Genomic DNA, 72,089 nt, shown 5'->3' with positions numbered 1-72,089 from the left:
ATTGATTTGGCTCCAGGCACCCAACCTATATCTATCCCACCGTATTGTATGGCTCCGAAAGAATTGAAGGAGTTGAAGGAGCAACTTGAGGAGTTGTTAGCAAAGGGGTTTGTGAGACCTAGTGTATCACCATGGGGTACACCAGTGTTATTTGTGAAGAAGAAGGATAGGACTATGCGGATGTGCATTGATTACCTCCAGTTGAACAAGGTTACCATCAAGAACAAGTACCTGTTACCGTGTATCGATGATTTGTTTGACCAGCTGCAGGGTGCTAGGGTGTTTTCTAAGATCGACTTGAGATCAGGGTACCACCAGTTGAAGATTCGGGAATCGGATGTTCCGAAGATTGCCTTCCGTACCAGATATAGTCATTATGAGTTTCTAGTGATGTCCTTCGGTTTGACTAATGCCCCAACGACGTTTATGAATTTGATGAACCGGGTGTTCGGGCCTTATATTGATTCCTTTGTTATTATCTTCATTGATGACATTTTGATTTACTCACGTAGCCTGTACTTCAGACATTGTGAGAACATGAGCTATATGCTAAGTTTTCCAAATGTGAGTTTTGGCTAGTCTGTGGCATTCTTGAGGCATGTTGTATCAGGAGAGGGTATTAAAGTGGATCCCAAGAAGATTGAGGCAATTCAGAGTTGGTCTCGTCCCCACTTCGGTGACTGAGATCAGGAGTTTCTTGGGGTTAGTAGGCTATTATCGTTGGTTTGTGGAGGGCTTTTCATCCATTGCAGCACCTTTGACTAGATTGGCCTAGAAGGGTGCTCCGTTCCGTTGGTCCGAGGATTGTGAGGTGAGCTTCCAGAAGCTCAAGACAGCTTTGACTACAACACCGGTTCTAGTGTTACCTTCCGGCTCGGGGATGTATACAGTATATTGCGACGCTTCACGCATTGTCTTGGGTTGTGTATTGATGCAGGTGAGGCAAGTTATTGCATATGCTTCGCGTCAGCTGAAGATTCATGAGAAGAATTATCCTGTGCACGATTTGGAGTTAGTCGCGATTGTTCATGCTCTTAAGATATAGAGGCATTATCTGTATGGGGTGTCATGTGAGGTTTATACTGATCATCGCAGCTTACAACATTTATTCAAGCAAAGGGATCTCAATTTGAGGCAGCGTAGATGGCTCGAGTTACTGAAGGATTATGACATCACCATTATTTATCATCCGGGCAAGGAAAATATGGTCGCGGATGCCTTAAGCAGGAAGGCAGAGAGTATGGGTAGCTTGGAATTTATTTCAGCGGAGGAGAGGCCACTAGCTTTGGACATTCAGTCCTTGGCTAACAGACTTGTGAGGTTGTATATTTCAGAGCCCAACTGAGTTCTTGCATGTGTTGTTGCTCAGTTTTCATTATTGGCGTAGATCGAGGCCCGACAGTTTGATGATCCGCACTTTGAAGTTCTTAGAAAGATGGTACTACAAGGTGGTGCTAGAGAAGTTTCTATTGGCGAGGATGGTGTTCTGCTACTCCAAGGTAGTCTATGTGTTCCTAATGTTGATGGCTTGAGGGAGAAAATTCTGGAGGAGGCACGCAGTTCTCAGTATTCTATTCACCCAGGTGCTACGAAGATGTATCGTGACCTGAGACAACATTATTGGTGACGGCGGATGAAGAAAGATATAGTAGAGTATGTAGTTAGATGTCTAAATTGTCAGCAGGTCAAGTATGAGCACCAAAGGCCAGGTGGCCTACTTCAGCAAATGACTATACCTGAGTGGAAATATGAGCGCATCATTATGGACTTCGTAGTTGGATTGTCGCAGACCTTGCGGAAGTTTGATGCAGTTTGGGTCATTGTCGACATATTGACCACGTCGGCACACTTCATTTCGGTTGTGACTACATATACTTCGGGGAAATTAGCCCATATTTATATTAGGGAGGTAGTTCGGTTGCACGGTGTGCCTATTTCCATCATATCAGATAGAGGCCCTCAGTTCACTTCATATTTATGGAGAGCCGTATAAAGTGAGTTGGGGACCCGTATAGAACTCAGCACAACGTTTCATGCATAGACCGACGGGCAGTCAGAGCGAACATTTCAGATATTTGAGGACATGCTGAGAGCATGTGTGATTGACTTTGAGGGACAGTGGGATTAGTTCTTGCCATTTGCTGAGTTTGCTTACAATAACAGTTATCAGTCCAGCATCGAGATGGTCCCATTTGAGGCTTTATATGGTCGGCGATGTCGTTCTCCCATTGGGTGGTTTGAGCCTGACGAGGCTAGGTTATATGGTACTGATCTGGTAAAGGATGCCTTGGAAAAGGTAAAGTTGATTCAGGAGTGACTTCGCACACCACAGTCCAGGAAGAAGAGTTACGCAAATCCGAAGGCGCGTGATGTATCATTTATGGTAGGTGAGAAGGTTCTCTTGAAAGTCTCGCCGATAAAGGGTATTATGAGATTAGGAAAGAAGGGAAAGTTGAGCCCAAGATTTATAGGCCCATTTGAGGTGTTGAGGCGAGTTGGGGAGGTTGCTTATGAGCTTGCTTTACCTCCCAGCATATCATGGGTTCATCCAATAGTTCTCGTGTCTATGCTCCGGAGGTATCATGCCGACCTGTCACATGTGTTAGAATTCAACACTATTCAGCTTGATGAGAGCTTGGGTTATGAGGAGAAGCCAGTTGCCATTGTTGCTAGACATGACCGCCAGTTGAGATCCAAGAGGATTTCCACGGTGAAGGTTCAGTGGAGGGGCCAACCAGTCGAGGAGGGGACCTGGGAGTCCGAGGAGGACATGCGGAGCAGATATCCACACTTATTTAGCACATCAGGTATGAATCTAAACCCGTTCGAGGACGAACATTCATTTAAGAGGTGGAGAATGTAACGACCCGACCGATTGTTTTGCTTTCTAGAACCCTGTTTACCTAAATATGACTTCCCGTACTTGCTTTTATTGATTTATGACTCGCGGGGATGGTTGGTTCGGGATTTGGAAGAGTTTGGGTGAAAATCGGAACACTTAGTTCCTTAAGGTTGGCTCAAAAGGCCAAGTTTGACTTTCGTAAATATTTTTAGTAAACGACCTCAGAATCGGGATTTGACGGTTCAAATAGGTTCGTATGAGATACACGTGGTTTGACTGTTGAGGCGAGTTAGGGTGTTTGCTCAGCTGACCCGGTTGCACGTGTCCTCACAATTTGTGAGAGAATAGAGATACAACGGCTTAGATTCCAAAATCAACAAATTCTGCACGAGAGGAATGAAATGAGTGGAAATTTCCTAATAGTTCTTTAACCGCTTGAAGATAAGTACAAACGTCTCCGTACCGATCCGCAAGACTCTACTTGACTCGTTCGTGACTCGTAGAACCTATGAACCTAGATCTCTAATACCAACTTGTCACGACCCAAAATTCCACCACAAGCGTCGTGATGGCACTTAGTCTCTAAGACTAAGTAAGTCGATTATAATTACAATTCAAGGCATTTCTTTTAAATATATAGTTTAATACAACCTCCCAAGACTTGTAATACTGAGTCACGAACTCTAACTGAATACATGAAATTACCTCGAGGATCGAATATACAGTACTGTTCGAATAAGAAATTACAGTACAATAATATGAAAAGACTCCAAGGGACTGCGATGACCAAGCAGTCCTACCTTGAATCCTTGCGATTATACTCTAATCTCTGTACGAATTCGATATCTTCAATACTTGGCTCTGCACTAAAATGTGCAGAAGTGTAGTATCAGTACACCACGATCGGTACCCATTAAGTATCAAGACTAACCTCGGTGGAGTAGTGACGAGGTACAGTTAAGACACTCACTAGTCAAATAACTTGTGCAATATAGCATACAAAATTAATAGAAAATAAATAGTAGTGATAGCAACACCAATCAACTAGTGATCTAAAAAGCAAGGCAACATGAACACGATAAATATTGCTCAAACAAATAATAAACACAGGTACAACCAATTAATCAAGTCCTTCAAAATATACATCTTTTATCTATAAGTTATTTAATAAAAGTCTCTAGAATACAATCCTTTTCAATAAATATATTTCGAATATACTTCCTCCAAATAAATATCTTTCCATTATAATTATTTTAAATAAATATCTTTCGAATATAATTCTTTCAAATAAATATCTTTCAAATATAATTCTTTCAAGTAAATATCTTTCAAGTATACTTCTTTCAAGTAAATATCTTTCTAATATAATTCTTTCAAATAAATATCTTTCTAATATAATACTTTTAAATAAAAGTCACCATGTGATACCTCATTTAACTTTCGTGGTGTGAGAAATATATTCAACATATCATATAAAATGGCACGGCAATACCTTCGTGCACTTGTCTCATTCTTACCCAATATATATATGTAGATCAAATCAATAGGCACGGCAACACCCTCCGTGCATTTATATCTTTCTCACATTGCATACATATAACAGTACCAACTAGGTGGGAGAAATGCCAATAACAACAAAAGAAATAAAGTGAAGGCACACAGGAAGCAACAACGACTACAAGTCACATAGAAAACATAGGTGCACAATAACATCTCAAGATAAAGGTATGAATGTATACACAACGAAAAGATATCACAATATAATGTATGTCTCTTGTCCTCGCCTGCACGGAAACACCCTTCGTGCCATGAACCTATGAAAATATAATTCAAATGGCACGACATCACCCTTCGTGCTATACACTCTTCCTTACCAAGCACATGTATATCATTAACAAGCAAGGTAGGAAATATAAGTAACATCAAGGAGAGTGTTTAAATGACAAAATACTATGCCCAATGACCACAACCAATTCCAAAGATATAGCAAAATCAATACATTTCTCAACAAATAGCCCAAGACTCCTCAGAACGTATATAAAACCTCGAAACAACAATAGAGATGGAAAAGTAACTCAACATAGGATAACGCCTTCTTTAATCCAAAATTTTGATAAATATATTAACGCCTCTTTTTAAACTTATTTAATAATTATTTGCATAAAATAATTTCCATAATGAATTTAATTCCAAGAAAATTATCAAATCAACAACACACGGAATTCACATAAAAATACAAGTGACAATAACACCAAATTATCATATAAAATACAAATTCGACAAACAAGGAATGGGGCATGACAATTCAAGGATTTACTAAGTTCCAACAATTTTTTAATTTAATAAATAAAGGTGTATACAAATTTTAACCAATAATATTTGCACATATAAACCAAGTATGTACTCCTCACCTCGCGTACACGGTTTTCACATTACACAAATGGCACATACAACTCAATGCCTAAGGGGTAATTCCCCCACTCAAGGTTAGGCAAGATACTAACCTTTTTGAAGTATTGGCGATATTCCAAAATAGTCGTCTTGGTTGAATTAATCCTCCGGACAACTCAAATATATTCAGATTAATTGTATAACTTCATTAAAATTCATCGTAACCGATTCCGAATAATATAACGTCTATATAAAATTTTATTATAAAAAGTTAACCGAAGTCAACGCGGGACCGCCTCTCGTAACTCGGCATAATTTTCATGTCGCTTATGCGAAGCCATGCCAAGCTGCCTCATTCTGCTTCTGTGTTGCAGTGGTCATTTATGCGATCATGCAGGTGCGTAAAATGCACCGCACGTGCGACCTATTTCCAATACCCCTTCCAGTCGCTTCTGCGATGAAATCCTCGCTTATGCGATGAACCGGTTGCTTCCCAGAAACAACAACAAATTCCAGCAGCTATCTCATCCAAAAATCAACTCCGTTAACCTTCCGAAATCCACCCGAGGCACTCGCGACTTTAATCAAATATACCAACATGTCCCAAAATACAATACGAACTTAGTCGAGGCTTTAAACCACGTCAAACATTGCCAAAATTATGAATCACGTATCGAATCGAATTATGAGTTTTCAAATGTTCCAACTTCTATATTATGCGCCGAAACGTATCAAATCATTCTGGAATGACTTCAAATTTTTTACACAAGTCATAAATGACTTAATGGAACTGTTCCAATTTTCGGAATCAAAATCCAATCTCGTTATCAAAAATTCAACCTTCGATCGAACTTTCCAAAAAACTTTTATTTTCCAACTTTTGCCAAAATGCGTTGAATTGTCCTACGGACTTCCAAATCCAAATTTGGACATACGCATAAGTCCAAAATCACCATAAAAAACTATTGACATCATCAAAATTCCATTACAGGATCGTTTGCTCAAAAGTCAACTCTCTGGTCAACTCTTTCCATTTAAGCTTCAAAAATGAGATTTTCTCTTTCAATTTAATTCTGAACCTTCCAAAAACCAACCTCGACCGCACACTCGAGTCATAATACATATTACGAAGTTGCTCGGGACCTTAAGTCATTGAAAGAGGCGTTAATTTTTAAAACGACAAGTCGGGTCGTTACATTCTCCACCTCTTAAACATACGTTCGTCCTCGAACGTGCCAAGAATCTTTCTGAGGACATTAAATTACTGAGTGTATTCTTACACACATACTCGTGGGTGATTCAACGTCCTGCAATTTAATATGGGTCCGACAACACCATCTCAGTTGAGATTATTTCTTTTATCTATACTTATAAGATTTAAAGCCAATTCCTTACTCTCCAATCAATTTCAAATGCCTGATTTTTCATATTAACACACTATGTTAGTCTCACCCGGCTGTAACAATTTCGTGCCCACACACACATTATACGTATGCCCATAACCACATCTCTAATCATAATAGCTGTTCATAATGAATTCCAGTATCATCAATTAACCTCATATTAACCAAAACCTCATTTTGATTGATCTCAAATTTTGCACACAAGTCATAAATGACATAATAGAGTTGTAAAAAATTTCAGAACTGGATTCCGATTTCAATTTTAAAAAGTCAACTCCCCAGTCAAACTTCCAAGCTTAAATTTTTATTTTAGCCATTTCAAGCCTAATTTAACTACGAGCTTCCAAATAGATTTTCGGACACGCTCCTAAGTACAAAATTACCATACGGAGCTATTGGAATCATCAAAACTCTATTCCGGGTCGTTTACACATAAGTCGACATTCGATCACTATTTTAACTTAAGCTTTAAACCTTAGAACTAAGTATTCTAATTCGTTCCAAAACCTCACCGGACCTAAATCAATCACCCCGGTGAGTCACATAACAACTGCAAAGCATAAATTGAACAGTAAATGGGGGAACGGGGTTGTAATACTCAAAAAATAACTGGTCGGGTCGTTACATTCTCCCCCTCTTAAACAAGCGTTCATCTTCGAACGGGTTTAGAATATTGCAGTTCAATTAATATAAATATTGATGTCATAATTGCATATATATATATATATATATATATATATATATATATACCTGGAGTCTCAAATAGGTGTGGATATTTTCTCCGCATTTCCCGCTCAATCTCCCAAGTAGCCTCTCCGACTGGCTGGCCTCTCCACTGTACCTTCACTGACGCTATGTTCTTTGACCTTAGCTTTCGAACATGTCGGTCTAAAATGGCCACCAACTCCACATCATACGTCAAATTACCGCCCAACTGCACGGTACTGAAATCCAAAATATGAGTTGGATCCCCGACTTACTTTCGGAGCATGGATACATGGAACACTGAATGAACACCTGATAGACTAGGTGGCAAAGCAAGTTCATAAGCCACTTCTCCAATCTTCTTAAATATCTCAAAAGGCCCAATATATCGGGGGCTCAACTTGCCTTTCTTCCTAAACCTCAACACACCCTTCATGGGTGAAATCTTGAGCAGAACCTTCTCCCCAACCATGTAAGCAATATCACGGACCTTCCTGTCGGCATAACTCTTCTGTCTAGACTGCGCCGTGCAAAGCTGCTCCTGAATCAATTTAACCTTCTCCAAAGCATCCTGAACCAAGTTAGTACCCAATAGCCTAGCCACACCCGGCTCAAACCAACCCACTGGAGACCGGCACCGTCTCCCATACAAAGCCTCATACAGAGCCATCTAAATACTCGACTGGTAGCTGTTATTGTAAGCAAACTCCATGAGTGGCAGAAACTGATCCCAAGAACCCCCAAAATCAATGACACAAGCGCGCAATATATCCTCCAATATCTGAATAGTGCGCTCGGAATGTCCGTCCATCTGAGGGTGAAATGTTGTACTCAAATGAACCTGTGTGCCTAATTCTCGCTGCACTACTCTCCAAAACTGTGATGTAAACTACGTGCCCCAATCTAAAATGATGGACACTGGCACACCCTGTAGGCGAACAATCTCGTGGATATAAATCTCAGCCAACCGCTTTGAATAATAATTAGTACCAACTAGAATAAAATGCGTGGATTTGATCAACCAATCTACAATCACCCAAATAACATCAAACTTCCTCAAGGTCTGTGGGAGCCCAACTACGAAATCCACGGTTATACGCTCTCATTTCCACTCCGGAATTTCAAGTCTCTGAAGCAATCCTCCCGGCCTCTAATGCTCGTACTTTACATGTTGACAATTTATACACCGAGCTACAAACCCAAATATATCTTTCTTCATTCGCCTCCACCAATAGTGCTGCCTCAAATCCTGATTCATATTCGCGACACCTGGATGAATGGAGTACCGCGAACTGTGAGCTTCCTGGAGTATCAACTCATGCAAACCATCTTTATTAGGCACATATAGCCTGCCCTGCATCCGTAATACACCATCATCCCTAATAGTGACTTCCTTAGCATCACCGTGCTGAACCGTGTCCTTAAGGACAAGCAGATGTGGGTCATCATACTGCCGTTCTCTGATACGATCATAAAGAGAAGACTGAGAAATCATGCAAGAAAGAACTCGACTCGGAAATATCCAGTCTGACAAACTGGTTGGCCAAGGACTGAACATCCAAGGCTAAAGGCCTCTCTACTACCAGTAAGTATGCTAAGCTGCCCAAACTCTCCGCCTTACGACTCAAGGCATCAACCACCACATTGGACTTTCCGGGATGATAGAGAATGGTGATGTCATAATCCTTAAGCAACTCCAACCACCTCCGTTGTCGCAAATTAAGATCCTTCTGTTTAAACAGATGTTGTAGACTCCGGTGATCGGTATAAACCTCACAATGTACACCATACAAATAATGTCGCCAAATCTTCAAAGCACGAACAATAGCTGCTAACTAAATGTCGTGGGCTGGATAATTCTTCTCATGTACCTTTAACTGTCTGGACGCATAGGAAATCACCCTACCGTCTTGCATCAGCACTGCGCCGAGACCAATACGCGACGCGTCACAATAAACAGTATAAGACCCTAAGCCTGTAGTCAAAGCCGTCTTGAGCTTCTAAAAGCTCTCTTCACACTTATCCGACCACATAAACGGAGCACCTTTCTGGGTCTATTTAGTCATAGGCGCCGTTATAGACGAGAAACCCTCCATGAAGCGACGATAATAACCGGCCAAGCCGAGAAAACTCCGAATCTCAATAGCTGAAGATGGCCTGGGCCAACTCTGAACTGCCTCTATCTTCTTCAGATCCACCTTAATTCCTTCACTGGACACTATGTGTCCCAAGAATGCCACAGAACTAAGCCAGAACTCACACTTGGAGAATTTGGCATAAAGTTTCTCCTCTCCCAGCCTCTGTAATACAATACCCAAGTGTTGTGCATGCTCCTCCTGGCTACGTGAGTACACCAGGATATCATCAATAAATACCACGACAAATGAGTCAAGATACAGCTTAAATATGCTATTCATTAAGTGCATAAATGCTACTAGGGCATTGGTTAGCCTAAATGACATCACAAGAAATTCATAGTGACCATAACGAGTCCTGAATGTCGTTTTTAGAATATCCGAATCTCGAAGTTTCAACTTGTGATACTCCGATCTTAAATCAATATTGGAGAATGCCCTCGTTCCCTGAAGTTGGTCAAATAAATCATGAATACGCGGCAAAGGATATTTGTTCTTGATTGTAACTTTGTTCAGTTGTCTGTAATCAATGCACATCTACATAGTATAGTCCTAAATGTCATCTTTATAATATCTGAATCTCGAATTTTCAACTGGTGATACCCCGATCTCAAATCAATTTTGGAGAATACCCTCGCTCCCTGAAGTTGGTCAAATAAATCATCAATACGCGACAAAGGATATTTGTTCTTGATTGTAACTTTGTTCAGTTGTCTGTAATCAATGCACATCCGCATAGTACCATTTTCTTTTTCACAAACAAAATCGGTGCACCCCAAGGCGACACACTAGGCCTAATAAACCCTTTATCAATGAGTTCCTGAAGTTGCTCTTTCAATTCTTTCAATTCAGTTGGTGCCATACGATACAGAGGAATAGAAATGGGCTGAGCGCAAGGCACCAAGTCAATACCGAAATCAATATCCCTGTCGGGTGGCATACCCGGTAGGTCTGCAGGAAATACAGCCGGAAAGCCTCGCACGACCGGTACTGAATCAATAGTAGGAGTATCTGCCTCAACATCTCTCACAAAGGCCAAATATGACAAATACCCCTTCCCAACCATACGTTGGGCCTTCAAATAGGAAATTACCCTCCTGGGAACATAATCTAGCGAACCTCTCCATTTGACTTTCGGCAACCTTGGCATTGCTAATGTCACAGTTTTTGCGTGAAAGTCCAGAATAACATAACATAGAGACAACAAATCCATACCCAGAATTACATTGAAATCACACCATACTGAGCAATAAAAGATCAACTCTAGTCTCCAGCCCTCTAATAGTTACCACACACGACCGATACACACGGTCTATAGTAATAGTATCGGCCACCGACGTAGATTCACGAACAGGTGAAACTAAGGACTCATGGGACATATCAAGATAATGAGAAAAATAAGATGATACATTCAAATAAGTGGAACCATGGTCAAATAATATAGAAGCCTCCATGTGGCACACTAAAACAGTACCTGTGATCACTGTATCTGAAGCAATCGGGCCTGACCGCCACCTGATCGGCCTCCCCCTCTTGGGCGACCCCTAGCTGACTTACCCCTACTCCGATCTGTTTGGGCGGGTGGTGACGTAACTGGTGCTGAAGTTGTAGTCTGATTCCTCTACTACACCGCACCTCCCAGGCGATGAGGACACTGCCTCCACATATTCCCAAACTCCCCGCACTCAAAGTAACTCCCCGATACTGGTGGTAGTAAGGACTGAATCGGGCCCCGAGAACCTTAATAACCACTAGAAACACCCGGTGCAAATGAACCCTTAATTGAAGGAGCACGAGACGAAATCTAGGTTGGAAGGGCATTGAGAGATGACTGCCCCTGATGAGAACTGTACGAACCATGGCTGGATGATGCACCACAATGAACTGGATGACTCGTCTGAGAGTGCCTGTAAGGACGACCCTTACCGCGATAAAACTGACACCCTTGAAGGAACACCGCTGAAATCACCTGGTCCACAAGGCCTCTTGGCCTCTCGCTCACCACGTTCCTGATTACAGACTACTTCTATCTGCCAAGCAATGTCAACCACCTCGTCAAAAATAGCATCAGATACGCTCTCCCTACTCATAAGTAACCGCAACTGATATGCGAGGCCATCAATGAACCTCATAATCCTCTCCCTATCAGTGGGAACCAACCAAATTGCGTGACAAGCCAACTAAGAAAAACCTCATCTCGTACTGGGTCACTAACATGCCATCATGCCGAAGCTGCTCAAACTGTCTACGCAGCTCCTCCTTGCGAGACTGCGGCACGAACTTCTCCAAAAAGAGAACAGAGAACTTGTGCCATGTAAGTGGTATTGCACCGACCAGCCTACTCCTCTCATAAGCCTTCCACCATCTGAAGGCAGCCCCAGAAAACTGAAAAGTAGTGAACGAGACCCTACTGGTCTCCAGAATACCCGTTGTTCGAAGCATCCGCTGGCACGTATCCAGAAAACCCTGAGCATCCTCTATCTCAGCACCGCTAAATGATAGAGGTCGAAGCCTCCCAAATCTATCGAGTATCCTCTGCTCATCATTTGCCATAGCGGGGACTATCGGGGCCTGAGCAGCTACAACTGGCAGTGCTGGTAGTGCCCCTAGTATCTGAAGTCCCTGCACTACCTGATCTGGATTACGGGAAACAGGGGCATGAGTACCTCCCCCGGCTTGAGAAGTGGCAGGTGCGACCTGAGCCGAAACCACCTGAGCAAGGCCAATGCAAACTGTCAATATCTGGCCCAAAACCTCCTAAAAGCCTAGAATCACAATGGGCACAACTAGTGCTTGAGCTGGTCCTGTCGGCTCAGCTATATTTGGAATCTGCTCTTAAGCTGGAGCAATTGGTGGTGCTACAGGCGTTGCTCCAACTACTCTACGAGCTACACCTCGACCTCTACCACAACCCCGACCTCTACCACGGCCCCGGCCTCTCGCGGCCCTAACTGGTGGCACTGGTGGCTGACCATTCGATCCGGTAGTACGTGTCCTCACCATCTGTGAGAGAATAAAATAGCAAAAATTTAGTTTTCGGAATCAACTAATTCGTACGATAGAATGCAATAAAGTGAATTTTTTCTAAGGGTTCGACAACCTCTCGAAGATAAGTACAGACGTCTCCATACCGATCCGCAAGACTCTACTAAACCTGCTCATGACTCGTGAGACCTATGTAACCTAGTCTCTGATACCAACTTGTCACGATCCGAAATCTCACCCATCGTGATGGCGCCTATCTCAATACTAGGCAAGCTGACAATATCAATAACCCATAATTTCTTTTAAATACGGAAAACATAATCATTAAGTTTAAGAGAAAATCCCACAAATACTGGATATAAATATACTCCCAAAATCCGGTGTCACTGAGTACATGGGCATCTATACATTACCAGTCTGGAAAGCACAGTCTATAATAGTCTGAGACCAAATACAGTAAACAAGGAGAAAGGGAAGGAGAGACAAGATCTGCGAAATACGACAACTACCTCTGAATCTCGAAAAATCAACTGTGCGAAAGAATAAACACCCACTATGTCTGGGATCACCTGGATCTGCACACGAAGTGCAGGGTGTAGTATGAATACAACCAACTCAGTAAGTAACAATAATAAATAAAGAACTGAAAGTAGTGACGAGCTTCACAGCTAAGTCCAAATACAATAATTTCCAACATGAAATGGTAGGCATGCATTCAAGTTCAACATTTTAAAACTCCACAGTAATTTCATATCAATTTTGACTGAAACAAAAATAATGTCTTTCAAAATTTTCCAAAACAATGATATATGACGGCTGCAATGTAGCAGTAATGGAATCAATGCATCCTCTCAGAGTAACAGTCACTCAACAGTCACTCATTCACTCATTTATTTCAATCACTCAGCACTCGGCACTCGCATTGAGTAGGTACCTGCACTCACTGGGGGTGTGTACAGACTCCGGAGGGGCTTCTTCAGCCCAAGCGCTATAACAAGCCAATTGTGGCATAAATTAATGAAACATATTACGGCGTGCAGCTCGATCCCATAAATATCCTCATAATTAGGCCCTTGGCCTCACTCAATCATCAACCTCTCCAGTCTCTCATGCTCTCAGAAATCACGATGAGCAGCCTAACAACAATGATATGATGCATCAATAATGAATAAGAGAGATTGAGATGTAAGATGCGAGTAAAAATTATGACTGAGTCTGAAACAATAATTTAGCAGATAATTCAATATGTACACGACCTGTGTGGGTCCCTACAATGTCAACACAAGGTTTAAACATGATTTATAGTTCGATTTCTCTAAAACGTAGAAAATGTACGGATATCAACAGATTATTCAGCTACATGGTTCCATGGAATTGGCCAAGTTGCAATTCCTACGATGCACGGCCACATGCCCGACACCTAATATGTGCATCACCTCAAAACCAATCACATAGTACTTAATCCGGGGTTTCATACCCCGAGGACAAAATTTAGAACTGTTACTTTCCTCAAACCGTGTAATTCTTTATTCTGCAATGCCTTTGCCTCGCGAATCGGCCTCCAAATGCCTCGAATCTAGCCACCAATAATCCGATTCAGTCAATAAATAGTATAGAAATTAATTCCATATGAAAATATAATTTTTCCATCAAAATCCAAAATTTCACCCAAAAATCGCTCGCGGGGCCCACATCTCGGAACCTGACAAAAGATACAAAATCCGAAATCTCATTCGACCACGAGTCCAACCATATAAATTTTACCAAATTCCGACATCAGTTCGACCCTCAAATCTTCAAATGAAACCAAGAGAATTTTCTAAATTTTCCAACTTAATTCACCGATTAAATGTTAAAAACAACCACGGATTCGGGTAATTTGACCAATATTAAGTTAAGAATACTTACCCCATTATTTTCCTTGAAAATCTCACAAAACTCGCCTCTTACCGAGCTCCAATCCGTCAAAAATGAAAAATAGGACGAAGTCCCATTTTCAGAACTTAAACATTCTATCGAGGCATTCCTTCTTCGCGAACGCGATAGGTCCCTCACGTTCGCGAAACACAAAATTGTGTTCTCCAACATTGCCCTTTGCGAACGTGAGTCACATCTTGCGAACGTGATGCTTTACCGGGCGAACCTTCGCGAACACGAAGGCAAAAATCCTCACCAGCTATTTTCCCTTTCGCGAACGCGATGAACAACCTCGCCTGACTCCAACTCCTCTTCGCGAACGCGATGCCCAGTCGCGAACGCGTAGCCTCACCTCCAGTTCCTCTTCGTGAACGCGAAACCCCACTTGTGAACGCAAAAATCAAATCTTGCTTGCCTCAAGTTCCCCTTCGCGAATGCGAGAACCCACTCGCAAACTCAAAGAAGGAAACTAGACACATGTATCAGAAAATTCTAGCAACTGTTTAAGTCCAAAATTCGATACGTTAACCATCCGAAACTCACCCGAGTCCCCCGAGATCTCAACCAAATACACAAAAAAATCCTAAAATATTATACGAACTTAGTCAAAATCTCAAATCATATCAAACAACGCTAAAATCACGAATCATACCCCAATTCAAGCCTAATGAAACTAAGAACTGTCAACTTCTACATTCGATTTCGAAACCTATCAATTCAATTTCGATTGACCTCAAATTTTGCACACAAGTCATAAATGACATAACGGAGCTGTAAAAATTTTCAGAGCTGGATTCTGACTTCGATATCAAAAAGTCAACTTCCCGGTCAAACTTCCAAACTTAAATTTCTATTTTAGCCATTTCAAGCCTAATTTAACTATGAACTTTCAAATAATTTTTCATACACGCTCCCAAATCCAAAATCACCATACGGAGCTATTGGAATCATCAAAACTCTATCCCGGGGTCCTTTACACATAAGTCAATATTCAGTCACTATTTTAACTTAAGCTTTAAAACTTGGAACTAAGTATTCCAATTCATTCCAAAACCTCACCGGACCCCAACCAATCACCCAGGTGAATCACATAACAACTGTAAAGCATAAATTGAGCAATAAATTAGGGAATGAGATTGTAATACTCAAAGCGACCGGCCGAGTCGTTACACGTATTTTTCCTCATGTGATATGGTAATGAAATTTCTTATCTGTCGTTAAAGTTTTTTTAGAAAAATCGCAGATTTAAGACTTACTCATATTTTTGGTGATTTTCAGAAAAGGATTTGAGTTTTACTATTATACTTGAAATGAAAATATTTATTTTTTGGAATTGTATACGAGTTGAGCATCATATTATTGAGTTATTACTTGTGCTGATTTAAATTGTATTGTTATGTGATGTTATTGGTTATTGGAGTGGACTCTGACCTTGGTATAAGCTCGTCACTACTTTCAACCTAAGGTTAGATGTGTTACTTATTGAGTACATGTAGTCGGTTGTACTCATACTACACTTCTACACCTTGCATGCAGATTTATGATGATGATGTTTTTGCGTACGGTGGGAGCTGGATCTGAAGATGTACCTGCGGTCCAATCACAACCGCCTCTTGTTCTAGGCAGCTCTAGAATTTTTAAATATGTTCATGTATATTTCAGACAGATGACGTATTTTTATTTCACACCAATTTTTGTCAATTCTAATCTTAGACGCTCATGATTTGTACTACCAGTCCTTGGGGAGTGTATTAGAGTGAGTTAAAAATTAATTAAATCAGATTATTGTTATTTGGCTTACCTAGCGGGTGAGGTTAGGTGCCATAACGACTAGTTAGATTTTCGGTCGTGACAAGTTGGTATCAGAGCTCTAGGTTCATAGGTTCTACAAGGCATGAACAAGTGTCTAGTAGAGTCTTGCGGATCAGTATGATGACATCCATACTTATCTTCGAGATACCATAGGGCATTTAGGATAAACCTCCCATCTCTCTTTCTTTATCGTGCGACATTGATTCAGCTTAAAGCATATCTCTTTGAATTCATTCCACTCACTTGTATGTATATGTGAATGCTCCGTTTCAGCTGTGCATCGACGACTTGTGATTCTATGAACGAGATTTGATATGTGTATTTAGTGTTTTGGTGATGGGCCAGCCTAGAGGACTTGATGCCAGGTTTAGACCGCAGCTTAGGCTCGGTAGCTTCAGTTGTGTGAACTTATACATTTGGACTCATATGTCCGGTAGTGTCCCTATGAGTAAGATTTTTGGCTCCATGAGCGGTTGATGGCTATATGATAAGTATGATGTGACTGGGGGATGTTTAAGATGGTTTGAATGTGATGAGAAGTGTTTCCTTGAAATGTAAAAAGGGTCATTGTGTGCTTGATTTTCATTTTGATGTGACGTACGGTCTTGAGTTGTGAGTGTGTTGAAGGATCGGTCATGCGATTTAATTGTGGAGCGAAGTAGATTTTCATGTTGTGTTGATGAATTCAAACTCAGAAAGATTAAGTGATTACATAGTAATTGTGGTTGCGAAAGGGTATAACAATATGCCAATTTGAGGCTAAACAGGTGAGTTATCTCTTGCGGAGCAATCTACATAGGTGTGTTCCTTATAATGTTGAGTGGAGAGTTTCTTTTCTACAAGCGGGGTGTATGTGTTGAGATTTGAATTTGAATCTAGTTGATAAAGTTGACTTGACTGTCTAGAGAATGGATGCGAGCTTAGCGGATGATTGAGGTATTTTATGGTTAGTGTTGCATGAGCTTGAGAAGAATCTTCGTTGAACTGACTTCGGTATTATGGAAGTAATAGAGTATATGTATTATGAGTTATCGAGTGTATTGTTCTATGTCTTTGAGCCAAGTAGGGGAGCCTACTATTGACAATTCAATTTCACGCTTATTTGTTAAATTTTAGTTTTGGTATGAGACATACTTGCAGATCAGTTATAACTGCAGAGGTTGTGATTGGGGATGACTCGAGCAAGGAAATTCCTGAATACGGGTTACATTACACTTTATGAGAATATGAAAATCATAGAATGATTAAGTTGTCATTTGAAGGATGTAGTGTGCACAGAGTATGAATTTGATTTGTGGTGTTAAAGCACGGTTACATTTTTGAGTGTTGTTGTGCTAATGGGGCACGTGTCTTTTGGCCCGTTTGGGCGGTACAATTTAGATTTGGGCAGAGTGGATGACTCTCTAGAGGGTTCTAATGGATTCAAAATGTATATGTGGCAATTGAAAATTTTTCGAATTCGTATATCGCTAGAATTGGTTATTTACATTGGATGGTGTCGGGACTTGCGATAATTCTGTATGACTATGGATTCCCCATTTCGGTATAAGAAAGGAAAGAAGAACAATTTTAAATTACATAAGGTGTTTTCATAGTGACTGTTACGATTATGGTATTTATGATGTGGTGAGACTTTACAGATGTTTTGTTGGCAATATTCTTGGGTTTGGTGACCTGCATGGCTTAGTCGAGTTAGAGGGATTCAGTTCTGATAGCTTGGTTATGTGCAAATGGATTTCAAAGTATTCTTGGTGATTTCTACCATGGTTTGAACCAGATATTTTCTACTGGTGTGGGAAACGTGTTATGTATGGTGATTTCCTCTTGGAAGGAAGCAAGAGGAAGGTTTCTAACTGACCGGGTATGTAATTTACTGGTTACCCAGAGTTGATAATGAGATTCTTGTGCTTGTCACATGATGACATGATAGATGTTGTGTGTTGTGCGGGATTAAGATTTACATGTACAAGGTGGCAGTTCAGTCTTGAAGGGAAGGTCACGAATTCCAGACAGAATGGTCAGTTTCAGATATTTAGATGAATGTTATGACTGCTCGGTAATCCCTGAGAAGGGTGCATATTTCCGAAGGCGCATTGTGTTTTGACTTACGAATGTTTATATGTATTGCGGTACTCACCTGATTGATAGACTATTGAGATTCCAATTATTGCTATGCGGCACAGAAGAATTATGGATGTATTCCTCGTGGGATGATCGTGCGTTAAATATGTGTTAGTCATTCGAGTGCTGGAGTTAGGACTAGTTACAGTGATTCATGTGTTCTATGAATTTGGAGACCGGGAGTTCTCAGAAGTATATTGTTTCAGGGCTGCAGCCTGTTTGAGGCAAGTATTTTATTTAAACTAGGTGGAGGCACTAGTTGCGTTAATTATTTGTGATAGCTACGCGCTACGAGTGCGTAGAGATGTGAGGTTTGAGCCCATGTGCGAGCGTCGGGGCAAGTATTCATACTTAGAAAAATGCTTAGGCTATGATATGCCTAGAGTTGACTGTTAAGCTTAAATTTATAACGTTCTCGTATTTGTACCTTTGTTGAGAACTATATGAGACATACTTGAGGTTACAAAAAAGGCTAATTCCCTGAATAAACTTCGTAGTTACCAATTCTGTGATAACTTGCCGATTTGAGTTGTGATAGCACACTTTGTACATGCCTACACTTTAGCATGTCTTTTATACTAGTCCATGAACATGAAAATCTTATCTCACTCATCATATACTTGTTTAAAACTTTAAATACTCCCATATAATATGTTGGACTAGAGGCCTAGGACTATACCGGACGGATTACGTTATTGGCACGTGGGATGCCCGTGCAGATCCATATATTGATATTATTGGAACCTGAGTTGTCCGTGCGGTTTCTATTGTTAGCACGTGAGTTATTTGTGCAGCGTGTGGAATTTACGTTTCCTTGATCGTTTATCTGATTAATTGTTTCCTTCCTCTACATGCTATGATATTACCTGATCAGGGCAATTTGTGAAAATTGTGCACATGCACACACAAATGTTCTTCTCACGAAATTTGATGAGTTGGTTTTAAATAATGTTATGTGCCGGAATAGCTAGAATAGTTGTATTTGGTGATATAAGGTCATTGGACCTAGAATGGTTACTAAAAGGATTTAATTATGGTATATTTGGGAGAATAATATCGAAAGTCGGCTTAGAAAGTGATTATAATTCTGGTTGGGGCGAGAAAGCTCCATGACTAGTTGTTCTGATGAGTGGTTATGAGTTTTTTAGTGTTTCTTTTATTGTCGGCAGTGTACAGAGGTTTTTAACGAGATTTTATTTGATATGAGGTTTATCACCGGTATCGAGTTCATCTTTAAGCAACTATGGTGATTAGAAATTATTGCTACGAGTATACGAGTTGTGTGGTATATCATATGATTACATCTTGAGTTATAGTTATGGCTTGATATAATTTGTTCAGACTTATACAATGTGTAGATGTGAGATTCAGGTCTTGAAAAAAAAAATTGAATGTTGGAAATTGAATTCCAAGGTTTATGGGCTAAGGTTAAATTAATGATCTTCATTTATGTTGTGTGGTCAGACCTATATGGAATAAGATGACGTGGGATCACCCCCGGGTATGTGCGCGGTAAGGTGGAAAAGTGATTTGAAGGTTTAGGAACAACTCTTGGCACGTTCGAGGACGAAAGTATGTTTAAGTGAGGGAGAATGTAACGACCTGACTTGTCATTTTGAGAATTAGCGTCCAGTTCGGTGGCTTAAGGTATCGAGCAGCTTCGTAATGTGTATTATGACTTGTGTGAATTGTCGGCTTTGATTTTCGGATGATTCGGGATTAAATTGAAAGAACAATCCTTGTTTAGAACCTTAAAGGCAAAAGGTTGGCATGAGTTTGACTTTTGTGCAAACGACTTTGGAATAGAGTTTTGATGGTTCCAATAGCTCCGTATGGTAATTTCGGACTTAGAAGTGTGTCTGGATACTTATTTCGAAGTGCGTAGTTGAATTTGGCTTGAAATGGCAAAAGTAAGAAATTGAAGGTTTGAAAGTTTGACCGGGATTTAACTTTATTGATATCGGGGTCGGAATCCGATTTCGGAATTTGGAACAACTTCGTTATGTTATTTATGACTTGTATGCAAAATTTAAACTCATTTCGGATTGATTTGGCACGTTTCGGCATAAGATATAGAATTTGGAAATTTAGAAAATTTATAAGTTCGAATTGAGTTGCGATTCGTCGTTTCGATGTTGTTATATATGATTTGAGGCCTCGAGAAGGTCCGTAAAATGTTTTGAGACTTGTTGGTATGTTCGGACGGGGTCCCGAGGGGCTCAGGTGAGTTTTGGGTGGTTTAAGACCCCTTTTAGGCCATTTTTAGTTGCTGGTTTTTGGCTACAGGGGTGTACATTACGATAGCGTGGATTTGGTCGCGATAGCGAAGAGAAAAATAGGAAAAATTGGTCTGTCCATCGCGACCACGGAAGGCTTTTAGCGATCTCGTAGAAGGAAAATTCTGCTGCATATGGTTGACTTTAGAAGCTTAAATCTCGTAATCTATAAGGAATTTAGAGATGATCCGAAAAAATAAAAGTTGTAGCCCTTGATGTCTAGTTTTCAGAAAGGTAAACTATTTGTCATTCGGAATTTTGTACAAAACGTTATGACCATTATACTAGAGGCTGTCAAGGAAGAGTTGGACAAGGTTGTTGGAAATTTGTTAATCGCGATCGTGGAGGAATGGCCGCGATCGCGTAGAGTAAAAGTGTGCTGGAAAATTTTGTGCTACACGATCGCAGAGCATTTTCCGCGATCGCATAGGGAAAATGACTGGGTAGCAGAACTTAAGTTCTGAAAATGAGACTATTTTTGACAATTTGGAGCTCGGGTAGAGGCGATTTTCGGGAGATTTTCAAGAAAAATATCGGGGTAAGAGTTCTTAACTCAAATTTTGTCAAATTACCCGAATTTATTATTATTTTTAGCATTTAATTGGTGTTTTAAGTTGGAAAAATTGTGAAAACCCTTAAGGTTAAATTGAGGATTTGAGGGTCGAGTTGATGCCGGAATTTGGAAAATTTGGTATGGCCATTCGTAGTTGAATGGACGTTCATATTTTATAACTTTTGTCGGGTTCCGAGACGTGGGCCCCACTGTCAATTTTTGGGTGGATTTTCGGATTTAATGGGAAAATTTAGTATTTTTTATATGGAATTGATTCCTATAATTTGTGTTGATTGTATCGAATTAATTGTAACTAGATTCGAGGTGTTCAGAGATCGATTCGCGAGGCAATGGCATATTGGAATAGAGAATTACACGGTTTGAGATAAGTAACATTTCTAAACTTGGAGCTAAGTTTATAAACCCTGAAAATACGTGTTATATGATTTTTTGGAGGGTGACAGGCGTACACCGTAGAAACTTTGACGTAATTGATTCCGTGAAATTGTGTAGTCAAATAATCTTGGCATTTTCCATGTACTTTCATGTGTTACAAATCGAGTTGAGAATCATGTTAAAGATCATGCTGAGGCTATATGCTGGTATTATTGAGACCCACATATGTCATGTTGCTATCGAATTATTTGTTTAAATTATAATTTCGAACTCAGTCATATACATTCATTGCATATCATATCTTAGTCTATGTTGTTATTTATTGATGTACCATATCATCATTTTGGGCTAGTTTCATGACATTGTGAGCCCGGGAGACTAGAGAAATTGATGACTGAGTGAGGCCGAGGGAATGATTGTGAGGATAATTATGGGATCGGGTTGCACGCTGCAGTAGGTCATATTGGCTTTATATACTTTATTATTATAAGGATCGGGCTGCACGCCGCAACAAGCCTTATGGGCTTTACTGTTCTGGGATTAGGCTGCACGACGCAACATGCCTAAATGGCTTATTATAGCGCTTGGGCTGAAGGAGCCCCTCCAGAGTTTGCACCCCCTACAGTGAGCGCATATGACATTATATTTGGGATGGATTTCCTAGGGCATGGAGTTTCCTTATTTATTTATGTTTGGGATGGACTTCCAGGGCATGGAGTTGCCTTATTTATTTTCTTATATTTGGGATGGAGTTCCCTGAGCTGGATTGACCCTGTACACTACTGGGTGACTGAATGTCAGTTATTATGTATATATATATTTGGGATGACTCTTTCCTGTGCTGGATTGGCCTTATATAGTACTGAGTGACTGTGTGCAAGTTGTCATTTATATTTGGGTTGAATCTGCCTTGTACAGTGCCGAGTGACTGAGTGTGCTGAATATTGAGCGCGATGAGTGGAAATGCGAGACAATGAGATTGAGTAATCTGAGAGTGTGAGTACATGAGTTCATCACTGTACTACATTGCATTAGACATGCATAATTGATATGTACGCATGGAGAAGTATTTTTCCTCATGCCATCTGATAATGAAATTTCTTATCTGTCGTTAAAGTTTTTTGAGAAAAATCATAGATTTAAGACTTACTCATATTTTTGGTGATTTTCGGCAAAGGATTTGAGTTTTACTGTTATACTTGAAAAGAAAATATTTATTTTCCAGAATTGTATACGAGCTGAGCATCCTATTATTGAGTTATTACTTGCGCTTCTTTAAATTGTATTGTTATGGGATGTTATTGGTTATTGGAGTGGACTCTGACCTTGGTACAAGCTTGTCACTACTTTCAACCTAAGGTTAGGTTTGTTACTTATTGAGTACATAGTGTCGGTTGTACTCATACTATACTTATGCACCTTGCGTGCAAATTTCTGATGCTGATGTTGCTGCGTACGACAGGAGCTGGATCTGAAGATGTACCTGTAATCCAGTCACAACCGCCTCTTGTTCTAGGTAGCTTTAGAATTTTTAAATTTTTTCTGTATATTTCAGACAGATGACGTATTTTTATTTCACACCAGTTTTTGTCAATTCTAATATTAGAAACTCATAATTTGTACTACCAGTCCTTGGGGAGTGTATTAGAGTTAGTTAAATATTAATTGAATTAGATTGTTGTTATTTGGCTTACCTAGCGGGTGAGGTTAGGTGCCATCACGGCTAGTTGAATTTTAGATCGTGACAGTACAATGCCAATAACATATCTATATTCGGTATTAACTGTCTGTTGACTAATCTCCACTCTGATATTCTTGTCACGTATTTGCCCGAGAAACATCCACTTGCAAACTCTAAAATTTTACGCAATATAAAATTATTGCTAGAGAGTGGAGCTATTAGGGATCTTCTTTTCTGGCCAACCCCTCCTCCCCTCCCCCTACTCTCTCTCTCTCTGTTTTCAGAACTTTGACTTTTTTTGCCGACGAGTCTAATAATAAATGTGATTTTTAAAATGTCTTGGATAGTGTATTACACGGATGGATTGGGTAATGTGTTTAGGTGACCTACATTATTAGAGGTTTGAAGTGTCTAACAATAAGCTCAATTAAGATGTCTACTTGATCGGTATGGACAACTTAAAAATGGTCATTTATGTATTTCGCCTTCTAACTATAACGATTTTATCAAACATGAAAATAAAAGCTGTTCAGTATTTTTGTCGCGAATGGAACTCCTTTTTAGCCAAATAAAAGAAGTTCTAGCTGAAAATAATGGAGTCCTCCCCCCCCCACCCCCTCTCCTTTAGATACACTAATTATTTTTTCAACTATACATTTCTTCTTTTTTATGCGAAATTCAATTAGCAAAAAATGCCAAATTCATTAAAAAAATATTTTGGCTAGAACTCACTGTTATTAGAGATTATCGCATAAATATACAGCCTCACACTACATTACACTTATATGCCATGTTTTTTAGTTTATGCCCGCATAGCTGATTAAGTATCCCAACAATATTTATACACTCGGTGTACAATATTCTTCTTTAAAGCGTTTGAGTTATAGGCTAAATTAGGTAAGAAAAAAAGAATATAGGGTTAAATTGGTTGTGGAAGCACCCGACGTGTATCTCCCAGTAATTATTTTTATTTTATATGAACTATAAAATTTAACCAAAATATAATTTTATTTCCTCTTTAAATACAAATTGACTATTTATTTTAAGTGTGTATCAACCAAATCTGTATTTAAAAAAAGGAAAAGAAAGAGATCCATTATTTTTAGTCAAGTAAAAAAAAAATCATCAAAAATAATGGAGCTCCAACTGTTTATTTAATCAGTTTCAACTTGTCCAAACATGCGAACTAAGGGTGTTCAAACCGAACCGGAAAACCGCACTAGACCGAAAATCAAACCAAACCGATTAAAAAACCCAACTAGGTTTGGTTTGACTTGATTTGGTATTGAGTAAAAAAAACCTAACCAAACCGATATATAAATATTTAATTTTATTTAAAAAATGTAGAAATATGTGGAATCCTATCATGTATTAACCTTGAAAGCGTATATTAACGAAAAATTATTGTTAGACTAAGAAAATAACTATCACATGTTACTAAAATAAATCTCCCATTAGAATATTTTAATAGATCATATGTTTGTCATTTTTTTCAATATTTACTAAACATATATTCACTTGTCAAAACTATATCTATAACTTTAACAGAGTAAGATTGAAATAATATTCATGTAACAAAAAAACCCGAAAACCCGAAAAATCCGACAAAACCGAACCAATCAAACCGATATAGTTGGTTTGGTTTGGTTTTGATAAAAACCGAACCAACCCGGTCCATATACACCCCTAATGCGGAGGTTAATGCCTGATTAAATAGTCTACAAAAAGAAAGACCCTTTTTTAAGAAAAAAGAAAAAGAAAGACCTAAAAGAAAAAAGATTTAAATTTAACGGTACTCTCCCTCTATTTTTTGTTGGGAAGCCATGCCACAACAATTCATTCTTAAAAGATTAATCGGTACTCTATAAAGGGACGTCTATTTCCCTCACGGAACTCTTCGATCCGTTCATTCTTTTATTTTTTACTTCACTACACTTTCTCCTATACTCTGTAAAGCTAATATGCATTTTGGCAGTGTAGGGAAAGTCTTTTTGAAACTAAATGCAGCTTTTATTTTGGAGCTCATCCTACTAGACAAAAATGAGGAGACTTCTCTGTTAAAACTAGCAAGGAGAGGAGGAAATACTTCCAAATCTTCCACTCTAAATACTCTTTCTTTGGAGGATCATACATTCCTTCCTATACTTGCCTCTTAAATCTCAAAATTAAATCATAACCTTTCATCATTGTCAGTAACGCAACCGACACTAAACTTTCGTGCCCCAAAAACTATTTCTGGGCCTGAAGGCATACCTGCAGAGACATAATGATGTAGGAGTTTTTTCTGCCAATATTAATTATCAAAAGTATTATCAGATTCATCTAGCAAAGAGCTCAAATACCACATGTATGTCATGTTACATCTTCTACTTGCAGTAAATTCAAGATACACAAAATACACCATTTATTTTAAGGAGGTCATATATTTTTCAAAAAATGCATATCCTTTCGTTGCTGCAAGCACCAAAGAAGGAGGAGAGTAACAAGATAAATGTCATCAAAGATATTAAATGTATTAACAACCACAATGCACGACGAATCAATCAACTATTACCTTAGTCAATAATTGAAATTCCTCGGAGAAGTACTCAACATGCCCAACGACAGGTCTCATTCCACATATTTGGATCACACGAAATTCGTGGACAATACCATTACTGTTATTTGCAACAGTAAAATACAGACCCCATTACAAATTTCTTGGAGTAACTGTAAAGCGCAGAAAAATCTTATGTGATGTATATGCGCAACCATTTGACTATTTTGTTGCACATGTTCTTGACCAGTTAGACATTCATTCATTGTATCTTTTTCTTAGATCATTGGTCAAAATTGCTTCGTAATGCATTGCCATCTACAGAACAAGGTTCTTTCTTTCCCATGGACCATAATGGCAATTTTAGATGGTGTACTCAAGTTAACATGATGGACTTGACACAGTAAACAATATTTAGAGATGGTAAATCCTTATAAGTTGGGGAGATGAAAAGTGAACTGCCACACACGAAAAGAAATTGAGATAAACCAATGAGCAATCTCAAATATCCAGAATTTAGAATAAGAGAAGTATAAAAGGAAGCAAAAGCAAAGGTTTGCTAGCCAGTTAGAAAACAAGAGAAGTACCTCGCTATCGAAGGTTATAGCATTAGCTTGCTCAGTAAATCTCTCATTTTGCAACAAACAATCCAAGCTGCAAAGACAAATAAAGGCTCTTGAATGTACATCTAGAATCAAGCAAATAAAGCTTTTATTAATACGACTCTGTCGAATAGGTCTTCATTGAGCAAGTATTGCATTTCCCGCAAAGTTCATTAGTTGGATAATGACCTGCTTGAAAACAGTTTCTTATGCAATTAGCATTAATGGCAAACCTAGCAGTCCTTTTGCAACAAAGAGGGGAATTAGACAAGGGGATCTAATGTCCCCTTATTTGTTTGTGCTTGTGATGGAGTATTTAAGCAGATTTCTTAAGAGAATGACCAATAATACTACATTCAAGTTCCACCCCAAGTGTGCTAAACTCAAGATTACTCAACTAGGCTTTGCTGACGATCTGCTTTTATTTTGTAAGGCTGATAAGTTTTCTCTTCAGTCGTTGTCTAAATGCTTTTCAGGATTTCTCACAGGCCTCTGGACTTATTGCTAATACCACAAAAAGTTCTGTCTACTTTGGTGGTGTCAACCCGTTATTGGAACAATAAATACTAGATCTGTTGGGATTCTCAAAAGGGATGCTCCCATTTAGATATTTGGGGGTGCCTTTGAGCTCCAAAAGATTATCTATCACACAGCACCAACCTTTGATGGACATGATGCTGGGGAAGATTACTAGTTGGACCAGTAAATTCCTTTCTTATACTGGGAGGGTAATGCTAATTAAAAGTGTCTTATTTGCTATCCAAACCTATTGGTCACAGGTCTTTGTATTGCCGAAAAAGATTATTAATTTGATTGTGACAACCCGTAGAAGATTCTTATGGGCTAGAGATAAAAGAGAACTCTAACAAAGCACTTCTTGCTTGGGAAACCTTATGCTATCCGGTAACTGCAGGAGGAGTGGACTTTATTGATGTAGAGGCATGGAGGAAGTAATCCTATATGGGAAGCTAAATGTAGCCAAGCTTCTTGGCTCCTACAAAAAATTATGAAAGCAAGCAAATATGTTATTCAGGTTGGGCTAGGTATGCATGGTTCTCCATCAAGAGGTTTTATCAGAAGTTAAGAAGGGAGTTTCCTAAGGTCTACTGGAAGAGGCTGGTGTGTAACAATTATGGCACGCCAAAGTGGATCTTTATCTTAAGACTAGCTGCTCATGGAGATTATACACAAGGGAGAGACTGATACGATGGGGCATTATATGTACTGCAACATGTCCTCTCTGTAATTTAGAAGCTGAAAGTGTTCCACATTTGTTTTTTCAATGTGTAATATCTGCCGAGATTTGGCAAAGACTGCTACAATGGCAAGGTGCATCCAGACAACCGATGGGATGAGATGCAGAGCTAGCTTGGGCTGTAGCTAAATTTAATGGCAAGTGTACTAATGCTGAAATCTACAGAATGTCCCTTGCAGGTTGTGTCTACTATATTTGGCAGGAGAGGAACCGGAGAATATTCCAAAACAAGCAGAGGAGCACTTCTGGTATCATCAAGTTGATAGTGCAAGAAATATTCCATAGGGGCAGTATGAAACCACATTTGTATAGGAGGTTATGTAGCCTGAACTATTATCCTTAAGCAATAGAGGAAAGTGAGCGTAATTGCTGTAGGAGTGGAGCTTGATGGGTGCAGTAGGAAAGATAGAGGCTGGAGGCTAGGACTATGTCTAGCTTCAGTGTTCCTTTTGTTTTCTTCTCTTGAGCTGTACATATTCTTACTTGGTAAATAAAAGTGTTTAATTACCAAAGAAAAATATTGGCAAGTGATTTCACCTTCGAAATCGAAAGAGATATTCCAACCCCTTTTCAATATATCCCAAAAATCTAAAGAGTGAAAAAGCACCAAGATATTAAGATAAAATAACATAAGTCTAAAGTATAATGTTTAGTTAAATAAACAGCTCACTGCTCAATATAGAAGGGCAGCTCGGTACACAAAGCATCCCGTGTTCACACAGGGTTTGGGGAAGGGTCGCGCCTCAAGGGGGTGTGATATAGGCAGCCTACCCTACTACAAGCATCAATGGCTTATTCCACGGTTCGAACTCGTGACCTATAAGTCATATGGAGACAACTTGACGGTTGCTCCAAGACTCTCCTTCAATATAGCTTACACACTAATCCGGAATTACTACTCATCACTATTTACTAAAACTGCAACAAAGAATAAATTCCATTCATCTTCTGATAAAACTCAATAGACAACCATTTTGCACTTACTACTCATCATGTTATTACTATTAAGCCTGCACTTGGTATGAAAAAAGAAAATGTATGCCATTGTGTAATCCAAGGTAGAAAGAAATACATACAAGCTACAACTTTTAGGTTCAGAACACTAGGATGCAGCTGAATGTAAATACGAACAACTAACAAAATGACACTTCTGATTAACCATAAGTTAATAGGCAATTAGAACAAGAAGGAGCTAATCAAAAGAATTTCTTACCTAGTTATGAAACAAAGCGCAAGCCAAATCCAATTTCAAATGCACTGCATATCTTTATTCCATTGGCAATAAAATTCTAGTTATATTTAACATAGTGAGCACTTTGACATCTTTGGCATCTTTCACACAAAATTCATCACAAACATAAATAATTTCAAAATTTAAAGACACATCTTAAACAAATAGTACTATATAGGATAGTATAGAACTATATCAAAATTAAAATAGGAGAGAGCTACACCGAATTAACATATAAGATAAGCTGCATTTTGTTCCTGAAATACTAACTTTTGGTTAGCAAAATTGAGGTGGTGAATGTGGGTTTTGAAGTATAAGTGATGAGTATTAGCAATAAGTGAACTAATGCCATGGATGAGTGCTCTGTGTGTAAATTTCTAGGTATTCTGACTGGACTGTGAAGATACTATGAAGATGAGTTCATACCCTTAATCATGCATTCAAATAATCAAAATCTTAAACAAGAAACAACTAAAATTGGAGGGGAAGAAGCTTTACCATCTCAAATGTTAATCCAAGCATTGAAACAAAAATGGAATTAAGGAAAGTGGGGGCTAAAAATGAAAATAGAAGAGGGAACGATATTTGGGAATAAAAGAAGGAAGAAAAAGAAATAACAACTTGTGACTACCCCAATTTTACTCCATAGTATATCGTGACGACACCTAATTAGTTAAGCCTAACATTCATAGAAAAATATCCGAAATAATAAATAAAGTCTCAAAACTAAGCAACTATATAATATGGAATCTGCAACTCAACATACACAACTACCAACACCCGTATACAAGTCACAAGCTCTAAATAAAAGTAGTGCATAATCCTATACATCAATATCTATAAAAGTATAAGGAAAATAGAATAGTCAAGATAGAGGGGGACTCCGAGGCCTGAACGCCGACAAGTTTACCTTGAAGTCTCCAAAGCTAATCTCTCGCTAATGCCTGGGTTGGTAGGAGATACCTGGCTCTGTACGAAAAGATGTGCAGAAGCGTAGCATGAATAACCATAACTGTACCCAGTAAGTGTCAATTTTTTGCCCTTATGTTTTTGCTTAAAATTGAGAAAGTTTAAATGATTTTAGGCCATGAAAACAAATTGTTGAGAGAATTAGTACTTTTGACCTAAGTTGTTCGGATTCGGGTGCGAATCTAGAGATTGAATACTTTATGATTTAAATTTTAAGATTCAGGGATGCAGATCATATGGATACGGGCGCGGGAATTTGGCTAAAATAATTTAAATATTTAAAAATAGAGTTATAAAATATGTATAAATTATGAGACACTATATGAAAAACTTACAAGGTATTCCGGCAGGAAAAAATATTGAACAAGAGAGAATCCTAGAAAAAGATAAAAGGAAAAGGAGTGATATAGAAACTTCTATATACAAGGTATTCCATTTTTTTCAATATCACCATAACTTTTATTTTGTTTTCAAATATCATTGTATGTGTTTTAATTTTTTCGTCGATTTTGGTCAAAGTATCCAACATCGGTTGATCAGATCCGGTACGAATCCCACACCCAGATCACACTCACATCGTGTCGACACGGGTGCGGTACCTAAAGGAAAGAATCCGAGCAACTTAGCTTTTGACAACAACTAGTTCTGGATAAGCGTAACTCATACAATAAGTATAAAACAGTTTAGGAAAATTATAAAGTTATATTAGCAATAAATTTTGAAAAGTACGTTCAAACGACTTTAATTGTGCAGTTTATCTAACATATCAAGTATTCAGCTTGGCAAATTTTTTTGTTCTTTTATGTCTCAACAACACAATTTATATGTGAATATGAGTAATAATATTGACTATAGTTGCAAATACTTCACTTCTAAAGGTTTCTGCCTTGTCTTTAAGAAACTGTAGCCTCCTCTGTTTCTGCCTGCCTTGCCTTGATATATATATATATATATATATGATAAATGATGAAAAGTGTATGTTTTGAGTGTGTTTATATATTATTTCTTGTGTGAGCGGCGGGAGTTCACACTTAAGTAAAAATATGCTCATTACGTATTTCTTATGTGTAGGAACAAACTTACATGGAAAATGATCAAATAGAAGAAAAAATGGTGAAAAAAGTGCTAAAGAGAAAAGTCCCGGACAACGAAGTGAGATTCACTTCGCCAGACCGAAACCAGAGCAAAAGAAATCAGAAAAGTCCCGGACAGCGAAGCGAGGTTCACTTCACTAGACCGAGACCGGAGCAGAAGAAATCAGCTTCTCCAATCCGAAATAGGAGAAGGAAAATCCGCCCCATACAAACCCTAGTCGCTATAAATATATCCTAAAACATGATTTTGAAGGGAGAGACACTACTTTGGAGGGAGAGAAGCCATTGGGGAGGCAAGAACACACTTGGAGTAATGAGAAGGATTCAACTTCACGTTTTCCCCTCTTTCTTCCTCTATTTCCATTATTGGTTATGAATTCTAGTATTGTAGTTTTGCATACTATTATGAATAACTAATTCGTTATCTAGGGTTTAGATGGAACATTTTTTAGGATAAATTCTTGTTATAGTTTTATATAATTGAGTCGCTCTATTTTTCTACTTGTTCAACTACGTGTTTATTGCTGTTGATTGGATGGCCATCAATTGACTGTGCCTATTTAGTGTGTATTGCTTGAGAGAGTGTGCACATTTAGGTAGTTGTTGATCAACATCACTCCTAACGTATGTGAGAGATCAATACAGAGGGTTTAGAGTCAGGATTAGAGATAACGAAAGCTTGGTGCGATCGTAGTAAGCGGTGAATTAGTGCCAGCTAGTGTAATTTGAGAGAATACATCTAGTAAATTATGGTAGTTGCTCGAGAGAGAACTACGACATCCAAAGTACTCACGATTGGTAGAGAATATTTAGGAGAATTTATAGGAGACATGGCGGGAAGGATTCCGACAATTAGGGAAATCATAACTCTAGACCTCATTAATCTTGTATCCAACCCTTAGTATCTTTAGTTATTAATTCGGTCTTTTATTTTGTTAGTTAATTAGTTATACATAAGAATCTTTATATTTATAACTTAGGAATTGTTCAAACTTGTCTTCTTAGTGATATTGAATAGTTGTAGCTAAACCTTAGTTCTCTACGAGATTCGACTCCAGACTTTTAGACCAGATTATATTTACAGCTACACCATTAGTTCCCCGGCAGCGGTGCCAAAATTTGATCACTCCCAACTCTAATCCTAAAAAAGATATTTTTATTTTATTTTTTATTTTATTTGTGATACATGGCATCTTGGAACTATGAGAGTTTTGATGTTGATAATTCTACTTTTGATCATCTTTATGGATATTGTGGAGGAAACCACCCATGTCAAAATTATCAAAATATTTCCGAGAGCAAGCTACGTACATCAATTCAATCTTATGTGTGGAATGCATGTGATATGTGTGGAGGTCAAGATGGTCACTTCATGGTTGTGCTTATATATTTCTTATCCTCCTCTAACCCCTTACTACGATAGTTCTATTATTTCTTTGTGAGGTTAACAAGAATAAAGAACCCGAAGATGACTACCTGAAAGAGATCAAAGATATGCTAAGGTGCCTTGTGGAAAAAATGATGAGACACAACGGCAGATACAAAGGCAAGATGCAACTATTCGCAACTTGGAGGCTCAAGTGAGTCAACTAGTTGAAGTTTTTAATGCTCAACATGTTAATATTATGGATAGTAGCCAGGAGCAGTGTGCATTAGAGATGGAAATTGAGGTTCAAATGGAGGGGTCTAAAGTAGAACATCAACAATCTAACCAGCTAGAATTTGAGGATGCCGATATTGAAGAAGTAATACTATAGTCAACCAATTACATTGGTGATACAAATTTAGTTGACTCTAGTGTGATCGGTGTTGAGGATGTCGAAAATCTTGAAGTTCGGGTATTTGAGCATGTTAGACCTCATTCCTATCACTTCTCCACCCTGTGTTCAGATGGTGAAATGAGAATTGATCCTTATGAGCATAAAAAGAGTCAATGGAAGAGGTAGATGAACCCTATATTCTGAAAATTTTAAGGTCGTCTAGGCAAAGTGACACTTGTAACAACCTAGCCAGTCATTTTGAGCATATGCATTCTGTTCAGCTATTTGAAGTCTTGAGCAACATCGTATGATATATTATGACTTATGTGAATCATCGGTTTTGATTTTCAGATTAATCAGAATTGATTTGAAAGAATGAATTTTATGATTGAAGCTTTAAAGTTAGAAGAATTAACCAAGTTTGAATTTTTAGTATTTGATCTCGGATTGGAGTTTTGATGGTTCCGTTAGATCCGGATGGTGATTTTGGACTAGGACATATGCCCGAATTTGCATTTGGATATTTCTAGAAGGTTTCATCGCTAATTGGCGAAAGTTGGAAATTTAAAGGTTTGGAAAGTTTATAAGTTTGAGCGAGAGTTGACTTTGAGGATATTAGATTCGGATTATGGTTCTGGGAATTGGAATAGCTTCGTTATGCCATTTAAAACTTGTGTGCAAAATTTGAGTTCATTCTGAGTTGATTTGATATATTTTGGCACGCATTTTGGATGAAAGTTCAAAAGTTCATTAAGTTTGATTTGAGGTGCGATTCGTCGTTTTGATGTTGTTATGCGTGATTTGAGGCCTCGAGTAGGTCTGTGACATGTTATGGGACTTGTTGGAATGTTCGGACGGGGTCCCGAGGGGCTCAGGTGTGATTCAGAATGTTTTTGGACCATTTTTCTTCATAATTGCACTGTTGGTTCTGCTGATGTCTGGTGCACTCAGTGTTCTTCGCGATTGCAGATTCATAGATGTCCGATGCACCCAGTGTTCTTCGCGATTGCGGATTCAGAGATGTCTGGTGCACCCAATATTCTTCGAGAAATATTAGAGCTAGGCAGTTTCCTAATCGTGGTCGTGATTGGATGAATGCGATCGCATAGCTTGGTGTTGGGTACGGTACGCGTTCGCATAGTGGAGGCCGTGTTCGTGTAGTGTTTGGTCTGAGTTGGGAAGGTAGCTAGTTTCCTCTTAGCGTTTGCGATGTTGTTCCCGTGATCGCGTAGCTTTATGAGCCTTGTGCATCGCGTTCGCGAGGCTATTGGTGCGATCGTGTAGTGCAGTTTCTAGGGCAGTGCATCTTTCTTCTTCGCGATAGCGATGATATTTCTGTGATCGCGATTCATTGATTCGCCCAGTGATTATAAGTACTCTATTGTCGGGGGTTTCAGCCATTTTCGCATATTTGGAGCTATGGAGCTCGGATTGAGACGATATTTGAAGCGATTTTCACCATATGGATTGTGGTAAGTATTCTCTACTCGGTTATGATTTTATATCATGAATCTATCTTTGTTTTTGGCATTTGATTGAGGATTTCAAGAGAGAATTTGAGGATTTTTTGTCTAAAGTTTCATAAAGTGAAATTTTGAATTCGGAGTTGGATTTGAGTGAAACTAGTATGGCTGGACTCGTAATCGAATGGGTTGTCGGATTTTGTGAGTTTTATCGGGTTTCGAGGTGCGAGTCAGGGTTTGATTTTTTGGTTGACTTTGGATTTTTGATTAAAGATTCGACCTTTATCATTTGGAATTGTTTCCTTAGGCATTATTTGATGTATTTTAGTTGCTTTTGGCTAGTTTCGAGCCTTCCGGAGGTTGATGCGCGTGGGATGGCATTTTTGGAGTATCCTTTGGTTTGCTCGGTATTGGATTTGGCTTGTTCGACGTAAGTAACACTTCTAAACTTAGTGCTGAGGGTATGAACTCTTGAATTTACGTGATATGTGTTTGGTGTTGAGGTGACGCACATGCTAGCTGACGGGCATGTGGGCGTGCATTGTGTGATTATGACTCAATTGATTCTGGGGTACTGTGTAGTGACCTAATCTTGTTTCCATTCATGGAATTTATACGTGCTAGAGTAATTGGGATGTGATCCATGTTAGAAACCATGTCTAGGCTATATGTTTATGCTGTTGAGACCCACTGAGGTCATTTATGCTATTGAGTTATTTGCTTACATTGCAATTACATACTTAGTCACAATCATTCATTTGCATATCATATCTCAGTCTCTGTTGCCATCATCATATCATCATTTTTGGGCTTATTTTCATAATATTGTGAGCTCGAGAGACTAGAGAGATTGATGACTGAGTTGAGGCCTGAGAGCCGGATTTGTGAGTGATATTGATGAGATCGGGCTGCACACCGCAATAGGTATTATTGATTCTATGATGGGATCGGGCTGCATGCCGCAACATGCTTTATTGATTCATGCCATGATTGGCTTATTATAGGGCTCGGGCTGGATCTGCCCCTTCAGAGTCTGCACACCCACAGTGAGCGCAATTATTATTGATTCACGATAGGATCGGGCTACGCACCGCAACAGAATTTATTAACATTTTGGCTGGATCTGCATTGGGCTGGATTTGCTCTGTACAGTGCTGAGTGACTGAGTGTGCTGAGTGATTGAGCGTGATCAGTGGGAGTGCGAAACTGTGATATTTAGTACTCTGAGAGTGTGAGTGCATGAGTTTATCACTATGACGCATTGCATCTGACATGCATACTTGACATACATGTATAGAGATGTATTTTCTCATGTTATACAGTTTTGTGACATTTATGACTTCACATGCACTTTGACATGTAGGCATAGATATGTACTTTCCTCATGCTATCTGAAATTGAATCATCTTATTTGTTGCTGAAAGCTTTTGGGAAAAAAAAATCAAAGGTTTCACACTTACTCATATTTTGGTGATTTCGGTGAAGGATTTGGCTTTTACTGTTATACCTGAAAACATGACTATTTTCCGTAATTGCGAATGAGTTGAACATCATATCTCTGAGTTATTTCTTTTATCACTTTTATTATATTGTTATGAACTGTTATTGGCTATTGGTGTTGGACTCTGACCTTTGTCTCAGCTCATCACTACTTTCAACCTAAGGTTAGGCTTGTTACTTATTGAGTACATGGGGTTGGTTGTACTCATACTACATTTCTGCATCTTGTGTGCAATGTTTTATGCTGATGTTGTTGTGTATGTTGGGAGCTGGCATCGAAGACGTACCTGTGCTCCGGTCATTGCTGCCTTTTATTCTTGGTAGCTTTAGAATTATTAATTTGTTCATGTATATTTCAAACAGATGATGTATTTATTTCATACCAGCTTTGTAAACTCTAAATCTTAGAAGCTCGTGATTTGTACTACTAGTCATTGGGAATTCTTTGTATAGAAGTTCAGTTATATTATCATTACATTTCTCAGTAAAACTCAATGAATTGGATTATTGTTGCTAACTAGCTTACCTAGCGGGTTGGGTTAGGTGCCATCACGACTAGTTGGATTTTGGGTCGTGACAACACTCCTCGTTTGAAAGCTAAAAAGTTCATAAAGAATCATTTAATTTTTGGCTCGCAATAATTTGTACCGCACCATGAGCATAAGCATAAACTTGAAGCAAAACTTGGAGTTCAATTCATAAGCTCGAAGTGGAGGCAAAAAGTAAATCGTGTTCTGCCGCGATGTTAAATTAAGCGCTTGTTGGAAGGCAACCCAACTTTACTGCTTTCTTTTATTTTTATTTTTATTTTTTATTATTGTATTATTCTTGTAGTTTTATTTTTTTTCTTTCTCTAGGAGAATGAGTGTAACGACCTGACCGACCGTTTTGAACTCTAGTGCGTCGTTCGGCGGTTTGAGGCCTAGAGTAGCTCCACTTCATGCATTACAACTTGTATGTATGGTCGGAATTGAATTTTGGAAAGTTCGAAGTTGATTCAGAAGAAAAATATTCTAATTTCGGAAGCTTTAAGTTGGAAGAATTATCTAAAGTTTGAATTTTGAGCAAAAGACCTCGGAATCGGGAATTGAAGGTTGCAATAGGTTCGTATGATGATTTTGGACTTGAGCGCATGTTCGGGTTGAGTATCGGCTGATCTGGGGGCTTTAAGCGTTTAATATAGATAGTTGGCATTTTGAAGGTTTTAGAATTTCATAAGTTTGGTTTGAAGTGGATTTTGATGTTATCGACATCCGTTTGAGGTTCCGAGCTTTGGAATAGGTTCGTATCGATATTTGTGATTTGTATGTAAAATTTGACGTCATTCAGGGATGTTTAAGTATAATTCGGACACGTTCGACGAAATTTGATTGTTTGAAAGTTTAAATAAGGTTTCAATCATTGATTCATAGATTTGATGTTGTTGTGCGTGATTCTAGGCTTCGACTAAGTCCATATTGTGTTTTGGATTGCATTGGTACACTTGGATGGGGTTGCGGGGGCCTCAGTTTGAAATGGATTGAAAACAGATTGAAACTTGGGGTTGAGGACCTGCTGATGCTGCTGAAGTCTGGTGCCATCTCACCTGCTGAAGGAGTGGCCGCATGTGCGATTACGCAGGTGCGATTTTTGTGGAGGAAGTTTGGGAGCATAGGTGCGAGGAAATTTCAACACCTACGAAGTTGCAGATGCGAAGAAGATGTCGCAAAAGCAGAGGTTGGCCAAGAAGTCCTGGGCCGCAGAAGCGAACATGGTCGCGCGAGCGTAGAAGCGCTTGAGGCCCGCAGAAGTGGAAGCGCAGATGCGCTACTTGGGGCGCAAAAGCGAGGGCTACTGGTTTGAGCTGGAGCCGCACCTGCGATGGATTTTCCGCAGTTGCGGAGCCGCAGAAGCGGCTAATTGACCGTAGGTGCGAAGGTCTCTGGGCAGTGGGGTGTTTTTAATCCGAGACTTAGCCCATTTCTCACTCATTTTCATTTGGTTGGACTATTTTTGGAGCTCTTGGAGGGAAGATTTTCATCATCTATGTCAAGGTAAGTAATTCCCACATATTGTGAGTTAAATATATGGTTTAAATGTGGATTTGAACATGGAAATTAGTAGACATTTGGGATTTTAGTTGAAAACCTAAAAATTGGTATTTTTGGATTTTGACCACGAAATTGGACATGGAATTTGTAATAAATTATATATTTGAGTTCGTGGTATTATGGGTAAAGTTTATCTTTGAAATTTTCAGAATCCGGGCACGTGGGTCCGAGGGTTAACTTTATTGACTTTTAGAGCGGAGTTGAGAATTGTTATAAATTGATTAATTATAAGCATTGGAGTATATTTTGATTGAATTACACATTTTTTGACTAGTTTCGGATTGTTTGGCTTGAATTGAATAGTTAGAGAGGTGTTGGAGCCGGTTATGGAACTTCAGAGCGAGGTAAGTCTCCTGTCTAACCTTGTGTGGGGGAAACTACCCCCTAGGTGATGTAATTGCTATGTTATACTAGTTGTGGGTGCTACATATACACGAGGTGACGAGAGTCCATACGTAGCTAAAGAATGTTTATGTCCGGGTAGATATAAGACCATATCATGTAGTATTTGAATTATTTGAACTCATTCTACCGGCTTAATTACTTGAACTTATAATTAAAATTGATTTAGAAATAAATATATGTATACTAGGCCGAGCCTTATCATGTTGAGTAATTGGCTAGTTATTTGAGAAATGGTAAAGGTTATTGTAACGACCCGACCAATCGTTTTGAGCTCCAGCGCATCGTTTGGTGGTTTGAGGCCTTGAGTAGCTTCACTTAAGGTATTATGACTTGTGCGTGTGGTCGGAATTGAATTTCGGGAAGTTCAGAGTTGATTTGGAAAGAAAATTCTAATTTCGGAAGCCTTAAGTTGGAATTCGGATTTTTGAGTAAACGACCTCGGAATTCGGATTGGAAGGTTCCAACATGTTCGTATAATGATTTTGGACTTGGGTGTATGTTCGGATCGGGTTTTGGATGACTTAAGAGCATTTCGACGCCTATTGTGGAAGTTGGCATTTTGGAAGGATTTCGTAAATTTGGGTTGGAGTGCATTTCAATGCTATCGATGTCCGTTTGGGATTCTAAGTCTGGGAATAGCTCCGTATGGTGATTATGGTATTGGTAGCGCGTCCGGAAATGTATTTGGAGGTCCGTAGGTCATTTCGGGGTCATTTGGCAAAAGTTAGAAATTTGAAGATTTTTGGAGAGTTTGACCGGGAGTGGACTTTTTGATATCAGGGTCGGATTCCGATTCCAAAAGTTGGAGTAGGTCCGTAATGTGAATTATGACTTTTGTGCAAAATTTGAGGTCAATCGGACGTGATTTGATAGGTTTCGGCATCGAAGGTAGAAGTTTGAAGCTTGAAAGTTCATTAGATTTGAATTGGAGGGTGATTCGTAGTTTCGATGTTGTTTGATGTGATTTGAAGGCTCGACTGAGTTCGTAATGTGTTTTGGGATGTGTTGGTACAATTGGTTGAGGTCCCGAGAGCCTTGGGTGGAATCCGTATGGTAAACGGATCGAGTTGGGACTTGGAAGAAGGGCTGAGGGCTGCTGTCATCTCGTGCAACCGCACCTGCGAGGTTTTGGCCGCAGGTGAGGAGGGCGCAAAAGCGACATAGGAGACGCAGAACCGGAGCAGGTCGCCTAGGTGAAGGACCGCAGGTGCGGAGTTTTGGCCGCATGTACGCAAACACATAAGCGAAGGGTTGAGCGCAGAGGCGGAAGGGGTCTTGCACCTGCGAAGACGCAGGTGCGACTATTGTTTCGCAGGTGCAGAAATGGCACTGGGCAGAATGGTTTTAAGAGCGAGATTTGGCTTTTTTCTCTCATTTCTCACTTGGTTGGGGCGATATTGGAGAGCTCCAAAGGGAGATTTTATGAAGCAACACAAGGTAAGTGATGTCCACTTATTATAAGTTAAATACATGGATTCTATGAGGATTTAAGCATGAAAATTAGTAGAAATTGTGGGGTTTTGGTAGAAACCTAGAATTTGGTATTTTTGGAGTTTTACCACGAATTTGTGCATTTAATTGAAAATAAATTATATATTTGAGTTCGAGGAGTTATAGGTAAAGTTTAGCTTCGAAAATTTTCGGAATCCGGGCACGTGGGCCCGAGGGTGGGTTTTATCGACTTTTCGAACGGAGTTGGGAATTGTTGTAAATAGGATTATAATGAGTATTTTGAGTATATATTTATGGAATTTCTCAATTTTTGACTAGTTTCGGAGCGTTGGGCGTCAGTTTGAGTTGACGGAAGGCCTTGGGAGCCGGTTATGGAATTCCGGAGCGAGGTAAGTTTCCTTTCTAAACTTATAAGAGGAAAATAACCCCATAGGTGAAATAATACGATATGTGCTTCTATTTGTGCGGGCTACGTACACACGAGGTGACGAGAGTCCGTGCGTAGCTACTATTATGCTAAGTCCGGGTAGTCTAGGACCCAGATCATGCTATACTTGCGATATTTGTAACCTTATTGTTAATTTAAATTGCTTAAATCATATTGAACTTGGTAAATGAATTTTTAAAAGGTTAAACTTCATTTTTCTTGGCCGTTAAATGAGAATTGACATTTCTTTGGATAATTGCTCCTTAAAGAATTCTTGATTGATTGTTGAATGTATTTATCTTTTGTGGAGCAGGCCGAACGCCTCGGCATATTAAATAGATGCATTTATGGTTCACGTCGTTCGACCCTCGGTAGTGCATAATTTAAATATTTATTTTGGAGTGGGTCGTACGTCCTCGGCATGATTTGCACATTATTGAATTGATTGCTTTGGAATTTACAATAAATAATATTGCCTCCTTGGCCTGAGATAAATTGTTAAATAATGGGAAATAAATTTGGAGATTTTTTAATTATAAAAGAACTGCTTACTTACTTCAAAATATTGAGCTTGCAACCGTTTTATATAATCCATACTTAATTATATCATTGATATCCTATGTATAACCTATAGTAAGTATCGAAGTCGACCCCTCGTCACTACTTCTTTGAGGTTAGGCGGGATACTTAGTGGGTACGCGTTAATTTACGTACTCATACTACACTTGCTGCATATTTTTGTGCAGGTACATATATGTTTAGTGGCCTTGTGGGCGTAGAGGCACGGTTATGGCGGGGACTTAGGTAAGCTGCATTCTATACTACGATCTGCAGCCAGTAGAGTCTCCTTCAGAGTAGTTACATTTTTCATGTCTAATTTGTATTCCGGACAACTGTTGTATTTTATTTTATAATCCTAGTTAATGCTCATGCACTCGTGACACCGGGTTTTGGGATGATTATGGGTTGTTCTTAATTGAATTTATTAAAAGTATTATTATTTACTCTGTAAATCTCCATTCTTTACTATTTAAATTTAAGGAAAATATGATTTCAAATGTAACAAAATGAGAACCCAATTAAGTATTTATTGTTGGCTTGCCTGACAGTGGTGTCCGGCACCATCACGACCTTTATGGATTTTGGGTCGTGACAACATGGTATCAGAGCGCTAGGTTCACTTAGGTCTCACGAGTCATGAGCGAGTCTAGTAGAGTCTTGCGGATCGGTACAGAGACGTATGTACTTATCTTCGAGAGGCTACATGATTGTTAGGAGCACTTCCCTTCTTGATTCCTCATCATGCGATTCGATTCCTTTGAGGCTTATGCCTTCATTCCCTTCATATTCAGTCTTATGCGACGTGAAGCGCTTGTTATAAATTGGGAATTGAGGAATTTTAATGGTACTACAGATATGGTGCAGGATGTTTCTCCCTGCGTATTTTATTGGGCTATTGTCGATGCCTTGCAGAAGGCCGTTCTGTCGTTGCAGCTCAGTATCAGTATTACCTAAGGTTTTGAGGTTTGGCATTGATTGTTATGACGATTCGTGTGTTGCTATCTCACCGTGTTTGTGTAATGGTAGGATGCTTGTCCATGTGTCGAAGCAATGAATGACTTGGAAGGAGGTTTACTCAGTGCATGATTCGGAGATCCAGTATTTTATTTCCGGCGAAGGAAAGGCAATCAGACTATAAATGTTCAGGGTTTGGGTTGACAGAGTAACGAGACTTGGTATTTCGAGCATGGTGGAATTTTTCATCTGTGATGTGGTGTCGTCGCCCTAGATTGAATGTGTTAAGTTCGCCGATGTTATGGAATTCATCAATTTGCCTTCGGGGCATGGTAGTGTGAAATAGTGCCGGGGAAGCAGCTGTCAGAGATCGCAGTGTGTGGTGGTTCGGGACTTAATCAGTGGTCCGGGTGTTGAGGGATTAAGGAAGATGATCTTCGGAAAGGTTTAAATTTGGTAGCGATTGATTGGTTCAAGTGCTACAGAGGTAGATTTTGATTTAAGGCAACAACTGGGCAGGGAAGGATGAGGAAGAACATGTGGGAGGTGTTTTGCGGTGGTTAAATTTCTAGAAGGCCAAGTGTGAGAAACAGAAGCCGGGTAGTTGCTTAAAGGGGAGGGTTTGACCAAAGTGGGAGAGTGTCAGAGTATCAGATGGGTTCTGTGGTAGGATAACTACACGCCTTGGAAAAAGTTTAGAGTGATTCGGGATTTCATGGTGGACAGTGACTAGGTCTACGAACTTAATTTGGAATATTGGCTATTATACGAGGGAGAGTGGATACGACGGGAAAGAGTTACCTGATAGGAAGAATACAACATGACTTTGGATAGGAATGTACTATCGCACCTTTTAGTTGATGTCCATGAGGAGTGAACTGACTTGTACAACTGGTGAATAAGCATGGGCTCAGGATGGGTTACTGATTATGTAGTAAGTGTACCCAGTGCAACGACGTTGGAAGATTTCAGCATATAATTTCCACATGTGGGTTATCTCCTGTGAGCAGGTCAGTGGTCGTGTGGTTAACGAAACTTCTACAAAGAATTCTACTGGCTATCCGGTGAGAGGTTGAATATGAAAACGTGGCTAGTCATTCAGAGTGTTCATGAAATGGTTAACAAGAAGATTTTGAGGCAAATTGGTGGGTTGATTGTGCAAGATCATGTCAATAGGGGATACAAAGTCTTGGTGGATTCCAGAATTATGCAATGGTAGCTTCAAGCTAAGTGGGAGAGCCCCCACCGCCTACGATGGGATTGCATGGTTGTATACTTGTGAGATTTCTGGTTATCGGCATATTGGTGGTTTATTAAGACTAAGGAAAAAGAACATCAACGGTAATTTGAGCAAAGAATTGAGGAATGTGTGCTATAGTTGGCCTTATTGACTCATGTTCAGGCTTTGGGAAGATTCAGGATTAATGCTTCGTGTAGAGGTGATTTACAAGGAAAGTGATCCAGCCAGGTGCTTCTTTGAGAGGGTGTTCATGTGCTAGTGGAGCCTTGGAGTTTGATTATATTCGGGACCAAGTCAGAGTGGGTGACTCTCAACAACGGTCCTAGTAGATTCAAAAGTTAAAGTGTGGTACCTAAGGATTTTGAGTATGTAGTATGGTTAAGTATTGAGCTGTTGCAGCGGATTATAAAAGGGGCTTGGAGTGTTCTATGTTATCTTCGGTATGCGGTGTAGCAGCGGAGGAATGAGAGAAAATAACTTCAGAATCATAAGGAAATTATTAGAATGAGTGTACCTGTTGAAGATGCGAATATGTGCACAAGGAAAGTATGTGATAGTTCGTGGGTTTTGAGACAACATGGTCTCGTGAAATAAGGTCACTCCAGATAAGTGCGGATTTGGGTTCATGATATTTTGAATGGATCTATTATTATTATTTCTAGGGCAAGTCCCGAGTAAAGTAGAAGAAGTGGCACGATTGGTAATGTTTGAATCAGCACGGTTATGGCAGTGACCAATTTCTCCAGCATGAATTTATACATGTGGTTTGTGGTTGTACACTTGGGCTTGAGCACCACCACAACTTAGTTTATTTGGGAGGTATTCGATTCGTATGGCTTTGTGGTGTAAAGGGATTTCTGGAAGAGTTATGATGGTTTAGACCACTACTTGAGGTTTGTATTTTCTACGGTTATGGGAATTCAGTCGCGTGTCGCTATGGTTCTCCTGAAATGATTTAAGTGAAGGGTTTCTATATGATGAAGTGTGTACCCTATTAGTGGTTCAGGAGTTATGATGAAATTCTTGTACATTTGCATATTGGCATGATTAGGTGCAGGAGGTAGCATGGGAATCGAAAGTCGAGGATCAAGGTTTCCATTTGGTATTGGTAGGAATATCACGAGCTCGGATGAGCGAGAAAGGACTCAGATGGTTAGAGTCAGCTGGTATTGTCTTTGGCGTCACCGGAGATCGGTATCTTGTATGGGAGGCTTTGCGTACTGATTACGGATTCTTAATTGCTTTACAACATTTGTGTAGCTGGTGGCATGGATGTTCATACTCGTTGTCTGGTGCGGGAGGTCGTGGGAGCGTGTCCCACGGGAAGATTGTATACGTGTGACATATATTCACTTGCTTTATTGAAGATTTAAAACCAAGTGTGGAAATTTTTGGTACTATCGCTAATGTGAGAATTTATGCCTGAAGGGCGCTCGATTCGTTTGGTTGTGGACTGTGGAGATGTGTTCTGGATTTGACGGTTGTTCTTGTGTATCAGGGATTATTGTGAATCCTTGAAAGGTTATTAGCCCAGTGCGATACGATTAGAATTGGCTTGAGGTCCGTGGATGGATCTAAAATATGAATGTGGGCTTTATCTCAGGCCGAATGTGTTCATCTCAGCGTAGCGCTCCTTATGGAGGAGTATTCAGATGTTGGATGTTATTTCGTCATCGGCTATTTCATGTAATACTATATTGTTCCATGTGGGTTGTGAAACGATATGATTAATTGCATATGTGTTGAGGTTCCGCGTAGCGATGGTGTTATGTGAGCATGATGGCTCTCGAGATGCAAATCATATATCGCACCTTAGTCGTGCTTGAGTTTTGTAGCGTATGGCGCTATCTGTCTCCCAAGGGATGGTATTATGCACTTGACGTGCTTGTGGTCTATAATCGGGTATTTCGTAGTTATGAGCATTTTATCTCGGTAAAGTATTTACTTATAGGTTATCATGTGTGGATCGGGTGGCACGCCGCCACAGATATATGGTAGGATTGGGGGGCATGCCGCCACGGGTATCATGGTTGGATCGAGTTGCACGCCGCAACGGTATTATGTGCGGATCCTGTTGTGATGTTGAGTACAGTTCCCTGTACCTTTTTTGTGTGTTTTGCTTCTCATTTTATGAGGAAGGTTTATTACATCTTTTCGGTTGTTTCATTAGTCACGTAGGTTGAGCAGTTATTTCCGGAGTTCATTTTTCCTTTGTATCACATGCGAGTTTGTGGCTTGTTGGCACCTAGTGGCATCATATGAGACCTTTGGTAGTGTTTGTGGTGGCTTATTACCATAACAACTTATACTGGGTGAGACGAGATTAGTGGACCTGGAATCAGTGCGATCGGATTATATGAGGCATGTTTAAAAAAGACAAATATCGTTATTTGGTTCATAATGGGGTAATGGTCCTTGTCAGGAGGAGGGACTCAATGAATTGTCGACTCGAAAGTTGGTTATGAATTTCTACATATCCTTTCTGTTGTGGCATGCGAGAGTTGAAACATGACTTATATGCTTCGTGAGGTTCGTGTGGGCATAAGATTCGTGGGATTTCGACTATCGTTGTTAGAAGATGTCATTATAGCCATGTGAGTTACGCGGTGCATGGTATGAATTCAGTAAAGGTATGCAATCATGTATTGGTGCATCGTGTAGTGATGGATACAGTGTTCATATGTTGAAAACAGACCTAGTAGAGGATTTCAGATGTTGGAATTTAGCTCTAAGGCTTATTTGACTAGATAAAAGGGAGGATTTTCGGGTTTGCTTGAGCTAATGTGTTCAACTGGGTTGTGGTAGCGCGGGTAGGGGCACGAGGTATTAAATAATGATTTCGGACAACTCCAGAGCAGTTCTTATCATGTTCGAGGACGAACATATGCTTAAGTCAGAAGCCTTAAGTTGGAAGACTTGACTAAGGTTTGATTTTTAAGTAAACAACCTCGGAATCGGGATTGGAAGGTTCCAACAGGTTCGTATGATGATTTTGGACTTGGGCGTATGTTTGGATCAAGTTTTGGATGACCGGTAGTATTTCAACGCCTATTATGGAAGTTGGCATTTTGGAAGGATTTCATAAATTTGGGTTGAAGTGGATTTGGAGGTCCGTAGGTCATTTCAGGGTCATCTAGCGAAAGTTAGAAATTTGAAGATTTTTGGAGAGTTTGACCGAGAGTGGACTTTTTGATATCAGGGTCATATTCCGATTCCGTAAGTTGGAGTAGGTCCGTAATGTCAATTATGACTTGTGTGCAAAATTTGAGATCAATCGGACGTGATTTGATAGGTTTCGACATCGAAGGTAGAAGCTTCAAAGTTCATTAGGTTTGAATTGGAGGGTGATTCGTAGTTTCGATGTTGTTTGATATGATTTGAAGGCTCGACTGAGTTCATAATGTGTTTTGGGATGTGTTGGTATAATTGGTTGAGGTCCCGAGGGCCTTGGGTGGAATCCGGATGGTAAACGGATCGAGTTGGGACTTGGAAGAAGGACTAAGGGCTGTTGTCATCTGGTGTAACCGCACCTGCGAGGTTTTGGCCGCAGGTGCGGAGGGCGCATAAGCGACATAGGAGCCACAGTAGCGGAGCAGATCGCCCAGGTGAAGGACCGCAGGTGCGGAGTTTTTGTCGCATCTGCGCAAGCACATAAACGAAGGGTTGAGCGCAGAAGCGGAAGGGGTCTCGCACTTGCGAAGCCGCAGGTGCGGAAATGGCACTGGGCAGAATGGTTTTAAGAGCGAGATTTGGCTCTTCCTCTCTCATTTCTCACTTGGTTGGGACGATATTGGAGAGCTCCAAAGGGTGAGTTTCATCAAGCAACACAAGGTAAGCGATTCACACTTATTATAAGTTAAATACATGGATTCTCTGAGGATTTAAGCATGAAAATTAGTAGAAATTGTAGGGTTTTGGTAGAAAACCTAGAATTTGGTATTTTTTGATTTTGATATTTTTGAAGATAAACTTTACCCATAACCTCACGAACTCAAATATATAATTTATTATGTGATTGATGTTCAATTGGAATATTCGCTTAAACACTCTCCATGATATTATTCATGCTTCCTACCTTGCTTATCATTGATATACATATGCTTGGTGAGGAAGAGTGTAAAGCACGAAGGGTGATGCCGTGCCATTTTATTTACATTATCATGTGAGGATAAAAGTAAAAGTACGAAGGGTGATACCGTGCCATTTCACTTACATTATCATGATCTCATTTACATTATCATGTGAGGATGAGAGTAAAAGCACGAAGGGTGATGCCGTGCTATTTCATTTATATTATTGTGTTCTCATTTAAATTATCATGTGAGGATGAGAGTAAAAGCACAAAGGGTAATGCCGTGCCATTTCATTTATATTATCATGCTGTAGTATAGAATGCAGCTCACCTAAGTCCCCGCCAAAACCACGCCTTTGCGCCCACAAGGCCACTAAACATATATATACCTGCACAAAAAAGTACAACAAGTGTAGTATGAATACGTAAATCAATGTGTACCCAGTAAGTATCCCGCCTAACCTCGAAGAAGTAGTGACGAAGGGTCGACTTCAACTCTTACTATGGGCTATACATAGGATATCAATGATATAATTATGTATGGATTATATAAAACAGTTGCAAGCTCAATATTTTGAAGTAAGTAAGCAGTTCTTTTATAATTAAGAAATCTCCAAATTTATTTCCCATTATTTAACAATTTATCTCAGGCCAAGGAGGCAATATCATTTATTGTAAATTCCAAAGCAATCAATTCAATCATGCGCAAATCATGTTGAGGTTGTACGGCCCACTCCAACATAAATATTTAAACTGTGCACTGCCGAGGGTCGAACGGTGCGAACCATAGATGCATCTATTTAATCTGCCGAGGCGTTCTACCCATTCCACAAAATATAAACACATTCAACAGTCAATCAAGAATTCTTTAAGGAGAAATTATCCATGAAAAAGTCAATTCTCATTTAACGGTCAAGAAAAACGAAGTTTAACCTTTTAATTTTTTTTTTTACCAAGTTCAATATGATTTAAGCAATATAAATTAACAATAAGGTTGCAAATATCGCAAGTATAGCATGATTTGGGGCCTAGACTACCCGAACTTAGCATAATAGTAGCTACGTATAGACTCTCATCACCCCGTGTGTACGTTGCCCCCACAAATAGAAGCACATATCGTATTATTTCACCTATGGGGTTATTTCCCTCTTACAAGGTTAGAAGGAGACTTACCTTACTCCGAAATTCCATAACCGGCTCCCAAGGCCTTCCGACAACTCAAACCGATACCCAACGCTCCGAAACTAGTCAAAAAATGAGAAATTCCATAAATATATACTCAAAGACTCATTATAATCCTATTTACAACAACTCTCAACTCTGTTTGAAAAGTCGATAAAAATCATCCTCGGACCCACGTGCTAGCAATTCAATAAACCCCAACTACTTTATTGTTCAACTATTTCGACAAATCTCAAAAATGATCTTTAACTCAAGTATAGAATCCAATATCTCAAGAATAACGGTCGTAGCGATATATTAATAATTAAACATAGTGATGATCGAATTTAACACATCAATGGCTTCACAAAAATCCGTCAAATTTTAATCAAGTTATAATAAGCTAAATCTCGGTTTCTAACATTTATTTCATATTCTTAGTAATCTAGAAGTCAAGTAAGGCAGGAAACAAGAAAGTCACGTAATTTTACAAGGCACAATTAATCATATAATTTACCCTCGAGCATGATTAACCCTCGCACATGCATATACGCTCGTCACCTCATATATGCATCACCCCCGCATGTAGCAAACAATAGCAATTAGTAGGAAAAATTTTCTCAACAAAGTTAGGCAAAACACTTACCTCAAACAAGCCAAATCGATACACTAGAAGCGCCATCTCGCTCAAGTCATCTTCCGAGCGGCTCGAAACTAGCCAGAAGCAACTCAAAATCATCAATTAATGTCATAGGAATCAAACCTAATCGATAAAGGTCGAATCTTTACACATTTACTCAAACGCAACCAAAAAGTCAAACACCGTCCCGTACCTCGAAACCCGACAAAATTCACAAAATCCGACAACTCATTCAATTGCGAGTCAAACCATACTAGTTTCACTATCCGACTCTGTATCGATGTTCAAAACTCAAAAATTCAATTTATGAAATTTTAGACAAAAAAAACCCAAATTTCTCTTTAAAATTCATAATCCAATTATCAAAAATGAAGATAGATTCATGAAATATAATGTAAACCAAGTAGAGAACACTTACCCCAATCCTTGTGGTAAAAATCGCCTCCAAAATCGCCCAAATCCGAGCTCCCCAGCTCAAAATATGATAAAATGACTCTAACCCTCGATTTATAACTTCTGCCCACCTATTTTCACATTTGCGAACAAATTCCCACTTCTGCGAACTCGCACGTGCGGCCTAGGCTTCGCTTCTGCAAACACGCCCAAACTCAGCAGCCTCCGCTTTTGCGATCGCGATTCTGGGCATATAGAACTGCACATGCGGTCGCATAGATATGACCATGCACCCGCACCTACGACTTTCACACCCAACCTGCCACTTTCGCTTTTGCGATGAAACGTCTGCATCTGCGGACTTACATCTGCGTCCAAACTTCTGCAGATGCAGAAACACCAGCACCGGCATTTCTTCAGCAATGCAACATGAGGCAAAATGATTAGAACCACGTCCAAAACTCACCCTGAGCCCATCAGGACCCCGTCTGAACATACCAACGAGTCCCATAACATAACACGAACCTACTCGGGGCCTCAAATTACGCATAACAATATCAAAACCACGAATCGCACCTCTAATCGAACTTAATGAACTTTTAACTTTCAAAACTCGTGCTGAAACATATCAAATCATCCCGGAATGAACTTAAATATTGCACACAAGTCCCAAATGACATAACGAAGTTATTCCAATTCCCGGAACCACAATCCGAACCTGATATCATCAAAGTCAACTCTCGGCGAAACTTATGAACATTCCAAACCTTCAAATTTCAAACTTTCGCCAATTAGTGCCGAAACCTTCTAGAAATATCCAAAGGCAAATCTAGGCATACTCCCAAATCCAAAATCACCACCCGGACCTAACGGAACCATCAAAACTCCGATCCAGGTCAAATACGTAAAGTTCAAACTTGGTCAACTCTTCCAACTCAAAACTTCTAACATGAGAATCCCTATTCCGAATCAATTATGAATCATCTGAAAACTAAAACCAACTATTCAAACAAATCATAAGACGTCATATGGAGCTACTCAAGACTTTAAACAGCTGAATGGAATACAAATGTTCAAAACGACCGGCCGGGTCGTTACAATTCCACTATTACTGTAACTTTTTATCTATATAAGTCTATTTTTAGATGAGTGGACTATTGAACATATAAATTGTGCTTTCTCCCTTGTTTTGCGTTTTGCATTTCGGCGTCAGCTATATATGCTAGGAATCAGTACATTAGATATGTATAGTATTGCATCCATAAAGACGACTGGTAATTAAAAATGCAAAGCATATACGATGAATCTTGAGACATTAAATAGCACCTTGTAACAATCCCAACTCAAATAAACCTAAGGAGAAGAGCAGTTAAACAATTTCTGCCTTCTGTGCAAAAGATGCTGATCATATTTTTCGTGTTTGTATAACAGTTTGTTTCCATAAGTCAACTGGAGTTTTACATAAAGAGAATGGTTATTATGCATGTTTGAATCCTCAACAACCCAATCAAGGCAGTTCGTTAATATTAATAGTATCATTTTCTTTATTCTAGAATAAGTCAACATGCTCTCTTTTCTCAAATCTCAGCATTATTACGATCGAGAGCAACTATTTTATAGAGTTACGTTGCTAACCTTTCTCAGGAGGTAAATATTCGAGCTAAGGCTTTTCTTCCATTTTCTTCAACAAAAACTGATTAATAAGCTGTCACTTCTTTGTGGCACATGACCAACATATATTCTGTAACCCTTACTATTCAATGGAGTAAAATGAATGGTTACAAACACGTATAACTCATAAAATGGAAGAAAAAAATCAAGAGTCTCACTTCAGCCAAATATTTGAATGTAAAAGCTTTTGACATTGTGACCTACTTTGCGTAGCTTTAAACTACGTTCCTGGAATTCATATGTAGTATTTTTGCATTGCTCTGTTTCTTTAGGTTTCAACCTTTGGAATTGTGATGACATACTTCAGCAGCCTATGTGGATTATCTAAGTGTTAGCTTGTATGTCTCTCCCTGTTAAGTTCTATTTCTGTAATTTGCTTCTAAACATCATTGAGTATGAAGACCAAGTACTATATAAATAATATCAGACACCACCATTGACAGCTAATCTTTTATCTATAAGCTAGAAAGGTTCACATTCTAAGCAAATAACCTGTTGGTCCATTTCAAGTTGGTCCTATAATAATGACAACATCGCCTTTAACAAGTTGAGATTTTTTAAAACTCTGATTCCAAATTCTATAATGGCTGTCCTAAAAGAAGGGAGCAGAGAAAATTCTATTTATCTATAAGCTGCTGCTGTTTGTAGTATAACTCGAAATTACTAGTTGAATCCCGTCAGCCAGAGAAAATGCCAAAACACTACCACAAACAAATTCCTTCTAAATAAACCCCTGCCCGCGCAAAACCACTTTCACAATAAAAAGGTAAAAGAACGGATAGAGAAAATGACGTAGTCCACAGCCAGGTTGGCTACAACTAATCAGCAGCCATAAACGGGTCTGTACCACCAAGATCCGCCACTAGTGGTTCCAAATCAGCTTGGTCTTCATCTTCTGGGGCAAAGTAAGTGGGAAATGGAAGCATTGAAATATCTGGCTTCTTGTACACAGAATCTTTAATGAATACAAAGTTACCTTCAGCTCCTGGAACCTGGAAAGAAAGTTACAGTAAATTACAGGCTCTGAGTTATCTACCCATACAACTGGGCAAGGACTGGCATCATACTGAAGAATTCCACCCTCTTTACAAGATCAAAGAAATTAGACCACAGTCCCATGCAAGAGATTCGAAATGACGCCTTTCTTCAAACTTAAATTCAGTCACCTCCAAGAAAGAAAAGTGAACCGCCCTAGTTCTCATATATTTGCAGACTGCTCAGTTTTTTATAGGTAAATAATATTCATTAGCAAGCCCACACAAGGGGGGGGGGGGGAGTTGACAATGTTGATTGCCCATGTTACAGTACCAACTATCGCTCTCTTTACCTCTCTCTCTTCTTTTTTGAATAAGTTACAACTCTCAGTCAAGATGAGCTAGAATGCATAGTAATCTAAAAGATTGCACAAGAAAGAGAATTATATTTAACTAATGCATACGGGAGGATAACTCTCATATCCACTTGTTTCAAGTTAAGAGAAAACAAGAAAGGGTTTCAAAATCTTGCCTGGCCTTTGACCCACATCAAGTTTCTGGCAGGATCAATCTTGTAGACCCAAACATTTTTAACAGTTCGTTGCACTCCACCCATGCGCCCGGGCATCTTTCTCCCTTTAAATACCTTAAAAGAAATAAATACAAATGTAAGCAGAAGCTTGTAACATTAATTAGATTCCACAACAGCATTATCCAAAAGCAATTGTCTATTTACTTCAAATAAACCGGTTAGCCAAATTAGCTGATCAAGGTATCAAATGCAATTTTGGCAATGTAAGTTCTCTGCCCCAGATGAGAGGTTAAAGCTCCCAACTAATTTAAAGTGTCACGGGCTTTGGAGCATACTTTAGACCAAATGAGGCGTGTAGCAAGTGCCAACTTATTTAATTGTAAAAATAAAACTCAAGCACCGTAAATTACTAAATAAAATTGAAGAAAAGGTAATACCTACCTTTCCTGGAGCATCTCTTTGACCTGTAGAACCAATACTTCTGTGGGATAATGAAGCACCATGTGATGCAGGCATACCTTTAAACCCCCATCTTTTCATCCCACCCTACACACATGAAATTCCCCATCTTTAGTACAGTTCATACAACGAGATACAGCCTCCAATAGCGAGACAACAATGACAGTTCAATTTGCATAATAAGAGGTGGAACAGAAAGTAGAAAGGTGGAATTTTGTTCCACAAACAAAAAAATCTTTCTACCATTAGCTAATGCTTAGAGAGTTCATATCCAAAACATTAATATCCTATAGTAAAGTGAGGAAGTCCATAACAGGTAAAGAGCAATAAAAACGACTAATGAAACAATAAACACAATCAAGATTACTCCACACCTGAAAGCCTTTCCCTCTTGTAATTCCAGTAACATCCACATACTGGCCAGGAACAAAATGGCGGACGCTGATGCTCGTTCCACCAGGAAGAAGTGCATCTTCTGTAACAGGAAATTCCTTCAACTTTCTCTTCATGGGCACACCTTGTGCTCTAAAATGACCTACTTCAGGTTTTGTCAAATGCTTCTCCTTTTTGTGGGCACATCCAATCTAACTACCAGCAAATAAAGATCAATATAACTACACCACAGCGTAAGGAGTAATTCATACAGTCCTCAATGTCATTTATTCAACAAGTTTCTTTTATTTATTACTTTCTGGTCGATTAGTAAAAGCCACTAGAATATCTATTTCTGGCTTGAAATAGATATTAATTGTAAAAGCCACCAGAATATCTATTTCTGGCTTGAAAACCCATTCACAAAGTTGTCACAACGATTACAATGACAGCTTACACTGACAAATATTTCTTATTCTAGTTTTCTTTTCTTCTTTTTTTTTTTGGGACAAAGATTCAGTCTTTAAGAAGTTAGCATAATTGATTCACCTGTAGGGCGGAGAAGCCTTCTTTCTCCGGTGTTTTGACCTGGGAAACAATGTTATCATCTAACCAAAGGATGGTGATGGGGAGACGTTCACCCCATTTATCCCAGAGTGCTGTCATTCCACATTTTACTGCTATTGCTCCTGTCCGTTTCGATTTTGGAGTCATGATCCCGGGTTTTCCTTCTATAATCCGATTCCTTAGTTCCTCCACTTGGCTACTGAAGGTTCTGTACCGGGTTTCTGAGAAGAGGATGCGGACATGAGAAATGAGGCTTCTCGCCATTGAATTGAAGAGATTTCTTTCTCCTTTTTCTCCCTACGCCTATGAAATGGGGAAAAAGAAGGTACAAAACAATGTTATAGTAATAACAATTCCACAGCATTTTTCTTTAAGACAAAAAAGGTTTAGTAATGCAATTTGAATCCAACGGTTCCAGAGCTATAGATACATTGAAGTTACAACTAACTACAAGAAGATACATGGAAGAACTCAAAACATGGTCCCTAAGTTTTATTGGTACCAACAGACCTATAGGTAAGCATCTCTCAAAACCAACAAAAACATTAAAAAAATTCAGAAAAACACACACACACATGATTAAACAACAAAACCAAACATTGCAGAAATAAAACCATCGAATAGGCGAAAGTAAAAGAAGAATCTCGACAAATTAATACATATGCTAACGACCGAAGAGCAAAAGCCGGGAAAAGATCCTAAAAGGCAAAAGTAATTAAATAAATAAAACGGGAAAAAAACTCACGAGCAACAGGTAGATCCACAGGAATAGAGGAATAAATTATACCTCACGGCAGAAGGAGGTGGGAGGAGAGTGAGATTAGGGCTTGACGGAGTTAAAGTTTAGAGCTTGAAAGCGAAAAAAGTAACTCCAATTCAGGTAGTAGCAGCAAAAGCAGTAGCAATGGTGCCCCCGAAATGAACTTCTTTTAATGGGCCGCTTTCAGTCCGGCCCATTATGGTCTTTTAGAGTCTGTATCATCATTTGTCTAGGAGTGTAAGTACTCTTTTATGTGTGAATTCAAAAAATAGTCAGATTTATAAGTGGTAATTGAAAAATAGTTACAGTTTTAAAAGTAATAGAAATTTAGTCACTTATGTAAAGATAAATTTGAATGAAAATATTGTTCAAAATTCGAAAAATATTCCAGCATAATATACTGGAGTTCTAGTATAATATACCGGTCCAGCATAATATGCTGGAAGTTCATACATATGTACTCCAATCTCCAGTTTATTATGCTGGAACTTTCTGCGTGTTGGAGTTCCAGCATAATATGCTGGAAGTTCATACACAGGTGTACCAATCTCCAGTATATTATGCTGGACCGGTCTGTGTTGCATCAAAATAGTGACTATTTTTCAATGACTTTACAAACTTTAGCTATTTTTAAATTATCATTCCGAAAATTGGCTAGCCCGTGCTATTTTTACGTCTTTTCTTACTCTCTCCGGACCACTTTAATTGATTATTGAGATTTTTTCTTTCCTATACAATATTTGAAATTTATTTACCAAAATTATCATAGTTTTATATAGTACCCGCCCTAAACAAGGATTACTTATAAATTATATATAATTCATTATTAGTGCCTTAAATTAAGGGATTTAGTTATATCATTTTCCTATTTTCTCTCCACTTTCTTTCAATCAAACTTTTATCTCTCCGGTTTCTCCCAAAAGAAAAAAGAACAATTGCGATATATATATTTAATTAATTTTTTTCTTTTTAAATACAATAATCAAGTAAGATTACCTGGTTGGTGGTGTTTGCAGCATCTAACTCTGTGATCCAAATTAACAGTCCAGCTGAAGCAAGCCTATAAAGAGAATATCTAATATATATATTGGTAATGTCAATGTAATGCGGACAAGGGGAGTCTTGCAACTCGTTATTAAATCTTGGGGGAAGGGCCAAATATACCCCTTACTTTAGAATAGTATCTGCATTTAACCTCTGTTATACTATCCGACTAAATTTATCTCTATTGTTATACTATCTGGCCAAATTTACCCCTACCATCAACAAACTTTTAAAAATTATCCTTCAGTCCGTCAGGTGACCCAGAATTTCCCAAGTCATTTTAATTAAGTCAATTATTCTTCTTCTTGATCCATTATTTTCGAAATAATTGGCATTTACCTACTTTCTTAATGGAGAAAAAAGTAAGAGAAAAAAATATTAAAATAATACAACGGTTTGTAAACAATGTATAGTAAATTGAAGAATCTTAATTAGGTAGCTTGTTCAAATTCTAAAAGTATTTACAATACCCCAACTTTAATAAATTTATTTTCCAAAGGTATGGAGACCTTGCAAGTATTAGTGAAAAATTGAAGTTCCTTGGAAACTTTACATTGTCGAATTCAATTTTGCTTTAATCTACCTACGCATTGTGCACTATTAAGTTAGTTGATCGAACTTTACACTAACCAGACAATAACAAAATATATTCAAATATACATGCACATACATGATGAGCAGGCATAGCAGCTTCATATAATACACAATATTTAGACCCACTGAATTCTACGGTGTGTATATGATTAAAAAATAAATAAATTTTAAACAAATTCCAAACACACTATTACAAGAAGAGAAGTGAGTGCATTGGTAATTAAAAATATCCATGAATAATTTGTATAGTCTAGTACGTCAATAGTAATTTTTGAAAATAGTGGAGCAAAAAGAACAACAAGTGATTCAAATAAAAGGAAACTGGGAGATTTTGGGTTACCTAAAAGATCAAGAGGTAATTTTTAAAAATTTGCTTATGGTAGGGATAAATTTGGTCGGATAATATAAGGGTAGGGATAAATTTGACCAGATAGTATAAGCGCAAGTTAAATGTAGAAAATATTATAAAGTATATGGCTAAATTTGGCCATTTTCCCTTAAATTTTTTGTTGCAAGCTCCAATCCCTATGATAGGGAGGAAGTCCTCCAGTATAATTGAGCTTTGTATCCTTTGTAAGTGCCAGTTATTATGTGGAGAGTTGTGTTGGTTATGAGACCACAGAATTTCCGTTAAATTATTTCCCTTTTTGTACAGTAGTAAAAATCTTCAAGTAGAGCATTCGAACGTCTTTGGTATGAGCCTTTTAAGGTAGTCCTTTTGTTTTTAATTACAACCATTCACATCAGGTATGAATTACCTGTGGTGTTTGGGGATTTGGCTCTCAAAAAGAAAAGTGAACATTTTCATTCACAACGGAGTGCATATTTTAGTGTTGAATAAGCATCGAACTCAATTTTGGTCTTTTGAGGAAGGGTTCTAACATTGGGTTCTTGAAAAGATGCATACTTATTTTACCTAATAAAAAAAGAATAATATATGGTACAACAATATACAAATTAAAAATAGATTTCACACAAATTTAATGTAAATTATATAGTGTACAACTTATCTACAATGCCCATACATCACTTCTATCCAGTTAAATACAACTTAAATATAATATTCATACAAACTTTATACAATTGTCTTTTGTATGTAATTGGTCTATATTTTGTAAGTGGTGTGTTCTTCTTCCTCTCTGAAATTACAATCAAAACTTCATCTCTTAATATATTTTTGATACATATCAACAACTTTACGTAAAAAGAAAGTATTTATAACTTAATTATAAATTTCATACAACGATTCATACATTATATAACTATTTTTTAACTTTCATACAATATTCAAATAAAAATATATATAATTATAATAGAATACAATTTAAATACAATTTCGTTAGTATATTGTGTGTCATGTCTTCTTCTTCTTTTTCTTCTTCATCTTCTTCGAGTTTTAATCTGAAATTCAACCAAAATCAAGTTTAATCTTCACCAAACACCTTCAAAATTGAGATATAAACTCCAAAGAATATTTTCAATTGCTTGCAATAACACCCAATACAAACAAACAATAGTTTTTGAAAATCCAAATTCGAATTCAAAGCTTCAAAGTTTTTAATGGCTGTCAGTGACGGAAAATCAAACACCTTCAAAATTTATTGATTGATAATTTTAATTTGAACACCAATTGTGCAACATGAAAGGATTGCTAAGTTAAAATTCTATATTAAAACAATTGGAATTCATTGATGAATTTCCTAAAAAAAGAAAGGATAAAAAACAGAGAAAAATAACGAAAGAAAAATTGGGGAAAGAACAGAGAAGGAGAGGGAGAGAGAAAGAAAGACGGAGAGAGAGAGAGAGAAAGAGAGCGCAAGGAAGGGGATTCCCTGTTAAATTTCTAATATAAAGGGATACTCATTAATACTAATTTGTATATAATTGGTAAATTGTATATACCATGTAATTAAGTTAAAACTTGATTAGGGAAGGTAAAAAGGTTTTATATGTAGTATAGATAGGTAAAAAATTCCTTGATTTTTTTGTTATTCTTTATATGGTCCATAATATTTGATTTTTTCGGATATCAAGAAGGAATTAACCTTTTTCTCCCCAAGTTATCCTTGAAGTAAAAAGTATAGGAGTATTATTTTTTGTATTTTTAATGATCAAATTAAGGTTAATATGGTCAATTTTATTGTTAATCAATATTAAGAGATGAATTCCTTAATATATATGAAAACAATCAAAATATTAATTAAAGTGGACCGTAGAAAATACCATACACCTCATATATACTATAAAAGTAAAGAAATGTACCCATATTTATACTTAAAAAAAAATAGAAACACTTCTAAGCATATTAGAATGTCTTGCTTTGGAATTGTCGAATATTATTGTTCGCAACAAATTTTCGTAGTCCGGAAATTAAACTGCAACAAAAATAATATGAAGAAAAAGAGATTTTATTGATAAATATTTGTGAGTACAATTCTATGTATCCCTTGATCCTCCTATCTAAAATTCTTCGTGACTCGAGGGTTTGAGAAGCGTCTTTCTCGAATGTAGGACGATGCAGACTTCCTTGTGATGTACCTAATCGCCAAGAACGTCGAGCAGCACTTTGTTGTTACGGATTGATCTCCGGGAAGAACTCCATTGATCACTCCTTTGTTGAAGAACTATACACTTGATGATTGATCTCTCTGTTTGTGGATGCCTTCACCAATTTCGGAATATTTTTCTCCAACTCTGAATGTCCTAGAGAGTTATGTAACACCTCTATTTATAGTGGTAAAGGATGTACAGTCCAACTACATATGAACTCTCTTGCTTGATTCTGATTGGCTCATGTGAGTCGTCAAACTTATCACATAAGCTATGTGATGTCGCGCCCCTTTTTTCTCGCGAAATCAGGCTTTGACACATGAAAAATCTTTTAAGGAAGGGTATTAAGAGAGAAGAGTCGCCACCTAACGATTTTTAAGGTTCATTGGGCACCTATTTGCAGATAACTCTGGATTAACCAGTTGCGTCACCAAAGATCGGGTAAGTGCTCAAATTACCTCGAGGTCCACAACGGTGGGTCCCGACCAAACTTGAATTATATGAATTAGTCTAAACAATGAGAAGAGACAAAAATTGGGCAAAAAACAAATATCATCTCATGCTACCCGATTACTATCTTTAAGTTGTTTACCTAAAGCGCACTAGTTGATTCTAAACCGTGACCTATGCGTGCACTACCCGCCCATGCCTATGGTCCAGGAGGCATTTGGACCTCTATCTCGGAGTGGTACTAGACTTTAACTTAGGTTGCTAAAAAGGAGAAAAGACTAGACAACATGCAAAATAATTTGGACTTTCACGTATAAGCAAATAAGGGCTCAAGTTAGCCTCCGCACTTAAACAACAAAACGCACGCAAACTGATTCATATTGACAGTTGCAGATTTTAATAAGTTTGCAGAATCCTATAGGCAGGATCTCTATGTGATTCCGAATTTCATAAGCAAGCAGTTTTACAAGCCTTTTCCTTTTAATACAAGTTTTTACAGCCTACATAGTTGCCTACTGATTACAAGCATAAGAGATTAAATATATAGTCATGATGTCTAAGTGATTCTCGCAACAACTGACAATGACAATCACAAGATTATGTTCAAAACTGCTTAATCGAGTCCTATAAGCATGGTATCTAATAGTGATGATTAGCACGGTGTTGAAGAAACGAGCAATGCAGTAATTAATACTGATTCGGGCCCGATAGACATGATTTCTATAATTAAAACTATTTTTTAGTTCCTATAGGCATGACATCTAAATCTGTGGATTAAGCCGCATGTAAATAGAGTCCTATGCGCACATTGAGACATTCATCATTCAATATCCTATAGGCATGGTTTCTAGCAAGCAGAAGTAGAACATATTTGAACCAAATGAAGAACCTATAGGCAAGATTGCTAACACGTAATAATAGAACATGTTTGAGCATAATAGGATACCTATAGGCAAGATTTCTATAATAACTGAAAAGTGACACGTTTTGAGCAAAATAGAATACCTATAGGCATGATTTCTAACACATGACAACTGAACATGTTTGAGCATAATAACACATTTTAGCTAAGTAACAAACCTATAGGCAGGATTTTCTACCCATTTTAATGCAAGTGTAAGATAAAACCCCCTTTTCACTTTTACTAATACCCCAAAATGTCACTACAAGAATCATTACATACCCATAATGAATAGAATAAATTACAAAGTAGAATAGTTATAGGGAGCCTACAGCAGGCCCAAAGATACACTGGGTCAGGCCAAGCCTTCATTCTCATAGTTCATAACAGCCCAAAATTACATCTTCATGGACATAAGGCACCCAAGAATTGAGTGATTCACCCAGTGGGCACAAAACAGAGTTGAGTATATAGAACCAAGGGCCTAGTATGTTAGAGTTCCCAAGGGCTTCAAGAATCCAGGGCATTGCTCACACTAGGGAGGTTAACAGAGACAGTTCAGAGGAAAGATTAGGGACCAAATCTGACATGTCAGTGGCAAGAGCCTTGATAGCCTTGGCTTTCAACCGGCAAGGAATAAGGAGTTCAGAATAACATAAATGATAATGAATGAGAGTGAACAATAGCTGAGGGACAAAACTAAAGGGTACAAAAATAGTCAAGTTGGGCACATAAAGCAAATAATCAAACCGGCTTTAAGTTTTAAGAACACCTTTAGCAAGATTTAGAATAACAAGTTCAACACCTAGTGCATAAGTAGTTACACATTAACAAACAGGTTTGCAGGATTGGAGTACACATACTCATAACAGAGAAAAGGTCTAAATTATGTTTAAGTATAGATGCTAGTGTCACAAGATAGCCATGTTAACTTCATATCAGGTAGCAGAACATCATTTAGACATAGTAGGGAAGCACAAATTATGACAACATACTGGTGGATCAAGTGAGCCAAAACATGCTAAGGGTTATATTAACTGAGAACTAGTCATGATTGATAGAACATGATCTTGACACATAATTAAAACATACTACATATGCAAGATTGCCATTATAGAGATTCAGAACAGAAAGGGAAGATAAACTCATGTCATACAGTAAGTGCAAGCATTCAAATCTGACCTAATAGACCAGTTAATCTAAAGGAAGTTCAAATTATGCACATGGAGCATATTCGAATAACAGAATGGACAACCTTAAGCAGGATTAAACACCAAAGAGATGTCAAGCAGTAACACGTTGGCTAAACGAAATTAAGAGAATCTTGAGTACTCGAATTAGGCTTAGGCATGTTTCAGATTACCAACATAATAAAGTGAAGATTAGAGAGACCCAAAATTAAAGTAAAGCAACCAGGATTGCATACAAGAATAGCCCAGAAAACACATTAAACTACAATGTTCAGAAGCGAAAACATATGCAAATGACGGGTAAACAAGAATGAAGTGACAAAAGTTCAACAACTCACTAGTTAAGCGAAAACCAAGAAAGAACAAAGTTCACAGTAGCAAGAACCCAGAATTTCTGGCCTTGGCTTTTAGCCGGCCAGGAACCAGAATATAGAACACGAGTATTTAAAGAACAAAGAGAGATAAATTCAGTTTTTAGTAAATATTAATAATTCCAGTCCCTCTCAAAGGGGAATGGGGAGGGATTTATATAATAGTAGAAATTAACATCCAAATAAGAAAAATTATCAATCAAACACGAGAAAGGAAAGAAATTGAAATAAGTAAGGAAAAGAGAAAATTTCAAAACCCTAATTTTAGATAAAGTACACAAATCGGTAGAAATATAAAATAAATAAAAGGTAAAACTCACATGCTGCATAGAATAAGATGAACATAGACATGAATACCTTTTAAAATCAAAGAATCGAACCAGACTTGGTTCGATTTGAAAGAATCTGAAACCCTAATTTTAGGGTGAATAGGAATCATAGAAACACATAGAGATTCATACCATAAAAGAACAAGAATGAACATAGACGAAAAAGGTCAAGAAACTGAACCAGTTTTGGTTCGAAGTTGATGAGATCCGCTTGCCATGTTTAGGCAAGCGGTATATAGAAGGTTCCAGTACCAGAGGGAAGTCGAATATGGCAAGAAATAGCCATGTAATCCCATGTCCGGTGGGATTATGAGAGAAAATTGAGGGAAAGAGGCTAGGGTTTGAGAGATGAGAGATGAGAGGATTTAAAGGCGGCGGGCGGTGATGAATGATTTAGGGTTAGGGGGTTTGGGTATAATTAAAAGGGGAGGGTGAAATGTGGGCCGTTGATCTCAGAGATCAACGGCCACGATTTAAAAGGGTTTTGGGTCGGGTGATTAAATGGGTCGCGACCGGATATGGGGTTGGGTTAGTTGGTCTTGGGACAGGGGTAATTGGGCTATGTTTGGGTAGTTAGGTCCGAAATTAGAAGGAATTTAGGGCTATATTTTAAATACCCAATTTTAACAAGTAAATAATTTATAAAAATATAATAAACAAATAAAAAAAATATTATTTGTGCATGAAAATGATTAAAAACAATTATTTAACATTATAAAAATATAAAAAAATTATTTTCTGCATAAATAATGTAATTATACGTGCATATGAGCTATTTATTGCAAAATGTGCAATTTCACCCTAAAAAATGCAAATGTAATTATAAGAAATGACCCTGAAAATATTTAAAACCTCATATTGGTATAAATGATAAGTTTAGATGATTAAATTATCATAAAAATAATTTAGAGGGTAATTATTAGATATTTATATAATAAAAAATATAGAAATAAATTTATTTAAAGCCTTTAAAAATTATGAAAGAAAAAACAAATATGAAAAATGCTTGTATATGCTTATAAACTAAATGATGATGCATACGTACTATTTTTAAAGTATATATATGAGGAAAGAATTGGGTATCAATAGCTGCCCCTCTTTACCTGGGAAGGATGAAAGAGTTGTCGGGTAAAGAAATGATGACCGATTTTGACCGAATGGGGTGATTTTGAAAAATATAGGTTGAACCCTGGTTTTTGAGTTGCCTACATATCCATGATTTTACAGGAATCAGGCCATGTGTAGTCCTGGATCTAACGGTGGAATAAACTAATGGAGTTATTGTAAGAACGGACAAGATATTCTAGATAAGATGATATTGGGATTGTAAACGGATGTATCTGGGAATGGCTATGGATATTTGAATGGTTATCATATGGAAATGGGTAACGGACGGTGGTTGATTACATTTGAAATAATTGCTAGACATGAACGTTGAATGGAAATTGGAGCGAAGATTGCTCCAGTTAAGAGAACGGTTATTTCTTGGATCACCTGCAAACTCAAAATACGATGCATACAAATACATATAGATTATTGCATAAATTTAAGCATGATGCAAATTCCCTCTAGACTATGGAGATCGTCTTTGGACGGTGAGGATGATGTCCTTAGACAGTGATGTCCTAGGCCATAAATTGTGAGATAGGGGATTCGCAGGCCATGAAATGATGTTCTCGGGCTATGAAGATGGTGCCTCCGAACTATGATGCCTTTGAATAATGATGTGCGATATTGAGAGATCCTAAGACCATGGCATGGTGTCTTCCGGCTACAAGGATCATGCCTTCGGACTATGATGCCTTCGAAAAATTTAGCTCTGCTTCAGCCCATGAGATGAAACAAGTCAGAGCTTAGTCTTGTGTAGAACCGGGGGCAGAGCTTAGCCCCGAGAGAACAGAATAATACAAGGTTTTGAACAACGCATCATTTGTGGTTATGCAAGGAGAGACAATGCTTAGTCTTGTTCAAGGTTGTAGACAATGCTTAGTTTCACACAGGATTGGAGACAATGCTTGCATTGGGAAGGCAGATCTTAGCTTTATGCAATTGAGGCGGCATGACTTAGCCTCATGCAAAATGGAGACAATGCTTAGTCTCGTGCAATAGGAAAGGCAGAGCTTAACCTTATGCAATTAAGGAGGCAGGGCTTAGCCTCATACAAGATGGGAGACAATGCTTAGTCTCATTCAATAGGAAAGTCATAGCTTAGCCTTGTGCGATTAAGGAGGCAGGGCTTAGCCTCATGAAAAATGGAGACAATGCTTAGTCTCATGCAATAGGAAAGGCAAATCTTAGCCTTGTGCAACTGAAGAGGCAAGGCTTAGCCTCATGCGAGATGGGAGACTATGCTTAGTCTCGTGTAATAGGAAAGGCAGAGCTTAGCCTCATGCAAGATGGGAGACAATGCTTAGTCACAAGCAATAGGAAAGGCATAGCTTAGCCTTATGCAATTAAGGAGGCAGAGCTTAGCCTCATGGAAAATGGAGACAATACTTAGTCTCATGCAATAGGAAAGACAGAGCTTAGCCTTGTGCAATTGAAGAGGCATGGCTTAGCCTCATGCAAGATGGGAGACTATGCTTAGTCTCATGCAATTTGAAAGGCAGAGCTTAGCCTTGTGCAATTAAGGAGGCAGAGCTTAGCCACATGCAAAATGGAGACAGTGCTTAGTCTCATACAATGAATAGATAATAAGTAATAGCAGAGTATTTCTTAGCTGGAGATATGTTTGCGTTCGACAGCTTTGTTGTTATGAAGATAGTGATTCTAAGGTGTGCACGTACTCGCGGCTATTCCTTGTGCCTGTATCCAAAGGAAAATTGTGAGTTTTACGGGGAGGTCGGTTTGTGCCTCCGCCTTCTTGCTTTGCTTTGCTTTGCTCTGCATTGAAATCCTGCTTGAGTTACCATGGGTAGCATCTGGCTAAAAATAAAGTTTTTCGAAAAATATATGTGCATAGTTATTTAAAACACAGTAATATTACATAAATTAGATGAACCATAACTGTGACATTATCAGAGACATTGCGACCTTCTTGCCATAGAATTTTGAGGGTCCTACTCAAAATTCTGCCCTGGTTATTTAGACGATTTTCTGGATATTCCGCACACGGTGCCGTTGGCTAAGCTTGCCCCGAAATTTTGAGGGTCCTCCTCAAAATTCTACCCCAGTTTCTGATTGTGGGAAAAATGAGAATTTTATTGAATTGTGACCGAACCCACAGGGCTGCCTACGTATCCCCTCTTAAACAGGAATCATGTCAAGCGTAGTTCAGTTACATCAATTGCATAAATGTAAACAACTTTAAACATAGTATATTTTGACTACATCTGAGTTGATAGGCTTTGGCCAAATCTCTCCATCTATTTTTGTGAGTATGAGTGCTCCTCCTGTTAGTACTCTGTGAACCATATAGGGTCCTTGCCAGTTGGGTGGGAATTTTTCTTTGGCTTTATCCTGATGTGGAAAGATTCATTTCAGCACCAGCTGCCCCGATGCAAACTGTCTAGGTTTGTCCCTTTTGTTGAAAGCTCTGGACATTCTGTAATGATAAAGTTGACCATGACACACTACATTCATTCTTTTACCGTCAATGAGAGCTAATTGTTCATAGCGACTTCTTACCCACTCTACATCACTGAGTTCAACTTCCTGTATAATTTTCAGGGAGGGAATTTCTACCTCGGCGGGAATGACGGCTTCCGTACCGTAGACCAATAGGTAAGGAGTTACCCTGGTTTACGTGCGGACTGTGGTCCGGTACCCCAATAAGGCAAATAATAACCTCTCATGCCATTTCTTGTGGTTGTCTACCATCTTCCTCAGTATTTTCTTGATATTCTTGTTTGCGGCCTCCACGACTCCATTCATTTGAGGCATGTATGTTGTGGAATTCTTGTGCTTAATTTTGAGGGTCTCACACATAGCTTTCATTAGGTCACTATTGAGATTGGCGGCGTTGTCGGTGATGATGGACTCTAGGACCCCGAATCGGCAAACAATACGATCTCTCACAAAATCTGCGACTACTTTCTTGGTTACAACTTTGTAGGATGCAGCTTCGACCCATTTTGTGAAGTAGTCTATGGCCACTAAAATGAACATGTGCCCGTTTGAAGCGGCAGGCTCGATTGGTCCAATGACGTCCATTCCCCAAGCGGTAAAAGGCCAAGGTGCACTCATTGCATTGAGTTCAGTTGGCGCCGCCCGTATCATATCTACGTGTATTTGGCACTAATGACATTTTTGGACATACTTGATGCAATATGTTTCCATAGTCATCCAAAACTAACCTGCCCTCAGTATCTTCTTGGCTAAAACGAAACCATTCATGTGTGGTCCGCAAGTTCCAGAGTGTATCTCTTCGAGCAGTTTAGAAGCTTCCTTGGCGTCAACATACCGTAATAATCCTAAGTCTAGAGTCTTTATGTACATAATTCCTCCACTTTGGAAGAAATGGTTGGACAATCTTCGGAGCGTGCATTTTTTAGTATGATTTACATGCTCCGGATACTCTCCTTTTTCCAAGTACTCCTTGATATCATGGAACCATGGATACCCGTCTGCTTCTTCTTCAACATGAGCGCAGTAAGCTGTCTGATTATGAATCCTTACCGGAATGGGGTCTATGAAATTCTTGTTCGGATGCTGTATCACGGAGGACAAAGTGGCAATGCGTCTGCGAACTCATTCTGGATTCTCGGGACATGTCTAAACTCTATCTTCGTGAACCTCATCATCATCTCTTGCACATGATATAGATATGGTAATATCTTGGTATTCTTTGTAGCACATTCTCTCTGCATCTGATGTACCAGAAGATCTGAATCACCAATTACTATTAATTCCTGGATATTCATGTCAACGGCCAAATTGAGCCCCAATATGCAAGCCTCATATTCTGCCATATTATTGGTGCACAGAAATCTGAGTTTTGCGGATACCAAACAATGTTGACCTGTTTCTGTCACCAAAACGGCTCCAATACCCACTCCTTTGAAGTTTGCGGCTCCATCGAAAAATATTCTCCACATGTCGTAGGCTTCGGTGATATATTCTCTTATGAATGATACTTCTTCATCAGGAAAATACATTTTTACTGGTTCATATTCTCCTCCTACAGGATTTTCCGCAAGATGATCCACTAATGATTGTCCCTTAACTGCCTTCTGAGTCACATAGACGATGTCGAATTCACTCAACAATATCTGCCATTTTGCCAGCTTCCCTGTAGGCATGGGTTTCTGAAAGATGTACTTCAGAGGATCCATCCTTGATATGAGATATGTGATATATGTATAGAAGTAGTGCCTCAGTTTTTGGGCTATCCAGGTCAATGCACAGCAGGTGTGTTCCAGCAAAGAATACCGTGCTTCGTAGGGTGTGAACTTCTTACTCAAATAGTATATGGTATGTTCTTTCCTTACCATCTCGTCGTGTTGTCCCAATACACAACTGAAAGCCTCATCTAATACAGAGAGATAGAGTAGCAGTGGTCTACCAGGTTTTGATGGGACCAGGACTGGCGGTGTGGACAAATATTCTTTGATTATGTCAAAAGCGTTCTGGCAGTCTTTAGTCAAATTGGTTGCATCATCCTTCTTTATTAACATTTTGAAAATCGGCTCACAAATCACGGTTGATTGTGCTATGAAGCGAGTGATGTAATTAAGACATCCCAAAAAGCTCATCACGTCTTTATTGTTCTTTGGAGGTGGCAAATCTTGGATAGCCTTGACCTTTGATGGGTATATCTCAATTCCTCGGCAGCTGACGATGAATCCTAATAATTTTCCTGCGGGGACCCCGAAGGCATATTTTGCGGGATTCAATTTCAAATTGTACTTCAAATTCGATCAAAGAATTTCCTCAAGTCTGCTATGTGATTTGTACTTTTCTTGGATTTGATGATGATGTCATCCACATATACCTTTATTTCCTTGTGTATCATGTCGTGCAAAATAGTTGTCATGTGCCTCATATAATGGCCCCAACATTCTTCAGACCAAACGAGATCATTTTATAGCAGTACACCCCCTATGGTGTGATAAAAGTTATCTTTTCGGCATCCTCTTCATCTATCCAGATCTGATGATATCCCGCGAAGCAATACACAAAGGATTGGAGTTCATGCTTGGCGTAGTTGTCGATCAATTTTTGTATGTTGGGTAACGGGAAATCATCTTTGGGACTTGCTTTGTTTAGGTCCCGATAATCGATGCATACTCTGATTTACCAGTCCTTCTTCGGAACTGGCACGATGTTAGCCAACCAAGTTGGATATTCAACCACTTTGAGAACCTTAGCTTTGATCTGCTTCGTGACTTCTTCTTTGATTTTAAAACTCATATCTAGCTTGAAAATTTTGAGCTTCTGCTTTACCGACGGACACATTGGGTTGGTAGGTAGTTTATGATCCACTATAGACGTGCTCAAACCGGTCATATCATCATAGGACCATGCAAAGATATCCTCATATTCCTTCAGGAAATGAGTGTATTATTCTTTCTCTGATGGTGACCGGTGAATGCTTACACGTGTTTCCTTGACTGTTTCGGAGTCTCCTAGATTAACTATTTCAGTCTCATCCAAATTGTACTTAGGCTTGTTTTCAAAGTTTTTCACTTCTCTGACAATTTCCTCGGGCATTATATCCTCTTCCAGATCCTCTGAATCATTATCCTTATGTTGCGTTGTCTCATTACATGCCATAGTCGTAAGTTCATCGGGATAGATAATAATAATAATGTTGTAGAGAAAAAACATAAAGAATAATAATAAATACTAAAAACAACAATGCATTTAGATAAATCTTGAAAACGTCAAACAGGTACGGCTTGATGACCCGAGCAATTATTTCAAAACAAAACATGCTTAAAACAAAATACTGAAAATGTCTTAAATGCTCATAAAAATTGCTTTTAAAATAAATGATGCTAATTGCCAGGCTATCCAGGAACTCGATAGGCCCTTGATGGTGCAACGGTCTAGTTTTTGAGAATATCTCCATTCTCCACGGTTTGAATAATGAGGCCTTCCTCCTCCTCCGCCTCAACTATTGCACTGCAATCCATGTCTTCATCATCCAGAAATAGATTCCTTATACCGGCTAGAACTTCATTTTCTTTGGACTCCCACATCATGTCAGCTTGGTGAAATGACTGGCTCAAATGTGGTATTGGTTGCTCTAGAGGGTAATAAGGACCACGCCATGGTGGCAACCAATTTTGATACTCGTGCAAGGTGTATTCATACCCAAGTCCAAAAGTTGTGCCGTGACGCTTTAGCTGTATTGGTTTGGTGATCCCCTGGATATTCTTACCGAGACCTTTGCCATGCTCATACCTTGTCCATGCCAATATGCCTTATATCTTACTGCTCCACCATTTATCCTTTTCAATTGCGTTGACGCACTTGATGCGATGGTATGTTTCTCCACCCAACTTCCTTTTATTCTCGATGACCGTAACAGTTTGACAGGTGTAAATGGAATTACTTCCGTCCTCGTGGATGATCACTTCCTGATGGTTCCACTCAAACTTTATGACCTGATGTAGAGTAGAAGCTACGGCCCCAACGGCATGTATCAAAGGTCGTCCCAACAATAGGTTGTAGGTAGCAGATATGTCCAACACTTGAAATTCAACAGCAAAACAGGTTGGGCTCATCTGTATGCTGAGGTTGGTTTCCCCAATTGTGGCCTTTTGAGACCCATCAAATGCTTTCACATTCATACTTCCTGCTTGTATCTCGTGCATGCCTTTACCCAATCTTTTCAGAGCAGTTAGTGGACATATGTTAAGACTCGAACCCCCATCTATCAACACTCTAGCAATGAACTTATCCTCAAACTGCACTGTGATATGCAGTGCCCTGTTGTGACCAAGTCCTTCTGGTGGTAGCTCGTCTTCATGAAAAGTGATCTTGTGGCTTTCCAACACTTGTCCTATCATATTGGCCATCTCTCCACTGGTAATGTTGTTGGGTACATAAGCCTCATTCAACACTTTCATCAATGCATTCTTGTGTGCCTCAGAATTCTGCAGTAGTGATAGAATGAATATCTGAGTAGGGGTTTTGTTCAAATGATCAACCACAGAATACTCCTTTGCTTGCACCTTTCTCCAAAGATCATTCGGGCCGGTTTCAATGATGGGATGCCTGGAAGCGGCTTCTTTACTTGTTCCCCCCAAATACTCGGGCATGTAAACCCTACCAGTTCTGGTCATACCTTGTGTTGCACCAGTTTATTCTTTTTTTCCCCTTTCCTTTCCTTCTTGCTTCTGCAGCATAATCCCATGGTATATCATTAACCTTATAAGACGGTGTAGGTGTTACCATCACGGTGAAGTGTGGTTTTACTTAAACCTCAAACAGAGTTGGTGCAACTACCTCAACTTCAATTGGTGCCTGAGTTTATACCATCATAGATGTGAGAGTGACTGGAGATATTTCAGGATTATCCCCTTCTCGAATGAGTTCAATTGACCCCTCTGAGTCCCATTCTTCATCGGTCTCTATCATGTTTACCCCTCCACCCCTGTGATCCGGGAGAGGATTATTACAAACATTGGGAGCATCCTCCTTTGCATGTATGACTTTGGTGTCGATTAATGTCTGAATATTATCCTTCAAAGTATGACACTCGTCAATAGTATGACCTTTCATGCCTGAGTGATAGGCACATGTCTTATTTGGATTAACCCATTGAGAGGAATTTTCCATGGTGACAACGAGAATGTGAGTAATATAACCAGCAACCTTCAGCCTATCGTACAGTTAGTCTATAGGTTCAGCAATTGGGGTGTATTGTCTGGATGGTCTGTGGTCGAAATTTGGTCTTGGTTTTTGGTAGTTTAGGCGGGCTGAGGTGAGTGGTAGTATGCGGGTTGGGTGTTATAGGTATGGTAAGTGGTGGCAGGTTGTCGGTATCTGGGAGGTGAAGGTTGATATGTGGGTGGAGGTGTTTGGTATGTGAGAGGAGACTTCAGACCTTGGGCTACCATTACTGCACCTACTTCTTGCTTCTTGGAGATACCTCCTGACTGCAGGGCCTTATTTGTGTCTTGGAGTGCTTTAAAATTTGTCACCATTCCGCTTTTGATCCCTTCTTCTATTCTTTCTCCCAACTTGATGATATCGGAAAATTTATGGTTTTCAATAACCATCAATCCTTCGTAGTATTGCGGATACTAAGCTCTGACGAAGAACTTATTCATCTATTCTTCTTCCCGCGCTGGCCTTACTTTTGCAGCTTCAGACCTCCACCGAGTAGCATACTCGCGGAAAGTTTCCGTTGGTTTCTTCTTGAGATTTTGGATGTAGAAAATGTCTGGTGCGTTTTCTGTGTTAAACCTGAACCGATCCATGAAATCAATGCCATGCTTACCCAATTAACCCATTTCTTTGGGTTCTGACTGATGTATTAAAACAAGGCATCTCCAGTGAGGCTTCTCAAGAACAGCTTCATGCAGATTCTTTCATCCCTGCCAACTCCTACAAGCTTGTCACAATATGTTCTCAAGTGTACCTTCAGATCACCTGTTTCGTCGAACATTTCGAACTTGGGAGGTTTATAACCCTCTAGTAGTTCTACCTCCGTCTGAATACACAAATCTTCATAATTCAAACCCTCAACGCCTTTGCCCCCTTCGACATTTTGAACCTTGCTGGTAAGTTTCTTGAGTTCCTCTTCCATGTTCTTGATGAGCATGTCCTTCTTGGCAGATTTGGGTATGTATAGGGTTTGTTGTGGGGGTGTGGGGTAAGGTTTCCACATATATGGGATTGCTTTGGTGGACTCCGATAATCTCGGCATAATGGTGGTCATTGGTTGAGTTTTGCGGGTTAGGAGTAGGCTGTGGTGTATTCTGTGGGGTGTGGTATGTGGTAGTTTGTGGGTACTGGGTCAGATAGTGATGATGTTATTGAGGAGTTGGTTCTGGTGAAGGATTAGTATTTTGGGGAGGCGTGGCATATTAACGAGGTGCGGGAGGATTTTGCGGGTGCTGGTTTTGTGTATTTTGAGGAGGTGTTGAGTTTTGGGCGTTTTGTTGGTTGATGTCGGGAACATTCAAGGTAAGGGAAAAGTTTTCCAAGTTACGGACCTGCTCAAGTTCCCCTTGTAACTCCAGTATCTTTTGCTCTAATCACAAAACCAAGTCGTTCTGTGCCGGAGTATTCCGACCATCCGAAGTCTCAACATTCTCTGCATGTGTAGCGTTGTCTTTCCTGATACCGCTCAGATCATCCATCTTAGCCTTTCTCTTTTGTTTTTACGATCACTTGGAGGAGGAAAGGG

The 72,089-nt window shown here is 38.8% G+C and overlaps 3 protein-coding genes and 2 long non-coding RNA genes across 6 annotated transcripts; 1 reads left to right on the top strand and 4 right to left on the bottom strand.

Annotated features, from left to right (window-relative positions):
* Nucleotides 1–11,398: 11,398 nt before the first annotated feature.
* On the bottom strand, nt 11,399–12,029 carry LOC138893067 (uncharacterized). Its single transcript, XM_070176836.1, has 3 exons — nt 11,929–12,029; nt 11,692–11,841; nt 11,399–11,618 (listed from the first exon to the last, which is right to left on the bottom strand). Exons 1-3 carry the CDS (start codon nt 12,027–12,029, stop codon nt 11,399–11,401), a joined length of 471 nt encoding a protein of 156 aa, XP_070032937.1.
* Nucleotides 12,030–25,196: 13,167 nt separating this feature from the next.
* LOC104085358 (uncharacterized) lies at nt 25,197–29,447 on the bottom strand. Of its 2 annotated transcripts, XR_683825.4 has the most exons (4): nt 29,340–29,447; nt 26,341–26,407; nt 25,772–26,211; nt 25,197–25,671 (listed from the first exon to the last, which is right to left on the bottom strand). It is a non-coding gene; the product is annotated as an uncharacterized lncRNA (long non-coding RNA). The 2 variants fall into 2 exon arrangements; XR_683824.3 differs by lacking the exon at nt 25,197–25,671 and having other exon boundaries at nt 25,706–26,211.
* Nucleotides 29,448–51,129: 21,682 nt separating this feature from the next.
* LOC104085359 (large ribosomal subunit protein uL3m-like) lies at nt 51,130–54,547 on the bottom strand. Its single transcript, XM_009589373.4, has 6 exons — nt 54,385–54,547; nt 53,580–53,900; nt 53,033–53,242; nt 52,641–52,745; nt 52,200–52,313; nt 51,130–51,685 (listed from the first exon to the last, which is right to left on the bottom strand). The coding sequence occupies exons 2-6, from the start codon at nt 53,859–53,861 to the stop codon at nt 51,512–51,514; spliced, it is 885 nt and encodes a 294-aa protein (XP_009587668.2). The 5' UTR covers nt 53,862–53,900; nt 54,385–54,547; the 3' UTR covers nt 51,130–51,511.
* LOC138891629 (uncharacterized) lies at nt 53,803–54,423 on the top strand. The gene is made up of 2 exons (XR_011407995.1): nt 53,803–53,922; nt 54,370–54,423. It is a non-coding gene; the product is annotated as an uncharacterized lncRNA (long non-coding RNA).
* An 11,529-nt stretch (nt 54,548–66,076) lies between the features above and the next one.
* On the bottom strand, nt 66,077–67,059 carry LOC138893066 (uncharacterized). The gene is made up of 3 exons (XM_070176835.1): nt 66,747–67,059; nt 66,521–66,594; nt 66,077–66,436 (listed from the first exon to the last, which is right to left on the bottom strand). The coding sequence occupies exons 1-3, from the start codon at nt 67,057–67,059 to the stop codon at nt 66,077–66,079; spliced, it is 747 nt and encodes a 248-aa protein (XP_070032936.1).
* Nucleotides 67,060–72,089: the final 5,030 nt, after the last annotated feature.

The sequence above is a fragment of the Nicotiana tomentosiformis genome, chromosome 5 (genome assembly GCF_000390325.3).
Source record: "Nicotiana tomentosiformis chromosome 5, ASM39032v3, whole genome shotgun sequence".
NCBI lineage: Eukaryota > Viridiplantae > Streptophyta > Magnoliopsida > Solanales > Solanaceae > Nicotiana > Nicotiana tomentosiformis.
Note: the sequence above shows the minus strand (reverse complement) of the source record. Positions and strands in the feature narration are given on the sequence as shown.

Bases quoted from the DNA above. Each gene is read 5' to 3' on its own strand.
- LOC104085359 (XM_009589373.4), bottom strand. From the start codon at position 53,861: ATGGCGAGAAGCCTCATTTCTCATGTCCGCATCCTCTTCTCAGAAACC. The intron at 53,243-53,579 runs GTGAATCAATTA...GCTGGTAGTTAG, and splicing joins AAGGCTTCTCCGCCCTACAG to ATTGGATGTGCCCACAAAAA. The intron at 52,746-53,032 runs GTGTGGAGTAAT...TCATGTGTGTAG, and splicing joins CAAGAGGGAAAGGCTTTCAG to GGTGGGATGAAAAGATGGGG.
- LOC138893066 (XM_070176835.1), bottom strand. From the start codon at position 67,059: ATGGATCCTCTGAAGTACATCTTTCAGAAACCCATGCCTACAGGGAAG. The intron at 66,595-66,746 runs GTCAACATTGTT...CTGGTACATCAG, and splicing joins CGTTTTGGTGACAGAAACAG to ATGCAGAGAGAATGTGCTAC. The intron at 66,437-66,520 runs GTTCACGAAGAT...TCCGTGATACAG, and splicing joins GTGCAAGAGATGATGATGAG to CATCCGAACAAGAATTTCAT.
- LOC138893067 (XM_070176836.1), bottom strand. From the start codon at position 12,029: ATGGCAAATGATGAGCAGAGGATACTCGATAGATTTGGGAGGCTTCGA. The intron at 11,842-11,928 runs GTGCCAGCGGAT...GGCTGCCTTCAG, and splicing joins GCTCAGGGTTTTCTGGATAC to ATGGTGGAAGGCTTATGAGA. The intron at 11,619-11,691 runs GTTAGTGACCCA...TCCCACTGATAG, and splicing joins CAGCTTCGGCATGATGGCAT to GGAGAGGATTATGAGGTTCA.